We start from the raw sequence: 51588 nt of genomic DNA on the forward strand, positions 1-51588 counted from the left end.
CCTCAGAGGCACTGACTGATTTAGTTTCTTTTAGCATATTTTCTAATAGGAATTGATTGGGTTTGCTGATTCTCATTAGGACTGTTTTGAGTTGGACAGCTTCATTTAAAATTGAAGATTTTGTGTACAATTTTTGTTTATCCCCTGGTTTTGTCTCTTGGATTAAGACCACTCCCCAGAAAATGAAGTCAAAAGTCTAGAAGAAAGTAAGTTAGGTCTCTAATAGTTTCCCATTCTTCTTTTGTTAATTTTTGTTATCTACACTTTGACTTATCCGTTTAGGGTTTCTAAATGTGTCTTTGTGTTGGGGATAGTATAATATTGTAGAAGAAGATAACACTTTTTCAGGCTTATTTGGACAGGTATGAAGTAAATGAAAAAAATTTGCTATGCCATCCTAGATCAACTTGGAAAGACATTTCTTTAGGACTAAAATGTGATGGCGGAGAAAGCCTGCCATTGGTAAATGTGAGACTCAGGCAAATCTGGTAGGTCACATCTAACTATTCTGGTTCCAGTGATATTTGCAAACAAGAATTTACTAGGCCAGCATAATGAAGAAATGCTTCTCTCCTTTGTACCTGTTTTCCTATATACATACAATACACACAATACTTTTCCTTTAATGCAAATCATTTTAAGACAGTATGAATTTGGAAATTTCTAATGACATAGAATATTGCAGCTGTCACATAGTACAAGATGAAAAATAATAGTCTATCAAGTGGCACCAATTTTTTTTATGAATTTCCTTTTCATTCCTAGTTTGTTGATGGGTTTTTTTTTTTTAATTATACTTTAAGTTCTAGGGTACATGTGCACAACATGCAGGTTTTTTACATATGTATACATGTGCCATGTTGGTGTGCTGCACCTGTTAACTCGTCATTTACATTAGGTATATCTCCTAATGCTATCCCTCTCCCGCCGCACCCCATGACAGGCCCTGGTGTGTGATGTTCCCCACCCTGTGTCCAAGTGATCTCATTGTTCAATTCCCACCTATGAGTAAGAACATGGAGTGTTTTGTTTTCTGTCCTTGCAATAGTTTGCTCAGAATGATGGTTTCCAGCTTCATCCATGTCCCTACAAAGGACATGAACTCATCCTTTTTTATGGCTGCATAGTAGTCCATGGTGTATATGTGCCACCTTTTCTTAATCTAGTCTATCATTGATGGACATTTGGGTTGGTTCCAAGTCTTTGCTATTGTGAATAGTGCCACAATAAACGTATGTGTGTATGTGTCTTTATAGTAGCATGATTTATAATCCGTTGGGTATACACTCAGCAATGGCATGGCTGGGTCAAATGGTATTTCTAGTTTGAGATCCTTGAGGAATCGCCACACTGTCTTCCATAATGGTTTAACTAGTTTAGTCCCACCAACAGTGTAAAAGTGTTCCTATTTCTCCACATCCTCTCCAACACCTGTTGTTTCCTGACTTTTTAATGATCGCCATTCTAACTGGTGTGAGATGGTATCTCATTGTGGTTTTGATTTGCATTTCTCTGATGGCCAGTGATGACGAGCATTTTTTCATGTGTCTATTGGCTGCATAACTGTCTTCTTTTGAGACGTATCTGTTCATATCCTTTGCCCACTTTTTGACAGGGTTGTTTGTTTTTTTCTTGTAAATTTGTTTGAGTTCTTTGTAGATTCTGGATATTAGCCCTTTGTCAGACGGGTAGATTGTAAAAATTTTTTCCTATTCTGTAGGTTGCCTGTTCACTCTGATGATAGTTTATTTGCTGTGCAGAAGCTGTTTAGTTTAATTAGATCCCATTTGTCAATTTTGGCTTTCGTTGCCATTGGTTTTGGGGTTTTAGTCATGTAGATGTCTATTAGGTCCACTTGAAGTGGCACCAATCTTAAACAGTGTCTATACATATGTTCTGTGTGTGTATGTGCATGTGTGTGTGTGTATTTGTGGCAGGATGAATTTCAGTCCATCAGCTCAGGTGGGTAAGTACTGTGACTTTCTATTCTATAACTCAACTTAGTTTTTGATTTTGAGCTCCTAGTTTGTTAAGAGTGGGCAGAATGTTACCTGTCTCTTGAAGTTCCATCCCCACATGACCATCTTGGTGTGGTTCCATAATTCCAAGACCCTACTCTGTTTCAATAAATTGAAGTAGGGGGAGGGAGAATGGTTGCTGGCCTCCATATTGCCATTGAGGTGTTTAGAGTTCTGGTGCCCATGGTGCCTCACGTCTCACTTTTTGCTGTGTGGTGTCATTTTTAGGGCATAGACATCCTTCCCCGGCCTGTCTATGGTCCCGCCTTCCCAGGCATACAATACAGCTGACCTCTCTGGGATATGACCATCTGACTACCTCTTTGGTTCTTGGGAATCCTGCTCTTTTTTTTCTACTCCTTCCAACCTTGAGGAATCCTCTCTTGGTCTTAGAGAAGTCCATCTTCCTTCATATGTATGCCTGCTCAGTCCTCTCCTTTTAGGTTTTTGGGAACTAAAGCTGGGTTTTCTGCTGGAGAGGTCATTTCTGCCCTCCCCTGAGGCACTGAACAAGGACCTAAATGGGGAGGGAACAGTGGGAAGAGGCAGATACAGAAAAGACTTTTTTCAATAGAAGGATAACACCTCAAAGTATCATCTCTGTACATATCCTAGGATTTAATCATGTATATTTCTTTGTGTCAGGACATTCCAGAACACTGTGCTGTTGGCTTTTCCTTTAAGTTGCAGAGTCTGCAAGTGACATGAAACCAACAAGTTGTTCATCCATTCTCCCTAGCAAATAGGCTATTTGGTATAAGAGACACAAATTGTTCAGTGAAATTACCTTTCTCTTACAAGTTTCTAAGGACAATTAATTTTAGGTGGCTGGCAAATATAATGTGAAAAGAAGTGGATTGTTAAGTAGCTATGTGAGGTCAGCTTTTCTCTCCCTCCTAATAAGGCACTTAAAATCTTACCTTCTCAGTATATTGCTTGATTATTGTGAATTATGTTTGCAGTGTGACAAATATTTTTTAAAAAACAAAGGATTTTCATGGAGGGAAATCAACTCAGAAATAAATGAATGGGTGTGAAATCCTTTCATTGCTACAATAATAGGATAATTTATGTAATACCTCAAGCATCCAAATCTTTTAATAGCTTTTTTGAAATATAAAAGACTGAAAAAAATCAGTTATGCCTGTTCCCGCCCTCACTGAGTGTTTATTTGAAAAACTTCTTGTTCAGTTAATGCTCTCTTGAAAAATAATAGCAGCCTTGTCTTGAATGAAAAGAATTGAATTCTTATGGTTTTCTTCTCAGAAATTTCTATAGTAGTTGTGGGGAAAATGTTTTCCCATTAATAAAGTTTATCCTTTTTTTCTTTCAGTATTCTGATAATAGCTTATGGTGCCATATCCCACTTCAAATTTTTAGCACTTGTTCAAATCTCATGCCTAAATTTTTTATCAGGTTTCATTTTTCTCTATTAGATTAACCACTTCCCAGGCCCACACCACCTCACCTATAGATGTCTATGGTAAAGTAATGATTCTCAAACTATCCGTAATGAAGGAACAAGTTTCCAAATTCACACTTTCAATTCTTGTACTAATCTCACAGACTGAAAACAAGCAGCTGGCAGATTGGCCACTTTGTTTACAGCTCTGCAGGCTGTACAGGAAGCATGGGGCAGGCATCTGCTTCTGGGGAGACCTTATGGCAGAAGGCAAAGCAGAAGCAGATGTGTCACATGGCAAAGACAAGTGCAGACGGGGCAGGGCATATACTTTTCAATGACCAGATCGCTCAAGAAGTCACTCACTATCTTGAGCACCGTACCAAGAGGATAGTACTAAATCAGTTGTGAGAAATCTGCTCCCAAGATCCAATCACCTCCCACCAGGTGCCACCAACAACACTGAGACTACAATTCAACTTGAGATTTGGGTGGGGACAGCATCCAAACTATATCACTATCTTTAACACTCTCTTGTGCCATTCTAGATATCTTCCTAAAGTACTTCTGCTTCCTACAATGAAATCCCTGCTCACCATGCCGGGGCCTAAGACCCTGCAAAATCTGGCAACACTCTGCCTGTGTCCTAGCCACACATCTTAGCCTTCTCTATCATTCTTTCTCTTTCCTGAAAAGCAATTCCTGAGTACCCAACCAGAAATAACTTTTGTCCCTTACACCTGGCTGCATTGATTTCTAGATTTCCTGATTGCCAATAACACATTGAAATACAAACTGCTCTCTAATTGTCTTATGTTTTAAATGGATTGCTTATTTTAATTAATGAGTAACTTGTGGATTTGGTGGGCAAAAACCATGGAATGTTCCCAGTCAAGGGAAGAGTGAAGCAGGGAGCAGGCCACCATGTCTACAAGGGTTGAGGTGGAGGTGGCATAAGGAGAGACAGGAATTCTTAACCTTGGGTCTTTAGAGAGATCATCTGGGGAGCGTGTCCCCGATCTGAAGAGGTTTTGTTTGTGTGTGTGTGTGTGTGTGTGTGTGTGCACACACACACACATACAGAGGACAGTATGTATAGAGGGGAGTACTACAACTTCTGAATATCTATTTTTAATTGAGTTTTTATTGAGATAATTATAGATTCACATCTAGTTGTAAGCAATAATACACAGAGCTCCCATATATCCTTCATGCAGTTTCCACCATTGGTAGCATCTGTCAGTGCTATAGTCCAATAACACAAGCAGATTATTGACATTGAATCAACCCACCTGTCTTATTCAAGTTTCCCCAGTTTTTTGTATACTTATGTTGATGCACGTGTGTGTTTAGTTCTATTCAAGTTTATCAAATGTGAAGACTCTTGTACTAACCATCAGAGTCACAGTACACAACAGCTCCATCACCAAAAGCACCTGTCCTGTCTCCTTTTTATAACCATACTCACTCCATTCCTCCAGCCCTGCCCTGATCCTAACCCTTGGCAACAGCTCATCTCTCCTCCATTTCTAAATTTTTGTCATTTCAGAAATATTACATAAATGGAAGCCTACAGTATGTAACTTTTGGAGATTGGCTTTAAAAAAATAACTCAACATTACTCTCTGGAGATTCATCTTAGTGGCTACATGTATTAATAGTTCCTTTTTATTGCTAAGTAAGTATCCCATGGTATAGATGTATCAATTTGTTTAACCATTCACCTATTGAAGGACATCTGGGCCGATCCAGTTTTAGGCTATGACAAATAAAGCTTTTATGAACATTCACATACAGGTTTGTATGTGAACAGAAGTTTTTATTTCTCTGAAATAAATGCCTAAGAGTTCAATTGCTGGGTCATATGGTAGTTGCATGTTTTACATAAACCTTAAAACTCATTATGTAAAATTGCTTCCCAACTCCACACTTCTGTATTATGATATAAAGTTTGGTTGCTGGAGCAGTTATGACTCTGATAATAATCCCTGAATTCAACCTTTTTACTTTTAAAAGTTTTTTTTGTCTTCTTCAAAATAATCTTAACACATGTGTATCATATTATACTTTCAGTAAAAATATAAGCTTAGTGGAATTTTATAGGAAATTGAGACATGGAGGAATTAAATAACTTGGGTCATATAGAGAATTAATATCATGGTCTGAAGCAAATCCCAAGACCCTTAAAGTAGAGTTTTAAAGCTATATTTGGTGACACATTAATGGGACATGAAATCAACTATGTCAGTCACAACCCGAATGTTTCTACAAAGATATAGACCAGACTAGAATCCAAAATATCATTGCACATTGCAAATAGTAAGAGTATATATTATATAATTTTTGTTGCATTTTTATGTATATGTGTGCATATCCAATTACCTGAAATTGGATGATGGTTAGAAGTGCTGGAAAACTCTGTTCTTACAGCTTAGCTCTTTTCATTGAAATTCCCAGATAAGTATCTTGTAATTTCCCTGTGCCTAAAAAGGTCTTATAATACTCAAACTAGAATAGAGGTACAATTTATAATTCTTAATTAATATCAGAATAAATGTGAGTTAGAAAGAGATCTTCTCTTATCAGAAACTTATTAAAATGCTATTTGTTGCTTTATGGAACTTTCTTTGTCACTTAAAACACACTTCTTACACAAATCCCTCCAGATTATAGAAAAAAGGGAATACTAGCCAACTCATTTGATAAAATTAGCTTAACTTTGATAACTGAAATGGCTTGGCTGTGTCCACACCCAAATCTCATCTTGAATTGTAGCTCTCATAATCCCCACGGTGGGAGGTAACTGAATCATGGGAGTTGTTTTTTTCCTGTGCTGTTCTCATGATAGTGAATAAGTCTCATGACATCTGATGGTTTATAAAGGGCAGATCCCCTGCGCATGCTCTCTTGCCTGCCACTATGTAAGACATACCTTTGCTCCTCCTTTACCTTCTGCCATGATTTTGAGGCCTCTCCAGACATGTGGAAGTGTGTGTCCATTAAACCTCTTTTTCTTTATAAATTACCCAGTCTCAAGTATTTCTTCAGAGCAGTATGAAATGGACTAACACAATAACAAAACATTACAAGGGTAGTACAAGCAGCTAGATGTTAGAAGACTTCCCCAAGGTTACACATTTAGAAAGTGTTGGGGCCAACACCCAACTCCAAACTTTCAGACACCCAATAATATGGTTTTCCTGAAATTGTATTCTGACTCTTGGTGGGGTATTTTCCAAGCAGCATATTATGGTTAAGTTGATTTTGTTATAAACAGACTGGATATGCCAGCACTTTCACATAAGGGTTATTTAACTGGCAACCAAGAAGACTAGGGAAGCCAGACTGACTGTCTACAAATACTGGGCAGGGCTATCAGGCGGGAAAGGGAGAAGATTGTTTCTGCCTTACACCAAAGGCAGAATTAAGATCTAAGTTTGTTAATTAGAAGTAAGGAAACTGCTTCACCAGGAAAAAAAAAAAAAAGACAATTCTAAGAAAGCTGTCCAGGGATGAAAGAACTGCCTAACACAGTCTTAGACTAATCAAATGAAGGATTCATTAACCCATGAGAAAACCATGTATTCTGGCTGCTGGACACAAATTCTTTCATTGGACCAAATGTTCTTTAAGGTATTTTCTAAATCCAAGTTCCTAGGAATCAACTGATAAATGACTTTTCCCCCATTAGTCATTTATCTCTGCACATTCTGCCCACATACCACATTTCCTTGCAATCTGTTTAGAGTTGAAGAGATTATTTCTAATTGAAACCTTTACTACCATGATTTTATTTCAAGTAGACATAATTTATCAAACACTGAGCTTAAGAAATAAGCATTTTTTTCTCATAGCATTTTGAGTTGGGTCATAAACTAATTACTTCATATTGTGGAGTGGATTAGAATGGAATGGAATGGAATGTGAAATTCAGTATTATCAATATAAAATAGAGCCTGTTTGATCATAATCCTCAAGAAGTAGGTAGGGACAGGTATTACTCAATTGGAAATTGCAATAGAGAGGAAAAGTGATTTGCCCAGTCATGGGGCTGATTACATAGCTAATATATGGTTACACAACTAATGAGTCCTGGACCTGTTAATGTTCTTTGGTGACTCCTTGAACAAATATTAAACTTTCCACAAGAGACTACACCCAAACAGAAACTACTGACTTCTAGTGAGGGCATTTTCAAGAGGTTGTAATCCAAACAAAAGTTATTTATTATTTATCTGATAAAACTCACTTCTACTTTGCTTACTAATATGCTACTGAAATGTTAAAAAAAATAAAAGATGCTCTCTTCTTTTCATAGTGTTTCTTTTGGAAAAAAAGAGGTTGCTTTATATATAGACACTTCTATTCTGAAAGCAAAGCATTCTAAACCATATGATTTTACCCCACGGACTTAAATTTTAAACTTCTCTGCATAACATATTGAAGCCTGTGCCAAGTGCTATCTGGAAAAACGTGAGTATAATTAAGACAATCAAGTGATTCAGTCCCTACCTTTTTACATTGTAGTGTCAGTTAGGAACAACATGTATGTTTCTTCTTCCACGTACTTTCCATTTTATCCTGTTGTATTTGACATCAAATGTCTGTCTGCTGCACCAGAGAAAAGAGGGGATGTTGGCTCCAATGTATGACAGGTGTCACTCATAACAGTAACAATAGGGGATTTGGTTAGGTTTTCATTTGTAAAATTCTAGAGACTTGATTTAAAAAGATATAGGAAGGAGCAATGAGGGGAGTTGGTAATGTGAGAACAAAAGCGATTACTGTGCTTAAAGGAAATATGTAATAGAGAAGGTTGACCAGGTTGTGAAGAAAACTATATTTTCCTCCCTAGGGCTTCTTGTCTTTGTAACTTGCTGAATCACCCCTTGGACATTTAAAAATGTTCGCGCGTCAAGAGGAAGATGACAGGTAAGGAAGCCAACCTGAAAATCAACCTTTGCCTCTGTGGCTTGAGCTTGTTTTCCTAGTAAATTACCTCTGCTGCTGATGGCATCGCAGATCTGGGAATTTTCGCATTCCTCCTAATCCTAGAGAGCATACTAAAGAATTTTTAGAAATTGTTCTTTGTGGCTCCAGACTGCAAGAGGTGTAAGAAGTCCCACATGTTGCCAGCAACCCTAAGAAGCTATTTAGACCAATTCCAATTGACATAATTTATCAAAAACTGAACTTAAAGGATTAGTACTGAGAGGACTGGCAGAAGCCTTTTGCTGTTAGATTTGCAGCAATTGTTTGCACTAAAACTATAAGGAGGAGAGCCAGTTCTGTGAGTTTGGGTAGAGAGGTAACTTAGCTTCTTGGCCTTTTTCTCCCCCTAGACAAAGTTAGAGCAGCAATTTTTATGTCTTATTCCTTAGAGAGAGGAATTTTGGTGATTAAAAAGGAAGCAAAAGATGCTGAAAGTTCCAGTTTAATTTGATTTAATTTCTTTTGAGACAGGAACTCGCTTTGTCACCCAAGTTGCAGTGCAGTGGCATGATCTTGGCTCACTGCATCCTCGACCTCCCAGGCTCAAGTAATCCTTAGCCTCCTGAGTAGCTGAAACATGGGCATGTACCACCATGCCCAGCTAATTTTTATGTTTTTTATAGAGAGAAGGTTTCACCATGTTTCTCAGGCTGGTCTCAAACTCCTGGGCTCAAGCGATCTGCCTGCCTTGGCCTCTCAAAGTGCTGTGATTACAAGTGTAAGCCACCAGTTGGCCTCATCTAATTTAAAGATATTTTTGGGACAAACAGGATGACTGATCAGAAGCAGCTGTGGTCTGCAGCACTCACAGAGAGGAATGAAAAGGGACCAGTGAATTCAGCACCTTCAACTGAAATATCCAGGTTCTCACATTGGGACTGACTAGGCAAACAACTTGACCCACACAGAACCAAGGAAAGCAGGAGCGGGGTTGGTGGAGGTTGGCCCACCTGGGAGCCAGACAGAGCCAAATGAACCCCCACCCCCAGCCAAGGGAAGCGGTGAGTGATTGTGTGACCCGTCTGGGAAACCACGCATCTCCCACGGACCTTTGTGACCCACGGATCCGGAGATGATGTCGTGAGCCCACATCACCAGGGCCTTGGGTCTGATACACAGACTTGTGTGGAGTCTCCGCAGAGCAGCCACTCAGGCACACGTAGAGACCCAGGAGTTTTACATACTCCGGCCCCAGGAATATGTAAAGCCCTGCACATCCTGCACATACATCCCTGAACTTAAAATAGAAGTTGAAGAAAATAAAATAAAATAAAATATTTTTGACCATTTTTGTAGTCTTTTTTTTATTTTATTCTTTTACTTATTTACTATATGCTTTAATTAAATTGTCATTTTTTGACAATTATAGATTCACATGCAGTTGTAAGAAATAATACAAGATATTATACAATGATAATACCTTGCCAAACTATGGGACAATATTATACCCAGGATATTGACATTGATGCAACTAATATATAGAACATTTCCATCATCACAAGGTTCCCTCATGTTACCTTTTTATAGCCACAACCAGTTCCCTACCATGTCCTCCTGGCTTTGACTCCTGGAAATCAATATTTTTGTCACTTTCAAGAATGCTACATAAATGGAATCATATATTCCATAACATGTGAGATTGACTTTTTCACTTCATAATTTGCTGGAAATTCATCCAGGTTGCTGTGTATCAGTAGTTCATTCCTTTTCACTGCCAAGGAGTATTGCATGAATGGATATACCACAGTTTTTTTTAACCATTCACCTGTTGCTGAATATCTGGACTGATTCCAGGTTTGGTTATCACAAATAAATATGCTAATAACATATATGTACAGGTTTTTGTATAAACATAAGGTTGTATCCTTTCTCTTTTTTTATTTGTCAGTTTTGCTACAGATTTGTCAATTTTATTGATCTTTTCAAGGAACAAGCTCATTGATTTATTTACATTTTCTAATGGTTTTCTGTTTTACTTCAGTGATTCCTGCTCTTATCTTTATTACCTTCTTCCTTCTGCTTGCCTTGGGTTTATTTTGTTTTCTGTTTATCTAGGTTTTTGAGGTGGGACCTTACATGTTTTTTTTCTTTTCCATTCTATGTATTCAGAGCTATTAATTTCCCTTTCTTCACTGTTTTAGTCATGTCCAACAAATTTTGAAGTATTTTATGTTTATTTTCATTCAGTCAATGAATATTTTTTAAAAAATTCCTTGAGACATCTTCTTTGACATACAACCTATTTAAAAATGTATTGTTGGGTTTCCAAGTGTTTGGAGATTTTCTTATTTTTTTGTTATTAATTTCTAGGTTGATTATGTTGTGGTTGGAGAACACACTGTATAAGTTTCAATATTATTATTTTAAATTTTTTGAGGTATTTTTATGACCCAGATATTGTCTACTTTGTATATGTTCTGTGGAAACTTGAAAGTAATGTGTATTCAGTTGTTGGTGGGTGGAATATTCTATAAATACCAATTAGGTTGTGTTGGATGCTAATGTTGAGTTCTTTTATGTTCTTGCTGATTTCTATCTAATTGTCTTATTAAGTGTTGAGAGCTGTGTTGGAGTCTTCTACTATAATTGAGGATTGTACATTTCTCCTTTAGTTCTATCAGTTTTTGCTTCACATTTTTTTTTAGCTTTTTTGTTTGGCATACAGATATTTAAGATTTTTATGTCTTTTGGTGGATTTAAATTTGCTCTGCTAATCTCTATTCTAATTTATGTATTTAGGCCATTAATATTTCCTATCATTTTTCATAAATTAGGACTTAAGTTTGTCATCTTATTTTTTGTTTTCTCTGCTCTTAACTTTTCTGCTTTCTTTTTTACACCTGCCTATGGGATATTTGCACATTACTTATAATTCCATTTTGATGTTTCTGTAGAGCTTTTGAACATATCTTTTTATATAACTCTTTTAGTGGTTGCTCTAAGTATTACATTTTATATATAGAATTGTCACTGTCTATTGGTGTCATAATTTTACCAGTTTAAATGAAATATAGAAAATTACTTCCTTTTATGTCCTTTTACCCCACTCTATTTATAATTGTTTTAAATGCTTTCTATATATACATTTAGAATGACACCATATATTATTTTTTGTGAAATATAACTTTTAAAAACTTAGGAAAAAGAAAGTCAATAGTATTTATCCATATTTTTTGCCAACTGTGTTCTTTCTTCCTTTCTGATATTTCAAGTTTCCTTCTTTTACTGTCTTCTTTCTGTTCAGTGAATTAAAAAAATGAGGTGGTATCTTGCTCTGTCACCCAGGCTGGAGTGCAGTGGCGCAGTCTCAGCTCCCTGCAATCTCTGCCTCCTGGGTTCAAAGGATTCTCCTACCTCAGTCTCCTGAGTAGCTGGGACTACAGGCATGTGCCACCACACCTGGCTAATTTTTGTATTTTTAGTAGAGATGGGGTTTTGCCATGTTGGCCAGACTGGTCTCGAACTCTTGACCTCAGGTGATCTACCCACCTCGGCCTCCCAAAATGCTGGGATTATAGGCATGAACCACCGTGCCCATCCACAGTGAATTTTAATTAGCTTTTCATATGGGGTAGGTCTGCTGGCCAGATTTTCTTAATTTTTCTTCATTTCCTTCATTTAAGAATGTCTTGATTTTCTCTCCATTACTGAAGTATGTTTTTGCTAGTTAGGATTCTCAGCTGACAGTTCCTTTCAGCAATCGAAAAAACATTGTGCTACTTTCTTCTGGCTTCTATGATTTCTCATAAGAAATCTGCTGTCATTCTACTTGTTTCTCCCATATAAGTAAGATGTAATTTTTCCTCTCTAATACTACTCCAGTAGGGAAAGGGAGGGATGCTTCTTTGTTAATAACATGTAGAAATAAAAGTTCAGGTTCCCCTCTCAGTTTCCTTTGACACCAATAGTGAAGCTTCTCATTACCGCTAGGAGTGAGTGGTAGTTCTGGCTCCTCACATGATCTCCACTAACACCACAGTGGCTGTGGCCCCATCACCACTGTGACAGTGCAAAAATCTTAATTCTCCACTAGGCCTATTCTGACACCATTTCAGTGGGGATTCAGGATGGTATCTTGATCCTGCTGGGTGAGGATAGAAGTCTAAGATGATATGTGGTTTCCACTAGTACCATGGGTAAGGAAATTGTTATCGGCTAATGGGAATGAAAGCCTGTTTCCATACTTAGTCATCTCTAACATCACTCTGGAAGGAGTGTTTGGAGCACTCATAAAAGCACTGGAAGGTAGAAGTCTAGGTTCCCTACTTGTCCTTTGTTGGTGTGGTTGGGTATGAGGCCACACTGTTTTCCTATGGTGTTTGACAGGGATACAGTAGTGATCATCTAGAAATTTTCTGTCTTGATAGGCTGCTCCTTTACTGGTCTATTGGCTACAGAAAGCAAACTTTTGTTGAAACTTTTTTCTTCTCTGTACCCACTGGTGTTTTTGGGTTGCTGGATTCGTTAGCTCAAAGCCTGGAATAAATGAAGCAAAAAAACCCACATGGGGCTTATTGTTTCTTGGGTCCTGTGATTTTTAGCTGGTTTGCTTTCTTTTCTCTACCTTTTATAGGCTTCTTATGTTTGTTTTATAACGGCTTGGGGTTTTAGTTGTACTTCGTGAAAATAATAAGGAAAAGTACGTCCTACTCTGTCTTCCTGGAAGTAGAAGTCCATTCTTTCATGTTCTCTTAAAAAAAGTTGCTTACATAATTATTTTTATAATATTTTTCTTATAATTATTGTATATGAAATTCTTGGAGACCTGAATCTTTTTTTTTCCTTGCTGCCTTTCATTCATGCTTATTTGTTTCCTTATGTTCAGTGATTCCGATTTGAGCCCACAACTGGTCTATCCAAACCTGCGCTGATTCTAAGACTTATATTGAAGATATTTTTCTTTTTTGAAAATTTACTTTTGCTTCTGCTAGATGCCAGAATATGCTACCGTTTACCATCTTCACTGGGTCTGAAATTTAATTCAATTTAATTCAGCCTCAGGTTCAGCTTGTCCTTATTGCCTCTGTGTCAAGGCTTAGTCTCTTGAGTGTCGTGCTGATATCAGCCTCTTTCTTTAGGCCATCCCTGCCTTCCTTTCTCCTAGGAGTGTGTGTGTGTGTGCACGCACGAGCATATGCTTATGACTCAGTGCTCAGGTTTTAGCTCATGGTATTTGTTAGAAGTGGAGGACTCCCTTGAAGACTGTTCTTACTTTCTATTAGTCTAGACATTTAATAAAATTATTTTCTAGCTTTGTAGAAAGAGAGTTGTGCTGCCAGAAGCTGAAACTATTTCTTTTTATTCCCTATTTTCAAACATTAAAAAAAAACATGAAAACTCACTCAAATCAACTCTGAAATTCCATTGAGAACATCTCATAACATTAGACCTACTTCTCCCAAACTATACTCTGTGGAAATGTAATATCCTGTGATGTAAATAGTAGTAGGATTTTCCTCAAAGAAATGTTCCATGATAAAAAAGTAATTGGGGAAATCACACATAATATATCTGCTGCCCTTAAAAATACATCGTGTATGTTATCATGTAAAGGCTCTGAGAAGTTTTACAATAAATAAAGTTTTAAAATAGTGATTACCTCTGCATTTCCCAAACTTATTTGCCTATGGAAGCCTAACCTTCTTTATTTATTTGTTTCCTTTATTTATAGAAGTATCTGTTCACATCTCACAGGATATTCAAGCTGTATGGAACAGTTTGGTTAATGCTGAATTAAAGTCTCTGTTAAAAAGCCTTGCACTTGCAGTTAGAGGATATTCGTTCTAGTCCTGACTTTGTCAAACTGTGGGACACTGGACTGATGCAGAACCTGCCTAAATCCATTTCTTTCTTTATTAAGAGGTTGAAAGAAATTATTTCCAGGGCATTTTACAGCTTCATCGTGCTCTTCTCTTAATCAATAGAGTCACCGATGCCTCCTCTTGTAGTAGAAGAATGAGAGCCTTGGAATAGTATCAGAAATGTGTGCTGCTGCTTTTCCAGGCTTACAATGCTCCTTACCACCCCAGCATTCCCTTCTCATGCTTTCCATTGCAGGGGACGTGCCTTTCCTGGAGTTTCCAGAGCCACCACTCATTTGTACCCAGGTTACGTATTTCTCGTTAGAGCTAGTTTCTGTTTTTCCAATCACTATCACAACCAACTAGGCCAGTAATGTAACTTCAAGGAGAGGAACCCATCAATGATTGTGCCTTCCCAGGCTGTGTTAATTAAGATGAACAGATTGACCTTGAATGACAGTTATTAGTTTAGCTGCAGTTCTATTTCCCCAGATTTATTGGCTCAAAGTGAAAAGAGCACTGAATCTTGAGACTGTATTTGAGGACCAGTTCCATGATCTTGGGTCACCATTTTAGCCTACCTGAGACATGCATTCTTTCTCTTTGCTAAAACAGCAGCAATGTTAATTGTTTCGCCTATGTTAAAGAGCTCTTGTGTGGATCCAGGGTGATAAATAGGATACTGCTCTGTGTACTACAAAAATTTAGCAAGTGGAATGTGTTTGCTAAATAATGCATTAAAATGATAAATAATAATAAATATAATGAGTTTTATGGTTGAGGTTATTTCTAGTTTATAGAACAGTAGGCTGAAACAATAACTAGAGAGGCATACACTGAGGCTATTTATGAAATAAAAACATTTCAGGAGACAATAAAATTTAAATATTTGATCCCAGAAATTATCCCTGCCTTCCCTCTCCTGTTGTCTTTTTATGTAAGAAGAAAAAACCTGAATCTAATCTGAAAAAAGAGTCATGGGCCTTTCTAGGTAAATAAAGATTAAAGAAAACATGGGGCCAATTTAGGTTAAGACGAACCTGTATGTCCAAGTTTATTTTCAGTCAAAAATCCCCTCAGTCTTATTCAACTCAGAAAAATGAAAATTGATGACCTAAAAGTGAAAACTGTGTATCTTCCTACTTAGTCTCATAAGTTATTCAGTTTTAATTCCTTTTAGAATTCATGTAATCCTTTGCCAATGAATTAATGAATAATATTCTTCTGAATGTATTCCTTTGAGAATGGATTTTGTGTGTGTGTATAGCTTATTAAATCCTTGTTAATATCTATGATTTTACCATATTAATGATAGCTTCCAACTAATGCCCTTGAAATGTGGAGGAAAAGTTACAAGATTATTACCTCAATATTCAATAACCTTTTCTGTAAATCGCCACACTATAGCATTCTTCCTCATGAAAATAATGAGTGATATGATCCACTCCATCAGGCTGTTAGAAACTCGGCTTGGTAGGCAAAGCCACCTTTGAAATTCTCACAATTGTCACTGCATTCTGACAGTCTCTCCATTTTAAGAAATGGGACTAAAGTAAAATAAAGAGAAACTACCCTAAAAGGACTAGATGACAGCCTGGAGCATTTCACATTGCTGTGGTGTGGAATGATAGTAGAAAGTCTCTGATTAATGGCGCTGCCTGATAAAAGCTGGAGGAGACTGTACCTGTTTGCTGGCAGCTCAGCGTTGCTGCAGGGCAGGGTATAAAACATCAGGATAAGGATGGGCGTCTCCTCTCCCCATCCCATGACCCATTTCCATCCTGGGCTCTCAGGTATTTTGCCTTAATATTTCAGATTCTTTGAGAATAGTATTTAAGTATCAAATATTTGATCTGGAAGAGTCATGCTAAAAAATAGCTAAGAAACATCTTACCTCTGCCTAAAATATCCATTCCCTTGCTTTGTCTGCCTAATTCTGACTTAACCTTCTGGATCTTGGCTTAGATCTATTCACCTGCACTGAAAAGCATTTCTATTTCTAAGTCCTATGGCCTGAGTCAGGTGTCCCCTTTTCTGTGCTCCTAAGGCACCCTGTCACTCTGCATAGCACTGATACAAGCTACTGATAAGTTCCCTGTTTACTTGATCCCACCCAATCCTACACAAGCACACCCAGCACTGCCTATAGAACATGCTGCAATAATGAAAATGCTCTAATCTGTGCTGTCTACTATGGCAGCCACTAGTCACATGTGGCTATTAAGCACTTTAAATATGGCTAGTATGACCAAAAACTAAATTTTAAATTTTATTTACTTTTAATTATATTCAATTAAATTGTTTTAGTTTAGTTTATTATAAATTTTATCTTAAGTGTAAATTATAAATAATTAAATTATTTATTAAAATTCCTTAAATTTCAATTGAAATAACCACGTGGTAGTTTGGGGCTACCATATTTGACAGCACAGAAATAGGCCGGAAGCTTCTTGAGAGCTGGGATTACATCTTACTTACCTTCATAGTTCCAGCACCATAGGACAGGATCTACCATTTTCTACACACTCAGTAAATACTTATTGACAACTGAAAGAATGCTAGTGTCCTAACCTTATTTCACACTCATTACATTGTGTTTGATGCCTGAGACTCAGAAGCCTAATATCTAGAGTTTTAATTTTGGCTCCATCACTTAGCATTTAGGTCAAGAATGACTTAGCCTCTCTGTGCCTCAGTTCCTTGGCTATAAAATGGGTTATTAATAGTACCTACCGCATAGGGTTGTAAAGAATATTAAATGAAATAATACATTGATCATGAATCCATTAATTTAATAAATATGTTTATTAGCGTTGAGTGAAATGGTTGGCAGATAGTAAGTTCCACTATACACTAGTGATATAGTCTGGAAATTTGTCCCCTTCCAAATGTCACGTTGAAATGTGGTCTCCAATGTTGGGGTGGGGGCCTAACGGGAGGTGTTTTGGTCATGTAGGTGGATCCCTCATGAATGGGTTGGTGCCTTCCCCATGGTAATGAATGAGAGTTCTCACTCTATTTGTTCATGTGAGAGCTGGTTGTTAAAAGAGGCTGGCATCTCCTCCTCTCTCACCATGGGACATATTTGTTCCCCCTTTGCCTTCTTCCATGAGTAAAAGCTTCCTGAAGCCTCATCCGAAGCCCAGCAGATGCTGGTGCCATGCTTGCACAGCCTGCATAACCATGAGCCAAATAAACTTCTTTTTTAAATAAATTATTCAATCTTGGGTATTCCTTTATTGCAACACAAAATAGACTAACAGCTAGTTATTGTTATATTGATTTTTTGTTGTTGTCTTTTATTGAGAGGATGAGTGAGAGAGAGAAAGAGAAGGAAGAAAATGGGAGAAAAAGCACCACTCAGAAAGTGTTGAATTTTGTGCAAGAACACTTAAACTAAATACTTCAGGGATCTTTATGCATACATTATTTTATTTGAGGTTTGAACCATCAAAAAGATTGCTACTCCAATGTGTCCCATATGGAATGGACTACCGTGCATGGTCGAGATAGCACAATAAACAATGGCGATGAGACAGAATAATTTCAGAATACAGATGGAGTGACTATTTTTAAGACAAAAACCTTCCCATCATTTAAACATAAGTTAAATTTAATGTAATGGTAGCAAAATGTATCTTATAAAAAATGTCAGTGAAAATGCTGACAGGAATGACTTTATCCGAGAGCAACCTTCCAGGGCTGTCACTCTGAACCGGCATGGTTGGCAACCAGGGTGTCTGTCCTCCACACTGACTAAATAAATCACATTTTTTCCTTTCCTGATTTGGCATCTTTTTCATTACATAGCTGATGAGTGAAATTTTTAAATGTCTTAACTATGAAAGCGATTTCTTCTTTTACATTCTGATTGTTATGTTGATTTATTGTTCAGGAAAGGGGAATCGGCTATTGGTTTCTGATAACTCAGGCTACGCCCTCCCCATTTGGCAGGGAACTGTAGGGCATTATTATCTACATTTTAGGATAAGAGAACGAAAGCTTAGAGAAATGCTATTTGCCCAAAGCCACATGGTTAGTAAATAATAGAATTGGAAGTAGCTCCTGGGTTTTGTGACTTCTAGTTCAATGTACTTTCCAGTGAACTTTGAATCTAGAAGATACTGGAAGAAATGAAAGAAAGGAAGGAATAGAAGGAAGAATATCTACGAGCAGGCTTTACTTATTTCAGTGGAATTTAGCCTTTTGTTAATCACAGTTAGAATCTGATGTAAACCACTGATCCTCCCTCCCTGAAAAAATAGACCCATTTTTTTTTCTGACAATTTTGTGTAGTACTAGTCCTGGATTCACAGATGGATCCTTATTTAAAACTGGTTAGCGTAGAAAGACCTTAGTTTCATTTTAAGGAATTACAAATAATATCTCAAAATTACTGCATGCATAGTAATTGATGTTCTGAAATGTCTGTTGGAATAGGCCACATTCTTAAGAATGAGGATAAATTCTGAACAGGTTTTATAATCCTCTATTATCAAAAACAGAAATTATAAATTGTGTAGCTTTTCTTACCTTCATGTCTGATATGGGCAAAATTATAAGCTATGAAATTAGTATGTATTTTTTCTTTTAGAAATAAGAAAACATTATAATATGTTCATCTCTACCAATAACCTTTAAGGTCAGATAATGTTACCAATTATTATCAAAGTGTATATATATCAAAGGCATTTGCTTCATAGGAAGTAAAACAGTCTAAGTCCAAGAAGTAAAAATGGAAGATGTATTAGCTACTTGGTGCTTTCAAGTTTATGCAATTGTCTAGAAAAAAGCAAGGCAAGGAAAGATTTGAGGTGTTTTTAATAACACTTGTATTTTAAGAATTGAACTATGTTGCTAAAAGGAATAAAGAAATTGTGTTAGGTAACCAGAGATCTCTTTAAACATGGATATTAATGTTAAACATGCAATCCACTAATCACAAGTTGCTGGGGGAGACAATATAAACACTTAAAGTGACTTCATGAAAGTTTTATTTCTGGTTTAAGAACTCATTTTTACTTCTCACTGGGAAAACCTGAAACCACTTCTCAGAACAGTAACTTTAAGATGTGTAAGTATAGAATGAAATACATATAGGAAAGTCATGGTAAAGAAATGTGTCTTCAGTATCTTTTCAGAAGATACAGTAACCATGTATTTATTTCATATTCTCCAAAATATGTAGGAAATGGCTTCAGGACAATTTGGGCAAAATTCATCTTATCTGTCATTGGTGGTGCTTTCTATTCATTTTAAATATACTGTTAGGGCCTTAGGAAGAATTTCGCTTTCATTAATAAAGTCAGGCTATCTTTCCTAGAGGGACAAACTATATTTTTATGCTGAGGGGGAAAGAAAACAATCATAAATGCTCTCACACTGATGCATTCCTGTTACAATGTACTGCAGCACCAATGTCATCCTTAGAAACAAAATCTATAACTAGAGCTGTCCTTTAGCTTTAAAGAAGGCCATACTCTGGCAACCCCTGATCCAATTCAATTCTCTTTTTTATAGCCTGATTTGATCCAAAGCAAACACCTCCAAAGTATACTCACAAAACAGATGGACTCACATGTGAAAATTGTCTGGTAGGGCTTTTATTGTGTGGTTTTATTCCTGCAAAAGAATGGGGGAAACCATCTCTTGTTTCACTAGTTTTTCTTAGAGCCTAATATAGTCAATGCAATTACCAGTTCAGTTAAACAGCTGTTTGTTGAGCACTTTTTAATATTGACAGACCCTGTGCTTGGTACTGAGAATAAAGTCGATAAGACCCAGTATCTGCCCTGAAGGGCAAGAGCTAATTCACAAAGAGATGGTTTTAATACAGTATTAGTCAATGCTTTGAGAGATGTCGCTACAGAGGATAGGGAATGCGGGAAGGCACCTAGCCCAGCCGGGAGAGATGGGAATGCTTAGTCATTCCAAGAAAGGAATGCAGTGGGATGGGTGAGGGTGTTACAAGCATAATGGCTAGCATGAGCAAAGGTATAGGACTAGGAACAATATCACATGTTTGGGAGTTGCTGGAGTTAGAAGGAGACATGTGGCCAGAGAGACAAGCAGGGTCCACATTGCCCATCCCAGGGAGGACCTTATATCCTCCCCAGGTATAGTAATATCCATGACTTTATCTTTTTATTCCATGTTTTTAGCTGTTTATAAGAAAGACACCTGTGGGCAAGTCTGAGACAGAGTTAGAGATTAGTCAATTCTACAAATTATCAACATGTAGACAGAAACTGTAAAATGAATGTGACCACTCAAGGAGGTCACATTGAAAGAGAAGGTCTGAAGCAAACCCTGGAGAACCATAACATTTAAGAGTCAATGAAAAAGGATGAGAATGAAAGATAAAAATCTAGGGGACAACAGGACAATACCATGTCATAGAAATTGTGAGAGCGCAGAGAAGTCCAGTGAGATTAAAACCAGAAATTGTATCTAATAATTAGGAGATAATAGTGGGTTAGTTTAAGTTAAGTGGGTTAGTGGGAACAAAGGGCATAATGCAATAAATTGAGATATGAATGGCATGATGTGTAGTCAACACTTAGAAGAGACTTGGATGAGAATGAATGGTCTGTTTTAGGCAGGTTGCTTGTTTTCTCTGAAGGAGAATCCTGACTACATTTAAAGACTGACTACATTTAAAGGTTTAAGTGGAAATAAAGGGGAGCGAGGGAATATTGCTGGAGCCAATTTTATGTGAAGTCAGAAGAAAGTGTAATAAAGATTCTATTTTGATGAGTAGTCTTTCAACCAGAGAAGGAGCACATCTTCCTTTGTGAATGAATAGAGTGAAGCAGGGGATGTTAGGGCAACTTTAAAAACCATTTCGGTAGTGCTTGCTTTGGCAGCACATATGCTAAAATTGGAACAATACAGAAAAGATTAGTTTGGCCCCTGCACAAGAATGACATGCAAACTCATGAAGCATTCCATATTTTTTCCTAATTAAAAGGCACAGAGAGACAAGTTAGATACAGAAGCAAAACTCAGTGGATGCTGTCTTCAAGAGACCCATCTCACATCCAATGACATCCATAGGCTCAAAGTAAAGGGATGCAGAAAAATCTACCAAAGAAATGAAAAACAGAAAAAAGCAAGGGTTGCTATTCTAATTTCAGACAAAACATACTTTAAACCAACAAAGATAAAAAAAAAAAAAAAAAAGAAGTGCATTACATAATGATAAAGGGTTCAATTCAACAAGAAGAACTAACTATCCTAAAAATATGTGAACCCAACACAGGAGCACTCAGATTCATAAAGGAAGTTCTTCGAGACCTATGAGGAGATGTAGATAACCACACAACAATCGTGGGAGACTTCAACATCTCACTGACAGTATTAGACACATCATCAGTAAAGAAAACTAACAAGGATATTCAGGACCTGAACTCCACACTTGATCAAATGGACCTAACAGACCTCTACAGAACTCTCTACCACAAATCAACAGAATGTACATTCTTTTCATCTGCACATGGCATATACTCTAATATCGACCACGATTGGTCATAAAACAATTCTCAGCAAATTCAAAAAACCAATTTCATACCAAACAATTCTTGGATCACGGCACAATAAAAATAATAATAAATACTAAGAAAATCACTCAAAACCATACAATGACATGGAAATTAAACAACCTGCTCCTAAATGACAAAGAAATTAAGGCAGAAATTGAGAAATTATTTGAAGCGAATGTGCACAAAGATACAACATATCAGAATCTCTGGGACACAGCTAAAGCAGTGTTAAGAGGGAATTTTATAGTGCTAAATGCCCACATCAAAAAGTTAGAAAGATCTTAAATTAACAATCTAATATCACACCTAGAGGAACCAACCCCAAAGTTAGCAGAAGAAAAGAAATAACCAAAATCAGAGCTGGACTGAAGGAAATTGAGATGTGAAAACCATACAAAAGATGTTTAACAAATCCAAGAATTTGTTCTTTGGAAGAATAAATAAGAGTTCTAGTTAGACTAGTAAAGAAAAAAAGAGAGAAGATTCAAATAAACACAATCAGAAATGACAATGGGTATGTTACCACTGACCCCACAGAAATACAAAAAATAAAAATAAAAAATCTCAGAAACTACAATGAACACCTCTATGCACACAAATTAGAAAACCTAGAAGAAATGGACAATTTCCTGGAAACATACAACCTCCCAAGATTGAATCAGAAAGAAATGGGATCCTTGAACAGACCAATAATGAGTTCTGAAATTGAGTCAGTAATAAAAAGCCTACCAACCAGAAAAAGCCTAGGACCGAAAAGATTCACAGCCCAATTCTACCAGATGTATAATGGCGAGCTGGTACCATTACTACTGAAACTGTTCCAAAAAATCGAGGAGGAGGGATTTCTCTCTCACTCATTCTATGAGACCAGCATCATCCTGATATCAAAACCTGGCAGAGACCCAACACCAAAGAAAACTTCAGGCCAATAACCTCGATGAACATAGATACAAATATCCTCTACAAAATAGTAGCAAATTGAATCCGGCAGCACCTGAAACAGCTAATCCACCACAATCAAGTAGGCTTTATCCCTGGGATGCAAGTTTGGTCCAACATATGCAAATTAATAAATGTGATTCATCAGATAAACAGAACAAAAAACAAAAACCACATGATCATCTCAACTGATGTTGAAAGACTTTATAAAATTCAACATCCCTTCCTGTTAAAAACCTTCAACAAACTAGACACTGAAGGAACTTACTTCAAAAAGAAGAACCACCTATGACAACCCCATAGCCAACATTATACTGAATGAGCAAAAGCTGGAAACATACCCCTTGAAAACTGGAACAAGATAAAGATGCCTTTTCTGTCTACTCCTATTCACCATAGTACTGGAAGTCCTAGCCAGAACAATCAGGCAAGAGAAGGAAACAAAAGGCATCCAAATAGGAAAACAGAAGGTCAGACTATCCCTGTTTGTAGATGATATGATTCTATACCTAGAAAACCCCATAGTCTCAGCCCCAAAGCTCCTTGATTTGATAAACAACTTCAGCAAAATTTCAGTATACAAAATTAGTGTACAAAAATCAGTAGCATTCCTATACATCAACAATATTCAAACTGAGAGCCAAATCAAGAACACAATTTCATTCACAATAACCACAAAAAGAATAAAATACTTAGGAATAGAGTTAACCAGGGAGGTGAAAGATTTCTACAATGAGAATTACAAAACACTGCTCAAAGAAATCAAAGATGACACAAACAAATGGAAAACAATCCATGCTCTTGGAGAGAAAGAATTGATATGTTAAAATTCCCATATAGCGCAAAGCAATTACAGATTCAATGCTAATCCTATCAAACTACCAATGACATTCTCCACAGAACTATAAAAAAACTATTTTAAAATGCATATTGAATGAAAAAAGAGCCTGAATAGCCAGTGCAATCCTAAGCAAAAAGAACAAAGCCTGAGGCATCACATTACCTGACTTCAAACGACAGTACAAGCCTACAGTAACCAAAACAGCATGTTAGTGGTATAAAAACAGATACATAGACCAATGGAACAGAACAGAGAGCACAGGATGAATGCCACACAACTACTACAATCTGATCTCAACAAAGTAAACAAAAACAAGCAATAGGGGAAGGATTCCCTTTCAATAAATGGTGCTAGGATAATTGTCTAGCCATGTGCAGAAGATTGAAGCTGGACCTCTTCCTTACACTATATACAAGTCAACTCGAGATGGATTAAAGTCTTAAATGTAAAGCCCAAAACTATTAAAACCCTGGAAGATAACCTAGGAAATACCATTCTGGACATAAGACCTAGAAAATATTTCAAGACAAAGACACCAAAAACAATTGCAACAAAACAAAAAAATTGACAGATGATACCTAAGTAAACTAAAGAGCTTCTGCACAGCAAAAAGAAACCATCAGCAAAATAAACAGGCAACCCACAGAATGGGAGAACATATTTGCAAACTGTGTATCTGACAAACATCTAATACTCAGCATCTATAAGGAACTTAAACAAATTCACAGGCAAAAAACAAGCCCATTAAAAAGTGGGCAAAGGATATGAACAGACCTTTCAAAAGCAGACATATATGCAGTCAACAAGCATATGAAAAAACGCTCAGCATCACTGATCATTAGAGAAATGCAAATCAAAACGAGACACAAGCTCACATCAGTCATAATGGCTATTAATGAAAAGTCATACAATAACAGATGCTGGCAAGGTTGTGGAGAAAAGGGAATGCACATATACTGCTGGTGGGAGTGTAAATTAGTTCAGCCACTGTGGGAAGCAGTTTGGTGATTTCTCAAAGAACTCAAACTAGAATTACCATTGGACCCAGCAATCCCATTACTGGCTTTATGCCCAAAGGAATATAAATCATTCTTCCATAAAGACACACGCACGTGAATGTTCCCTGCAGCACTATTCATAATAGCAAAGACATTGAGTCAAGCTAAATTCCCATCAACAGCAGAGTGGATAAAGAAAATATGGTGCATATATACCATGGAATACTACACAACCATAAAAAAGAATGAGATCATGAGAATGAGAATGAGAATGAGATCAGGTCCTTTGCAGCAACATGGATGGAGCTGGAGGCTATTATCTTAAATGAACAAACACAGGAACAGAAAACCAAATAGCATATTCTTACTTATAAGTAGGAGCTAAACATTGAGTATATGTGGATACAAAGAAGGGAACAACAGACACCAAGGCCTACTTGAGGGTGGAGGTTGGGAGGAGGATGAGGAGTGAAAAAGTACCTATGGAGGAGTACTATTCTTATTACTTGGGTTATGAAATAATCTGTCTACCAAACCCCCACAACATGCAATGTACATATAGAATAAACTATACATGTACCCATGAAGCTAAAATAAAAGTGTAAAAAGTGTATATTTGGAAAATAGTAAGAATGCAACAATAAAAGTAGTACAAATTAAAAAATAAATAACTAAAATCTTTGCTGATGGCAACAATACACATTTAAGTAATCTTTTCATGAGCAGATAATAATGTTCCCATGTTCAAATTTGGAAGGTATATACGATTATACAGTGACTTTTTTTTCATCTTTGCTTCTCATTCATCTGTTACCTTGTGAGAAATAGTTTATTGAGCACTTACAATACTGGAAACATGTTCTCCATGCTGGAGATAACAGCAGTCAAAAAAAATAGAGGACGTTTCTCCTGATGTGGCTCTTTTATTGTTGTGTGTGCTGATAGAGAAAAAGAGAAAGGAAGAGATTGATAATAAATGAATAAAGCAAACAGATGAGCAATATATACATATTAAAGCTATTTGAAGAAAAAGAAAGTAGGCAATAGTTGTGGGCAGGAAGGCAGCTACTGTATTAATGTAGGACAATCAAGGAGGGCTCTCTGAGAAGTGGGTTCTGCAGAGGCCTGAAGGGAGTATGGGAGTAGGCTTGAGGTTAACTGATGGGAAAGTGTCTCAGACAGTGGAAGCTATAAATAAAAAGTCCCTGAAGCAGGAACATCCTGGAGTGTTTGAGGAACAACAAGAGTCTGTGTGGAGTTAAGGAAGGAAGTGGGAGAGACAGAGAAGTGGCAGTCATAGAAGAAACCAGAAGCAACGTCTGGTGTAGCTTTATGGGCTTCAGATTGTTCTTTATTTTGAGTGTTCTGCTTGAAAATAGATTATAGTGCTGATGCAAAACGCTGGGGGTCTCGTTAAAATGCATATTCTGATTCAGGAGTTTGCAGGTGGGACTTGAGATTCTGTGTTTCCAAGCTCCCAGGTGACGTGGTTGTTGCTGGTCTGTAGACCATACTTCGAGAGCGCTGGACTAGAACCAATAATGAGGACATCCACTCTGCTCCAGACCCTCTAGGGGTGTGAGAAAACAAATAGCAACTTTGTGACATTTGAATGCAAAGCGAGGTGGCAGGTTTCAGTCAAAGTAAGCGGTTGGAGGAGCATTTTGAAGAGAGGTTGAAGATCCAGCAATTTTGCTGATACATGGCTGAGTTTCCAAGGTTGCAGTGAAAGTTTTTAGGGTGGGTCAGTGTGTGGGATTAGGTCAGATGAGTGGATGTACAGAATTTTATGAAAAAGGTGCAAAAATAATGAATGTGACCCAACACCTTGAGCTGTTCATACTGACTGAGATAAAAAAGGGTGTGAGGAAAGGTGGCATACTCCTGACATTCTCTTAGGGGAAGACATACTATCAGTTTCAATGTTAGCCCCCTTCATAAGATTACTATCTTTGATAGACTGTTGTAGTGAGCTGAAAGTGGCGTGTGTCAGCAATTGGGAGTCTTTCCAGGATCAGGAGGTGGTCTGGGGGTCTCCTTTGCAGTTCCTGTAATAGCAAGGTCCAGGCCTGGGGAGATGCAATGCTATCTGGAATGGACAGAGCTCTGCATTCCTCCATGGCCACCTGGTTCTCTTTCTCAAAGCAATGTACTAGTCTCCTACGTATTCTTTCAGAGCTATTTTAATGCAGACAAAAGACTCAATGCAGATTAGAACATTTCAACACTAGAATTAACAAGGTGAACTTAATGGACATAAAGTTAATACTACACCCAAAGCTGCAGAGTACACATTTCACTTTTTTCAAGGGCCCATGGAACATTTATACAAATTGATTCATACTGGACCATGAGGCAAGTCTCAACAAATTCCAAAGGTTTGGCACCGTAGGAATTACATTCTCTGACAAAATTGCAATCATTCTAGAATTCAATAGTAAAGAGATAACCAGAAAAAAAGTCAATATATTTGAAAATTAAGAAACTATTCTAGGCTGGGCACAGTGGCACACACCTATAATCCCGGCACTTTGGGAGGCCAAGGAAGGATGATCACTTGAGCCCTGTTTGAGATCAGCCAGGGCAACAAAGCAAGACCCCATTTCTAAAAAAATTAAATAATTAGCCAGGCATGGTGGTATGCATCTGTGGTCCAACCCAGCTACTCAGGAGATTGAGGCTGGAGGATTGCTTGAACCCAGGAGTTCAAGGCTGCAGTGAGCCATGATTGTGCCACTGCACCCCAGCTTAGGTAACAGAGAAAGACTTCCTTTAAAAAAAAAAAAAAGAAAGAAAGAAACTGTTTTAAGTAATTCATGAGTTAAAAATATACCATAACAGATCAAAATATTTAGAATTAAAAGAAAAAATTATTTTATTATAACTTGTTGGATGCAGGTAAGGCAATACTCAGAGAAAAGGTTTTAATCTTAAACACTTGCATTAGATAAGAAGAAAAGACAGGAAAATTAATCATCTATATTCAAAAGTTAAGAAAGAAAACAAAATTAACCCAGAAAATGTAGAAAGATGAAAATAATAAAGAATATGAATTTAATGAAATAGAACACCAACATGCAATAGAGAGGCCCAGCAAAGCCAAAAGTTGATAATTTGAAAAGAATACATTTGATAAACTACTGATGAATTCGACATTTTTTAAAAAGAAGGTAAAAATAGAAAGAGGGATATATCTATAGAAGCAGCAAAACTGGGCCGGGTGCAGTGGCTCACGCCTGTAATCCCAACACTTTGGAAGGCCGAGGCAGGAAGATCACCTAAGGCTGAGAGTTTGAGATCAGCCTGACCAACATGGAGAAACCCCGTCTCTACTAAAAATACAACAGATTAGCCGGGCATGGTGGCGCATGCCTGTAATTCCAGCTACTCGGGTGACTGAGGCAGGAAAAGCGCTTGAACCTGGGAGGCCGAGGTTGCAGTGAGCCGGGATCATGCCATTGCACTCCAGTCTGGGCAACAAGAGCAAAACTCCGCCTCAAAAAATGTACTCAAGAAGAAATAGAAAATATTAATATTCTCATTCCCCTCAAATTAATTGATTCAGTTGCTAAAAATGATCATACTCAAAATATACAGGCACAAATTGTTTTACCAAAATATTCCAGCAAATATTCTAAGAATGAATAATTCCAATCTTACACAAACTATTCCAGAGGACAGAAAAAGAGAGGACACTTGACAAATCATCATAAGACTTGAGCATAATCTTTATACCAAACCAAGGACAGTTTGAGAAAGGAAAATCTAATTTATGAATGTAGAAAAAAAAATCTAAGCAAACGTTAGCAAAATGAGTCCTACAATGTATAAATAGGTCGGGGAGGGCAGGAGGGGAATATACCTCAGGAGGAAAGTAAAAGAAAATGAGGGCTGGGCGTGGTGGCTCACGCCTGTAATCCCAGCACTTTGGGAGGCTGAAGAGGGCGGATTAGGAAGTCAAGAGATCAAGACCATCCTGGCCAACATGGCGAAACCCCGTCTCTACTGAAAATACAAAAATTAGCTGGGCATGGTGGTGGGTACTTATAATCCCAGCTGCTCAGGAAGCTGAGGCAGGAGAATCACTTGAACAAGGGAGGCAGAGGTTGCAGTGAGCGGAGATTATGCCACTGCACTCCAGCCTGTGAGACAGAGCTACACTCTGTCTCAAAAAAAAATAATTTAAAAAAAGAAGAGGAAGGAGCACCACCAGAAGCACAGAAGGAGGAGCTGGCTATCAGGAAAGTTGGTGGATTGATACCAAGAATTAACTTCACCTCCTTTACAAATTTTTTCTTTTGAGACAGAGTCTGGCTCTGTTGCCCAGGCTGTAGTGTAGTGTAGTGTAGTGTAGTGTAGCTCATAATTTGGGATTTGTGGGGATACGTGGCCCCTAGTTTTGTGGGGTTGTCTGTGCCCCATAATTATTTTGTAATCTTAGTTGTTCTGTGTGTTCTACGAGGGAATTTGGGAGAAGCCACTGCCAACTTCACCTGATCTCAGAGCAGAACTTTCTAATTTCCCAGCTCAATATACCTTGTACATAGGAAAGTTTTAATAACTATTTGAAAATGAGGTATCATTTTCTTCAGGCACTTTGTAACGTTAGAGCAAGGAGCATCAAAACTGTAAAGGACACCTGTTATCCCAGCACTTTGGGAGGCTGAGGTGGGTGGATCACTTGAGGTCAGGAGTTCGAGACCAGCCTGGTCAACATGGTGAAACCCCATCTCTACTAAACATACAAAAATTAGCTGGACAAAGCAATCACCAATAGCTACAAGATTTACTTGGTGTCAGCATCTGTCCAAGAGGAAGCAATGGGATATCTGACAAACTTGACTTCGAGGAAGTCAACAAGCATTTATCTGGAAAACTCAGTGATCCAAATTGAAAGTGTCTGTGGTAAGACTAAGGAGCTTGAATATTCTGAGCTCCCCTCACTCTCAAAGGTATCCAACAAAGGTCCCTCCAAGACAAAGCTATGATCCAAACTGAGAATAAATTGTTAAGAGAATCTGAGCTGAGCAGGTCAGGGACAGTAGAGACCAAGGAAATATAAGGCCCAGATAAAAGTGGTAAGGGAGAATAGAACCAGAAAATCTTAGAATTTAAATCTTCATATCTTTGGACACTTTATAAAAACAACCAGAAGAGGGTGGTCTAGAGACATTAAATGTAAAAAACCCAAAATGAGTATAAGCCAAGCTTCCTTTCTAAAACTTCAGAAAACCTAATTTGGTGTAAAAATGAGCATCAGAAAAGAGTGAGCTAAAATCACATTCAAATTTATTATAGGGCAGGGAGAAAAAAAGAGTAGAATTTCTATAAATAATAAAGGCATGCCAGAAAGATGCTCTCACAAAAAGGAAAGCTATAATATTTTTAAAACAGCTAACAGATAGATCTGAAAGATAAACCAGAATAAAAAACCTTAGAAATAAAGTGGTAGAAATCAATAAAGAATTAGACATAAAGTTAAACATTCAGTTCAGAAATTGTCTAACTAGAAGTATAATACAAGAGCAAATAGACTCAACTGGTGATGACTTACAATAAATAGAAAATGAAAAGAAGGAAATTTTTAAAGATCAAAAAAAAAAAAGAAACATGAAGGTGCCAGGGACTGAGGTGGGAGAGACGGAAATGGAGAGTCATTGTTTGATGGGTATAAATTTCAGTTTTGTGAGATGCGAAGAGTTCTGGAGATGGATGGTGGTGCTGACTGCACAACGATGTCAATGTGCTTAATGCCACTGACTGTACACTTAAAAATGGTTACCATGGTAAATTTTATGTTATGTGTGTTTTGTCACAATTAAAAAGTGAAAGGAATGACAAAGAAAATGAAGGAAGAGATGAAAAGTATTAGTAAGAACATGATCAATTCAGAAGACAAAGAAGATCTGACATATCTATATAAAAATTAGGAATCCATGAATGAAAAATCAAAATAAGTTAGAAGCAGCACCTAATTATAATGCACCAAAACTTTCATCAAATGAAAAATTTGATGTTACATATTGAGAGAGCACATTGTATACCTGGAAAAATTGACCCGGAACAAATATCTTGAGCCATAGACCAAGTAACTTATGAAGGAAAGAAAAATGAATTGTTATCAGACTTTTCAATAACAATTTCTCATACCGGAAGAGAACAGAGTAACACATTTAAAATGTCGAAGGGAAAGAAACAGTAAGCCAAGGATTTCATATTCAACCAAACTGTCTTTTAAGTATAAAGGGGGCAAACTGCCACCCAGAAGTCAGAACTGAAAAATGCTGCTTCTGTGAATCCTTCCTTGGGTATACAGTAGCTTCAGACAACCAAAATTACTAGAGAAATATTGACATAAAGATGGATGGTGGGCATTGCGTATATATTTACATGAAGAACAAAGGAAGAACATAAGAATAGAGTATGGTAATGGCTCTATGCTCTGACAATATAGATACAGCATAATTATAAAAAACAAGGAGAGACTGAGAATACCACATAAAAACATTTGAAACAGTTTTTCAGTAATTATACTGGTAGTAGTTTTGATAGTGTTATTTTGAGAATGATTTGTGCGACATGGACAAAACATTCAATCATCCCCATTGTTCTTGTTCTTGCAAGCCAGGATTCTTTTTTTTTTTTTTGAGATGGAGTCTCTGTCTCTGTCACCCAGGCTGGAGTGCAGTGGCGCCATCTCCGTTCACTGCAAGTTCCGCCTCCCGGGTTCACACCATTCTTCCACCTCAGCGTCCCGAGTACCTGGGACTACAGGCGCCCGCCACCACGCCCAGCTAATTGTTTGTATTTTTAGTAGAGACAGGTTTCACCGTGTTAACCAGGATGGTCTCGATCTGCTGACCTTGTGATCCGCTCGCCTTGGCCTCCCAAAGTGCTGGGATTACAGCAACCCAGGATTCTTGCTGCAGACAAAGAGAGATTTGAACATTAAGGTAGAAAAGTTTAAGTAACATTGAAATTTGAATTCGAATTTTCAGTGTGAACACATGAGGTATTTTATCTTTAAATAAATGAATAATGAATGATATTTACATATACAGTTGTATATATTAAATAATCATTGTCGTATAATTATAATTGTTTATATATTTTACTATGCATATAATTATATAGAATTCTCAATAGATATAATAGACTAAGTTCTGATAGAGAGGTACATTCTATAAGAAAGAATAATAGTTATAATGATAAAGACATGATTATTATTAAAGGAATAGGAAATTGTACCATAATAAAAATACATATATTTAATCTCTATCCCCAGTTCCTGACACAGAACTCCCAAAACCCTTATAGTCTCCTGAGTAATCAGGGAGCTAGGTTCATCTTTGTTCAAATAGTTTGTCTTTGACCTGGTTCCTGACACAGAACTTTTAAGCCTTTGGAATTTCCTGGGTGCTAGGAGAATCTTTTGTTCTAATATTTGTTCTTTGATCTGGTTCCTAATGCAGAGCTCCCAAGACTTTTGTAATTTCCTGAGTGACAGCAGCACCTGATACAGAACTCCTGAATCCTCTGGAATGTCCTGGATGATGAGAGTTCTAATAAGGGGACTCTTGGTGGCCTCCTGAATGGGAGCTGGTCACCAGAAAGTCTAAGTCATGATTAAAAGTCTGGAACTTTCAGCCTCGCCCTTCATCCTCCCAGAAGACAAGAGAGGCTGAAGCCTGAATTAATAATCAATCATGCCTATGTAATGAAGCCTTCATAAACTTTCCTGAAGCATGGAGTTTGGGGAGCTTCTAGATTGCTGACGTGGAAGGTGGCATGCTCCAAGAGGCCGTAGAAGCTTCCTGCCTTTTCCTGCATACCTTGACCTCTGCATCTCTTCCATCTAGCTGTTTATCTGTATTATTTGTAATATCCTTTATAATGCGCCAGTAAACATAAAGTGCACCCCTGAGTTACATGAGCCTCTGTAGCACATGCTCAAGCCTGAGGAGGTAGCAGTGGTTACTTCCAATTTATAGCCAGTCAGTCAGAAGTTCCAGAGGCCCACATGTAATTAGCATCTGCAGTGGGGGCAGTCTTTGGGACTGAACCCTTAACCTGGGAATTTGACTCTAACTCCAGGTAGACTGTGTCAAATTGAATTGATTTATAGGACACTCAGTTGTGTCCACTGGAGAATCAGTTGTTGTATGGGGAAAAGTCGGTGACCAAAAGTGTTGAGTGTGAGAGTAGGAAAAACAGCTTTTTTAAGTCATATAGAAATACTTTTCGATATAGTGATATACATATAATCATTATACGTATATATACACATGTATAGATATAATGACAAGCTAGAATATTCATTCTATCCTAGTTTATTCTATTCTATAGAATATGTGTTATATTCGGCCGGGCACAGTGGCTCACGCCTGTAATCCCAGCACTTTGGGAGGCCGAGGCAGGTGGATCACCTGAGGCCAGGAGTTTGAGACCAGCCTGACCAACATTGAGAAACCCTGTCTCTACTAAAGATACAAAATTAGCCAAGCGTGGTGGCTCATGCCTGTAATCCCAGCTACTTGGGAGGCTGAGGCAGGAGAATCACTTGACCTGGGAGGTGGAGGTTGCAGTGAGCTGAGATGGCACCACTACACTCCAGTCTGGGCAAGAAGAGTGAAACTCTGTCTCAAAAAAAAAAAAAAAAAAAAAAATATGTGTTATATTCTCTCTCTCTCTCTCTCTCTCCTAGCCTGGTTCATTATGTCTATGATGATTACCTCCTAGCTCTGTCCATTGAAATTACCTAGAAATTATAACTCTCTCTCTCTCTATAAGTATATATATCATATATAATGATAACCATATGTGTGCATGTGTATACATATATGTGTGTATGTATGTATATGTGTGTGTATATATATCTATATATCTCCTAGCTTAATCTGTTATATATAGCTCTGTCCATTGTAAAGGCCTGGAAACTATATTGAGCCTAGTATAGGTGAGCATCCCTAGCCCTTGGTTTTTGGTCTTGAATTACTGTTTCACATTAAACGAAACAGGGGAATCTTGGAGAAATGGCTACTTTCAGTGCTGGACAGAAAATGTATAATAAGCCTGGAGTATCATCTTAGCAGATATCAAGGAAGCTATCAAAGACTAGTAGGTTTTGTCAAAAGTTGGAACCAACTTAAAGATAAGGCAATATGAACATCGATAAGGCCAATAACAAAATCCACAAGATTATAATGAATTATAAAACTCCATATAACTTGTTATTTTTTTGTGAACCAACTCTTTATTTTGAAATCTGGCATTCATTCTGCTTTTTCTATATTAAATGTAACATTGGGCAACCAAATAGTAGGTAGGGGGAAGCTTTTCTCTATAAAGATATCCCAATAAATAAATGGACAAAGAATCATAGAATTGGAATGTCACTGGTATGCAACCCTACTGAGTTAAAGCCCTTGGATAATGAACATCAATGATTGCTGACATCACAAAAAGAGAATCAGATATCATGTACTCCCTAAAGAACAAAACATCCTTTAAACAAATTTTATTAAAAATTTTGAACCTGCATCTGATCGTGCCTCTTGATTTACAGAAAACACAATTTACAAAAGAATACAGAGGACAGAGGAACATATTATACTACACCACGGGAATGCAATAAACTGTTGAAAATTCTGTAGGATAAATGATCCAGTTTCTTACACAAATAAAATATAGGGAAAAAAGGACAGAGATGAAAGCATAAATTGAGCAATTTAAAAGACATTACAAAATACAGATCTGAGCTATAAGATTTAGGGAAGCACACTGGAGTAATAAAGAAAAGTTAAGAAGTGATTATTGTAGAAGCCAATGGTTATTCTTGGGAGCAGAGGTGGGGGTTGTCACTGGGAAGGGCATGGGGGACTTCTGGGATGCTGACCACATTCTAGTTCTTGACATGACGGTGGTTACAAGGATATTCACTTTATAATAATTAGTTAAGCTATACATTTTAAATACCTTTTCTGTAAATACAAACACAAAAACTTTAAAAGAAAATTGTCCTTTAGGAATTTGTCATCTAGTATGAGGGAAAACACATTATGTAAGAATATTTAAATATCTAATAATACACTATTAGTGTTACACGGTTGGTCTCCAAAATAAGTGAAATAGGAGTTCAGAAGAAAGAAATGTCACTTCCAACTGATGTGGGAAACTTTGATATCCTTTTTTTAAAAGCAAAGGAAAGAACAGTGCATCTCAGCTCCAAACCCACTCTTCCTTGCCTTGCTTTGTAATATTGGAGCTGAATGCTGCAGACACTTCTCCTTTGCTCTCTGATTTGATGCTAAACTCTGTCAGTAAAAGATAATAAAAAGAGATTGCAAGGTATTAATGGCAAGAAAAAAGGACTTTGCTTGTTTCACTGAGTATGCTTTTTTTCCCCTTTACCTTGGACACCGTTATATTTTATTTAGAAATAATACAAAAGAAGAGCTCATTAAAAAAAACAAACCGCTCACCCCCGCCAAAATGTTGTCCTGCTGGTTAACCTCTTCCTCCTTAACACTCCCTCTGTGCCCCCACAGGCCCACCCCTAACACTTCCAGGGCCTGAGGCAGGAGTACAAATGCAGCTTACCCACATTTTCATTTTAAATCAAGTAACTGTAACCTCCATTAGGTACAATGGAGATTGAAGTTGCAGGGTTTTTTTTAAATTTTAATTTTAAGTTCTGGGGTACATGTGCGGGATGTACAGGTTTGTTACATAGGTAAACTTGTGCCATGGTGGTTTGCTGCACCCATCAACACATCACCTAGGCATTAAGTCCAGCATGCATTATTTCTGGGCAATAGCAAGTGGACTGGTGAGGAAGGGTGGGGGAGATCCCTGTAATGTTCACTACAGCACAGGCTCCCACAGTTCATTGCTGGACGATTCCCAAGTGGCCTCTCCATCAAGTTTCTTCATTCTCACAGCAGTCATATGTGTATCTCTGTGTAGCCATGCCTTCTCCTCAGAAGTCCGAGTATTTCTAAGTCTCCCAGGGCCCTTTCCTCTAAATTTCCACATCGCTTTCTAATTCACTTTCCCTTGGCCTTCGGGATAGTAACTGCTTTCTGGAGTTGCTACCTTTGAATACCTTAGCATTTTCTTTTATACCTTTTAGTGCTTAACTATCTTTACCTAGTTAACAGTTCTTTTTTTTTTTTTTTTTTGAGACAAAGTCTTGCTCTGTTGCCAGGCTGGAATGCAGTGGCGCGATCTCGGCTCACTGCAACCTCCGTCTCCCAGGTTCAAGTGATCCCCCTGCCTCACCCTCCCCAACAGCTGGGACTACAGGCACCCGTCACCATACCTGACTAATTTTTTGTATTTTAGTAGAGACGGGGTTTCACCATGTTTGCCAGGATGGTCTTGATCTCCTGACCTCATGATCTGCCCACCTCGGTCTCCCAAAGTGCTGGGATTACAGGCGTGAGCCACCGTGCCCAGCCAACAATTCTTTATATTAAATTTTACCAGCTCAAATTACTGGTGTTTTCTGTCTGCAGACCAAACCTTATACTAATGTAACATTTGTATCTGAGACTACAGAAGACAAACACACATTTACATAGATAGTGGTGAGCTGTTGAAGGTTGCTGAGGAAGAAAATGATGCTCTCTTTCAATTTTTATTTTTAAAATTAGAAATTGACAAATTATAATTGCATATATTTAAAAACTGATGTTCTTAAAATATTGTATCAGAAAGTTAAATGTGGCTGACTTGTTTCAAAGAGGGAACACCAGGAGGTTTCAGACATGCCAGTGAGAGGTAATAAGCTTGATTGAGGGTTGGCAGAGGAGACGGAAAGGAGAGGGTGATCTGAGGAATTCTACGCAGGAATTAACGGGATTTAGGACTGCTCAGAGACAGAAGCAAAGGAGATGCTGATCATTTCAAGCCATATAATTTCAACATATCAGGAATGTTGATCATTTTAAGCCAAGGATACTGATAAGGAGAAGGAGCTGGTACTGGGAGCAAGATGGTGATTCAAGTCTTAGACATTTTGAGTTTTAAATGACAGTGATGTATCTGGGTGAAAATTTTCTGGGAAGCAGTTAGTATAAAGGTCTAAAGTTCTAGGAGAGGCCATTGTCCTAGCTATTATTATTCTTAACTTTCAGAGTAATTATTCATTTACTCTTTGAGGCACATTCAGTGAATGTCTGCTATGTTCTGGGTGTTGGGATTTAGAGTTGACTGCAAACATACGTGGTCTTTGCCTCAGAGAGCACATATCTCAGTTGGAGGACTCTAGGCAAACACCTCTGGAAGATAGCCCTATAAATCACTCTAGTATCCTCCTCCAACACCTGACACTGAGGTCCTGAGGGCCTAATTGGCTGTCCAAAGCTTTTCAAATTTAGTAACAAAGTGAGAAATTGAATTCAGCTATTCTGATACACAGCTAATACTTTCTTTTTACCAGACCAGGCTGCCTGTCTAGATACAGAAGGCAGGTAATGCACTCCTTCCTACTCTCACTCATTGAAATATGATCTCAGCTCTTTATTGAAGTGACTGCTGCAACAGTTGAGGTGCTTCTCTTTCTGTAGGGAATTTTACTTTTAACAAACATCAAAACCTTACTCTCAAGGATGAAGTTATGGTGGTGGAAATTCAGACACCGGCCAATCAAGTTTAAGTCTGATAGTAATGTTCCCTTCCTGATATGCCTGAAGTAGTACCAGGTAAGAGTGATTTGCTTCTTCTAAGGGTCAGGCATCCCCTTTTGCCTGGTCACTGAGCATTCTCTTGGGTTCAAACCAAATAAATGCAAATTAGTCAAATGGAGACATGCCTAAGGCATGGGGATGAATTTCAATTCCAGCTCTCCTTTCACTCATGGAGGGCTAACATGTTGCTGAAAAAGATAACGAAAGGCACCTAGTGTGTTTGTGGTTATCTGGGCAACTAAGTGCTTTCTTATTTTTTTCAGACATTGAAACTGTAATGAAAGGGAATAGAAAATGTATTTCTATTTTCTATGGAAAATAGAACATTTGAGGGAGAAAACGTGTTTGAGGGAGACAGCCCCAGTACTCTTTTTTTTTTGGTTGTTCGAGAAGAATAGATGTTGAAATCAGATAACCTGGTGCAAACCTTCACCCCACTATCTACCAGCTTTGTGTCCTTGGGAAAGTCACTTAGCTTTCTGTGACTTTGTTTTCTCATTAGCGAAACACACGTATGTAACACTAACTACATTTCACAGTTGTTGTTAATATATCTGAAGTGCTTAGAACAGTGTCGGACTCCCTTGTAAACTCTATATATTGTTAATATGATTAATATTGATTAGTTTATTATATCCCACATACATGACTTATTTAACTATTCCTGATTTTCTTTTTCTGGGCCCCTAGGCTAGTGGCTGCAGAAGAGATGGTCCTACCCTCAAGGAATTGCACTTTATTTGGAAAGACAAGATTTAAGGATTTGAGGAGATAGCCGGCAGTAAGCATAAGTAAAAATGCCAACTGCATAACCAAGTCAATCCTTGCTGTGGGAGGGGGTGGGCTTTATTGCTGGACAAGATTACCCAGGACCAGGTTAATTAGAAAACAGATGTGTAGGTGTGTGGATGTGGGAGGGGCAGGGACAGAAAGTAGAGAGAAAGTGGACAGTGAGGAGGAAGATGTGGGCTAGGCATTTCTGCACCAGCAGCATTTTGATAAACAAAAGAAGAGGTCAGTGGGGAAGGAAGGGATGAGATGAACAAGTGAAAGGAAGTGAAAAACATATGTGACAGACATTGCACAAGAGGGTGAATCTCTGAATCTCTTTTGATAAGAATAACTGCACTCCCAGGCCTACATAGCAGGTGGAGTGATGGGACCATGGTACTGAAATAGCAAAACCAGGGGCAGGGCTGGCTTTGAGAGGACAACACATTTGACGCCTTCCAAGATTTGGTTGTTGGGAAGACTGGATGAGACACTACATGTAAATCATTTAGCACAGTGCCTGGCACAGAGTCAGTGCTCAATGTACGCTAACTACTATTATCTGTGCACTCTAGAAGTTTCATTGCAGTAATTTAAGTGCAATGCTAAAAGATGCCAGCCATGAATGAATATGGAAATGTGCATATTATATTTTCTGACTTTTGTTTGTACACTTGGGTCCTTTTTCCTGAAGCAAACAAAAAATATTTTTATAGTGGCAAGATTTAACTTGAATTGTCACCATGATTTTAGCTGTGATAAGAAAAACTGGGATAATAAAACAGTCAGACCCTAGGCAAGGACTTCCAAGAGGCCTTAGGGAAGCAAATTAGCCAATATTCTGTCACTTTTCTCTCTGATTACAAGTCTCCCTTAGATTTGGCTTTTTTTTTTTTCGACCTAGAATAAAGGAAATGGAAATCTTGACAGCCTTTGGTTCAGAAACAGTTGATGGTATTGTTAGAACAAGCACATTCATTATGCGCTCTAAAGCTTGCCGAGAGTGCTAATGGCATTTATAGAGCCATGTGGGTGAATCGCCTGAGGGGGCTTGGTTGTATTAGAATCCTGTGTACACAATGCAATGCATTTAATTTGTAAAAAATAGATTTAATAATTTATTGACTTTTGTCTTCTTTCTAGACCCTCTATTCTCCTTTCCATTTTACTTAAAAACGCATTTATTTAAATGCTGCATGAGCGTTGAAAGCAAACATTGAAACTGAAATTTTATACCACCGACTCCATAAAATTACAAAGTATAGTGGGGGGGTGAGGTGTAAAGGAGCAGGCAATTAATGCTATTTGTTTTAAGAGTTTTCACTGAGAGCCGGTATCTTTTTAAAAAAGTTGTGTGTTTGTCGTTTTTCACTGTCAAAGTGAGCTAAGAATCTAGGCTGGAAGAAGACTAGAGCTGAGAGGTGGCTCGGCGACGGTTTAGTGCAACCCACACTTCACAGATGAGGACACTGAGGGGTCATGTAATTTGTTCAAGACCACAGCAGGGCCCACGATCAGGACCAGAGCCTGAATCCTGCTGCCGGCTTGCCTGTGGCCTCCCGTCTTCCTCATCTCATGCTGATGCCTCTGAAGAGTCGTCACTGATAACTGGGTGATATGGTTAGGCTTTGCGTCCCCACCCAAATCTCCTCTGGAATTGTAATCCCCATATTCCCCATAATCCCCACGTGTCGAGGGACAGACCAGGTGGAGGTGATTGAACCACGGGAGTGGTTTCTCCCATGCTGTTCTCGTGATAGTGAGTGAGTTCTCACGCCATCTGATGGTTTCACAAGGAGCTTGTCCCCCTTTGCTAGGCACTTCTTCCTGCTGCCTTGTGAAGAAGGTGCCTTGCTTCCCCTTCCCCTTCCACCATGATTGTAAGTTTCCTGAGGCCTCCCCAGTCATGATGAACTGTCAGCCAATGAAACCTCTTTCCTTTATAAATTACCCATAAGTCTTGGGCAGTTGTTTATAGCAGTATGAAAATGGACTAATACACTGAGCTAAGATCATTTAAAGCATTAAAGGATTTCAGAATTGGAAGGGGCTTTTGGGAACATCAGCCTCCAGGCTTTGGGTAAAGCTCAGGAGTTTGCCCAAGGTCATGGATAAGGGTAAAAGAGGAGGGCCTGGATCTAGCTCCCATGACCATTGCATTTCTTTAAGCCACTCCAAATCCACGGACTAATAATTTGCAGAGTGCTCATCAAATAAAAGGCAATAGGGCCCATCTTCACTAAGATCTGTGTTTCATGCTTCCACTCACCCCCATTTTCTGAGCCTAGAGTTCCTCTCTGCAGGCAAGAGGGACCGGGCAGGTGGTCTGCCCGCTCACTGAGCTGCAACATGCACGATTTTGGTGATTCTGGATCCGGTGCATGGATGAATTCCCTAGATTCCTTCCATAAACTTTTTTGCTGCAACCAGACTAATTATTTTTCTTTCAAACAACCCATGACATTTACTGCCTCTGTGCCTTTGCAAAACCTTTTTTTAAAACATTTTTTTTGCCTCATCTTAATTTATTTAATTATGCTCCCTCTGATATAATATAAGTGCCAAGGGAGCAGAGACCTGTCTTTCTCACTACTGTAGTCCTTCGCTTATAGGAGTGCCTGGTCCATAGTAGACACTCAATAAATGTTTGCTAAAAGAAAATAGAAATTATTATAGGTGCTGCTTAGTTCCCATCTTCTGAAGACTTATTAAACCACAGCTAGGGATCTTTGATTCTTATATACAGGTTCAATGAATCTCATCTTGGGCCTTTTGCTCAATTCTGACCCAGAGGAAATAGATGTCAAGGTTCTTGCCAGGATATGACTTGGAATCAAGTCAATTTTGCTGCTACTTGGTCTCTGTCTTTGGACCTTAGCACTGGACTTTGGTTTTCCTCTTTCCAGAGTACATCTGATTCTGATGACAAATTCAGCACCCTTTCCTACCAGGTGACAGGTTGGTGTACCTTGTTTAACTTAATGTTAAAAAGGTCATGCCATAGCTTCTGGATATTAGCTCTTTTTGTGGCTAACCTTCCTTCTGGCAGCTGCCACTGACCCACCCCACAGTGCCTGCTGTACTCTGGGGATGGGTTCCCCCAGGCCTCCCTGTATGATCTGTACCCTGCTCTGTATGGGAGTCACTCTCTTGGTATCCTGGCATATCAGCGTATATTAAAATATTTGTCTTGCCAGGCCTGTTATCCAGAGTTCTCTCCATAAACTCTGGTGTCCTGAAGGATGCTGTCTGCTCAACTTGTTGGTGTTCCTTTCCTGGTGCTGTGTTTCTTTAGTCATCCTTGCCAACTGGAGTTGAAGTGGCAAAGCTAGCCACCATCCTGGATGGCCTCTGCAGCGTTTCATCATAAATTCCAGTTAGCAGAGTCCACTGGCTACACTGATCTTTCTCCCTGAGCTTTTGTATGGGTGCCTTTCCCAGTCATCTTCATATTCAGGGAAGGGTGGTGGTTTCCTCATCTACAACGTGGTTAAGAGCTAGTGTTCCAGTGTCAGACTGCCTGAACACCAGGTATGTGAACTAGGCAAGTTACTTACCTCCAAGCCTCATTTTTTTCACTTGCAAAGTAGAAGAGTAACACAGGCCATAATAGTATGTTGTCTCATATGATGATGTTGAGGACTGAATGAGGAGTAAATGTAGCCAGTAAATTCTCTGTGAGATCCAGAGTTAGTGGGCTCTCCTGCCTGCTTCAACTCTCCAAACTGTTCCAACCTATGAGCTCCCATATGCTTTTACTCCACATCACTCATCCTGGATTCAAAGGTACAGTTAATTACACACCACATAATGAGGTTTCCATCAGTGATGGACCTCTCATGTGATGGTGTTCTGATAAAATTATAATACTGTATTTTTACATATTTTTTCTATGTTTACACAAATACTTACTATTATGTTACAATTGCCTACAGTATTCAGTACAGTCACATGCTGTGCAGGTTTGTAGCCTGCAAGCAATAGACTATCTCACATAGCCTAGGTGTGGAGCAGGCTATACCATCTAGGTTTGTGTAAGTACACCATGATGTTCTCACAAGGATGAAATTGCCTAATGAAGCATTTCTCAATACATGTTCCTATCATTAAGTGACACATGAATGTACTATATTGCAATGGCACTTTCAATTGTTAGATCCAAGTCTTGCATCTCCAGCTATCTTGTCAGTTCCTTCAGGTAAAAATATATGTCTGGTGCCATCTTATATCATTCAGGCCAAGCCCAGAGCCCTGCATATACTATATAAACAATAAACACTTTTTTAAATTGTTGGTATAAATAATGATATCAGTTATTCTAAAAATAAGACAGCATGACTCCACAAACCTTAATGAGCTTGCTAATCCTGAAGTACATTTGCTTTGTTGATAGTGTATTGGCAAGGACAAACGCCAAGTCAGACAGAGACACTTATTAACCATCCTGGGGATTCTGTGGGTGGCAGCTGTCCTGGGACAATGTTCCTTGTTAATGATGTTCTTAGACTCACTCACAGCAGTGGTGAGAAATAACAGTGATCAAACCTGCTTTTTGATTAGCTTAGGAAAAAGATGATATCTGGGACTTAGCCAGTTGGAGACTAAGAGATTCACTCCATGATATTTTATAATACTGCTTTACTTTACTTGTAATGGCAGGCTCTATTCCTCACTGGATAGTTTCATATTTACCCATTTGATTGATGATTTTCCTGAAATGATATACCTTTGACTTTGCCTACTATCAACCATGATATAATGAAAGCTGCCACAAGGATCATCACTAAGTTCAACCTTCTTGGAGAAAGGAATTTAGTACAATTAACTTGACAGATGAGAATACTTTTTTAAAAAGAGCATATTTGGGTTCTGAGTTTAAAAGCAACTGGCATTTGTGCTCTGGCAATATAACATATCTGCAATGAAAGAATTATAGGAGAGGTGAGATTCAAACAAGTGGAGTTATTATGGTGTGGTGTTAGTCTGTTTTGAGTTGCTATAAAGGAATACTTGACACTGGGTAATTTATAAAGAAAGAAGATTGTTTTGGCTTATGATTTTGATGGTTGGAGAGATCCTGACTGGGCATCTGTATCGGGTGAGGGCCTCAGGCTGCTTCCACTCATGACAGAAAGCAAAGGAGAACAGGCGCGTGCAGAGATCACATGGTGAGAGAGGAAGCAAGAGAGTGGGGAAGGAGATGCCTGGCTCATTTTTTAACAAATGTTTTTCTCAGGAACTAAACGAGTGAGAACTCACTCACTCATGAGAGGAGGCATTGATCTTTTCATGAAGGATCTGCCCCTATGACCCAGATATCTCCCACTAGGTACCACCTGCAACACTGGGGATTAATTTCATCAGGAAATTTGGTGAGGGGTAAGCAAACCATATCCAAATGATAGCAGGGATATGTCAGGATTAAGACTGGAGGCTGCAGGTAAAGGTTGTGAAGACTTGGAGAAAGGGAAACTGGATTCCAGTTCTTCACTTTCCTAAAATGCAAAGGTGGTATTATAATAGTCCCATAGTCTCTTTCTATGAACTCGGGGAGAAAATCTATTTCCCCTTCAGGTCACCCTCAGAGAGTTGTTGTAAAAATCACATGTAATAATGTTTGCTAAAGATCCTTATAAGGATAAAAGCACTGAATAAGTGCAAGGTGAACAAGATGTTTTTGTTGACTACAGTCCCCTGGACCTGTTGGTGTTCCCAGTGCTTGATATAGTGACCTGGACAGAACAGGCAATGGGGTGCAGGGTGCATGGTTCTGGTAGCTGCCATTATTTAACTAGAGATCTGCTGATCTGAAGGAGGGCAGGACATCCTTACGCGGTAAGCTGTACTTTCCCTTTAGACTGGATTTGCAAATTCTGAAATAGGGACAGAGAGGCCTTTGTTTCTGATCTTAGGAAAAGGGTCTGGAGGAAACATGATCACATATCTCAGGGTCTCTCCCTTTCTCTCTAAGAGAAGAAATCTGTAGACACATCGAGAAACATATTTTTTTTTTTTTTATGGGTCAGTCTTATTTTGAAAGGAGAGGATTGAGAAGAATGGACTTAAAATGACAAAAGGGATATTGTTTGGCAAAGAGGAGAGAAAGTGATTTTTCCAGAGGAAAGAAAAATGTGACAGTGAGAGAGCTGAAGGGTTTTATGTCTGCTTGAGGGTTGGCGGTAACCCAGTCCATTACCAGCAGAGGCCTGGGTAGACTTCTGGATATTTTTAAGAAAAAGAGAGGTAATTACCTTTCTGAGGTGACTTAAGGGCATTTCTTTTCAAGGCCTCTTCAATTTCTTTGTTGAGTCTATAAAGTTTGTGAGGGAAAATAGAAATGTATACTCACTTCAAGAATAATGTGGCAAGCTATCTTTTACAGTGAATTCTTGCCGTTTAGGACTTTGTATTTTTTTAGTACAGAGACCTCTAAGAAATGAGGAGAAATAATGAAATTTGAAAGCAAGATATCATGAAAGCACATATTAGTGACTAATTTGTTAAGTATGTAATACAGTTTCCCATTAGGTTGATTGTCTTAAGTGTTAACTCCCAGAAAAGCAGCACCCACATGCTGTCTCTAAAGGGAACAGGAAAGATGAAAAACTGAAAGCCGAATATAGATGATTTTGAAAAGTGAGCCATTGTCCAAATTCCCAGAGGCTCAGAAAAAAGTGACCAACATCAGATTGTCCACTTTTCTTCGAGAGAATAACAAAGTAGTAGAGGAATAGAAATAATATATAACAGCAACTGACCCAAACATTAAAATTGCCTCAAGGGACTATAGGTAATAAAATTGAACTGTATTTGAGATTCCTGATAAATGAGTGGATTTTAGTTACTCTTGCCACAAAAACAAAGAAAAAGAAATGAGTAACTATGTGAGGTGATGGATGTATTAATTTGCTTCACTATAATAACTTTTAAACTATGTATATGTATCTCATAACATCATGATGTGTATCTTAAATATACAATTTATTTTTTGAAAAATAACAATCCCTCCACCTCCCCAAAAAAGCCTAAGGGAGTCTCCAAAGAAGCTACCTCGGGGAGAGATTCCTATAAAACTGTTTTCAGAAAAATTCATCTTTCTAACAGTGTTAATAACATTAAGGCTTTAAGAACTACTTTCTGTCTATTAAATTCTGGGGGAAAACACTTATCCAGAGGCAAGAAACAGCTCATGCTAGATGATCCATTAATCCCTGTACTAGGCCTATAAATGAAATGGTTTAGAGAGAAAAGAATTAAAGAATTTACAATCTTTGTCAAAAACTCAAAATAACTCCCGTTATTTCTCTGTTTCAAATAAAGATTCATAGGCAGATCCAAAGAGTAATGATTTTTAAATTAAAAAGCTTTATGAGCTTTTCAAGAGAGGAATAAAGCTAGAGGGTCACGCTCTTTCTCTGAGGGGGAAAAAGTGGATAGTGTGGGAAGGACTGTAAAAGCAAAGCAGGGGAGAAGAAAAACCTTTTGAGGCATGCCCACGAAAATGCATTTACAGAGTACAGTAAAACTACTTAATCCTCAATTTTTATTACTAAGAGAATGGTTCCCTAAGCAAATTAATAGCAGAAAGAAGATTTCAGGTAGGATCTAGAACTCAATTATGAGAATAAGTCATGCTTGTCATTAGTACAATTTACAAACCAAAAATGTCTCACTTGATGCTTATGTGTTTACAACAGAAGGGCTGCGAACAACTCGACTTGACAATGCTGTGGTAAACCACTGGTTTCGGTTAAATGTTTATAACAATTATCACAGACGTTTCAAGTGTGAGGGATGTTAGAGAAAATCTAAACTGATTCAGCCTCTCAATGTATACATGAGAGAAAGGGGTCCCTCAAGAAATGGGTGTTTGGTGAAAGGTCACAGCTAGTTGGTGAAAACCTGGGTCTAGAATCATGCTTTAAAATTTCCTGTCCAGGTTTCTCTTCTCTACTATAATCCTTTACTTAAAACAGTAATAGAATCATAAATTAACTCAGGTCGGAAAGAGGCCTTATAACTCATCTAAATTTGGAAGTAACCTTTTTGTTGAAGTACGGCACACATACTGAAAAGTGCGTAAGTCATAAGTGTACCACTTGATGAATTCTCTCAAATTGAACACATCCACATATCAAGAAAGAGAGTGTCACCAACATTCCAGAAGATCCCTTGTGCTCCCTTCCAGTCACTGCCCATTCCGTGCCCCAGGATCAAATATTTTTATGCCCAGTTCAGGAATGAATAAACAGAGGTCCATGCTGGATAAATGATTTTTAAAAGTAAATTATTAGTGAGAACACAAAACATGGTGTTGAGAAGCATACTTTAGTATTTTTCCACTACTTAAACTAATCCATGAAATTAACTAATTAACTATTTGGAATTACTTAAATTCAACAATATGAATGAATAAATTCAACAATACTTAAATTCAACAAAATTAAATACAACAATATGAAGCCCAGCGCAATGTAAAACAGCAGTGAGTCCCCAAAATGTTTTGTGGAATGAATTAATGAAATTATTTCTGCCAAGCAGTTGTCTGACTTGTTGTTATATATTTATGCTTCAAATATTTATGCATTGACTGGATGCAATATGTTTCTTGTCCTTTATTAGATATTAATAATAAGTCGTGAAGTTTCCTGCTGTCCCATACATGATCTCTGTGTTCTTTGTATGATTTTCTTGCTCTCATTACATCATATTGTTGATTCCAGGCTGTCTATGAGTGGTTGTGAGTGAGGCACTATGAAGCTGTATGCATGGGTGGTGTTTCCCTTTGCAGGAATTTTTTTTCTAAGGGGATTAGATGTGAACCACCTACTCACTGGATGACCTCCACTATTCATATTTGAAGAACTTTTCTCTGGGGTTAATTTATTTTGCTAGAAAATAACCCTTCAAATGCCTGAGGGAACATGGAGACTACAAGTATTTTGGAAGCAATGTGGGAGGAGTTGTGGGGCCCAGTCATCATGCAGACTAAATCTTGATTTTATTTCCATACCTCATTCCCATTCTCCTTTAAGGATGACTAAAAGTCAAAGTCGTTTTTCTGTCATCACCACCCAATTCTATACAATGCTAGTGATAAAATATTCTTCTCCCATCAAATCGTGTTAGTCTGGGTTTCAACAATTGTTGTGGTTACTGCTAATTTTTTGACTTTATTGTAACATAAAAGTCACCTAGTTTGATGAATGTTGGCAATTGTACACAGTTTGATGAATTTTGGTAATTGGATTCAAGATATAAAACAGTTCCGTCACCCTGAAAAGTTTTCTTGTGCCTCTTTGCAGTTGATCTTCTGCCCCAACTTCTAGACCCAGGCAACTACCAATCTGCTTTCTCTCACTGTGCTTTTACCTTTTCTAGAATTCCATGTAATGAAATCAAATTGTATGTAGTTTTTTGTGTTTGTTTTCTTTGACTTAACGTAATGCTTTTGAGATCCACCCAGGTTGTTGTGTCTATTGAGTTCCTTTTATTACTGAGTAATATTTCATCATCTGGATATATCACAATTTACCTGTTTACATGTTGGTGAACATTTGGCTTGTTTTCAGATTGTGATGTAAGTGGATAATGCTTCATGTACAAGTTTTCATGTGGACACAGATTTTTCATTTCTCCTGGATAAATGCCTAAAAGTAGGATTGGTGGATATGTTTATATGACACTGCCATAGTAACTTCCAAAGTGGCTGTGCCATTTTGCATTCCTATCAGCAATGTATGACTGTCGTCATTGTACCACATCATCATGAACATTTGACATTGTCAGTATTTTAATTTTTAGCCATGCTAGTGGGTATGTAGTGTTATCATATTTTGATTTTTATTTCATTTCCTTGATGACTTGTGATGTTGGGAGTCTTTTCATGTGCATATTCTCCATTTGTTTATCTTCTTTTGTGAAATTTCCATTCCAATCTTTTTTTGTCTTCTCATTAATAGGTTGTTTGTCTTCTTCTTGAGTTCTAAGAGTTCGTTTCATATTTTGGACACGTGCCCTTTGTCAAATATATATTTTGCAAATATTTTCTCCTAATTAATTTATGATTTGTCTTTTTGTTTCCCTCACCCATGTCTAAAAATGAAAAGCTTTCAATTTTGATGAAACGTATTTTGTCAGTTTTTTCTCTTTTAGAGATCTTATTTATTGTGTCTTTAAGAAAGATTTGTCCGACCCAGATCACAAAGATTTTCTTCCATGTTTTTTCAGAAGTTTTATAGTTTTAGATTTTAAGTTTATGTCTATAATCAATTTCAAGTTAATTTTTATTTATAAATGTGATACATGGATCAAAGCTAATTTTTAAATAAAAATATCCAGTTGTTCTAGCACGATTTAGAGATGATCTTTTCTTGGTTGAATTTCCTTGGCTGGATAAAGAACTTGGCATATTACAGTAGTAGAAAGGAGGTCAGTGTGGCCTGAATCCAGTGAGACAGGAGGGAGTATTGTATAATGATGTTAGAGGGAAAGACAGGGGCCAAATCTGGTAAGGTCTTATGGGCCTTGATAAGAAATTTGGATTTTATTCTGAGAACAGTATAATTGCTTCAAGGGGTTTAAGCAGGGCCACTGCATGATATGATTTACATTTTAAAAAGATGATTCTTCATCTGTATGCACCTATCCAGTTAAACCTACTCTGATGAAGGTCACTACTGACCATGCAATATTAAGCTGAGTTTGATGGAGTTTTATTGTTTATTCCATAGCTCAGCAATTCTTAAGTTGCCAATTGCATATTTACCTCTTTTGCCCCTTCTTGTAAGAGACTGTATAAAACCAGAGCTAATGCACTTTTTTGGATGCTGCTTCTGCCAGAAATCTTTGCCAGGGATATTAAAAATGCTACCTGGTGCTTTATGTCCTTTGGCTTCTCTTCTATTGCCAAGGTAAATGCTATGCTAATGCCAATAGGAAAAAGCTTAAGAAGATTTTACAGTTATTAGAGATTGCATACCCCTTGGTGAGTATTACCAGCTTAATTTGAACTATATGAAATGAGCAAAACATGAGAAATCTAGAATAGCATTTTTATACTAAAGAAAAATACCACCATTGTGATCATCCATTGAACACGAAAATTAATTAAATTAGTCTAAGTAAGAAGATAGATTTTGAGATAAAATGCTATTCTTCTGTGTTAGGGTAGGTTATACGAGAAGTTGTAGAAATCTCTAACAATAGAATCAATTTGGTTTTACTAATTTTACTGAAGGTCAGTTAACAGATTAAGTTTTGTCTAAATTACCTTCCCAGCTTAATTCCAAAAGGCTCTTTGTGTAAATATATATTTGCATTTAAACTGTAGAGTTTTTACTAGATGCTTTAACTTTCAGACTAGTAAATATATTGAAGAGATGAAGAAATTAAAGTTACATCGTGTAGTTAAAATGTTATTTTTTTAATTTCACTGAATGAATTCTGTTTGATCAGTGTCAAATGTTTGACTGATGCATCTCCAGATAAGTTCCAAACTTTGCATCATAACTAATTCGTCTACCATTGGGACAATAATGGCTAGGAGGATAGACAGCTTATTAAGTAAAATGTTGGTACTAGTTTTAATAATCTTGGCATTCCTTCTTTTTAATTGCTTGATATTACCTCCACATTAATCCAGATTTCACTTTAAAGGTTATGTTTATGCTTTTGAATATATAATTTAGATTTAGTCTTTGAAAATTTTAACATTGGTTGAAATAACCTTGCTAGAATGGAGGTGGTAAGTTTTTTGTTTAAAGAGATGTAGAGAAATCTCCACTTCTGTTGGACTAGACATTGTAAAAATTCTCCCACCAAAAGCATCTAGAAATTATGAGAGGAATATCTTCGAAACAAAAGGAAAAATGAAACTGAGTGATAAGCTAGCACTAAAGCCCTGACTTCCCTGGAGGTATCTGACAATACCAGAAACAGAGGCCAGGCTTCTGACAGCCTCATAAAGGAATAGGAGATAAGCTCTTTTTTCTAGTAAGATGGGCAAATAACTAAAACTCACGCATAAGACTAGTATACTTATGGCGCTAGACTCATGGTGACAAGTCAAACTAGAAGAAAACCAAAAGCAAACTTTTAAAATCTTCATCCTTGGCTTCAGGTGGGGGAAAGTATCCCTTGAGAACTCAGAATTACAAGCTTATTGGAACCTGAGTTCAGGATTTGAACTTAAAACACCTGCAGAGTTCCAGCAAGGCTATGCTGACAATTTAACTTTAAGTGCTTCCAGGTGGGTAGTGCACCAGGTTGGTAGAACACCTACCAGAGAAAACTCACATCTGTGGGGAGAAAGGCATTCTTACATTTTCTTCAAATTAAGTTCAGCAAAATAAAAGCTCACACATACAAGGAAACAGACCACAGTGAGCAGAGTCAACAAAAACAATAAACCATGAATTAGAGGAAACACATAGGACCTGAAATGTTGATATTATCTATGAAGAGTATAAAATAAATGTGCTTAGTACATTCCTCTAAATTAAAAAAATATATTTTAAACATGACAAAAGACTAAGAGTACATTTTTAAATTACATAGAGTTGGAAAAGAACTACATAGATTTTATAGAAATAAAAATAGATTTATTTAAATTAAAAATCAGGGGTGGGTTAAAAATCAGACCAAACACAACAGAAGAGAAATTAATAAACTAAATCTGAAGAATTATGCAGAATTTAGCATAGAGAGATTAAGAAAATATAAAGGACAGGTTAAGAGATAGGGAAGACACAATGAAAATGTCTGCCATAAATGTAATTGGAGTTCCAGAATAAAAAAATAGAAGAAGAAAAGAAAATATTTTTAAAATATCAGATGATAATTTTTCACAACTGAGGAAAGACAAAAATTCTTAGATTTAAGAAACACAAAAATCCTAAACAGAAATAAAAACCAACCTTAACTCAGTCACACTGTAATTAAAGTGAAACTCACAGTGACGAGAGAAGATTAAAAGTATCTGGTTAAAACAGACAATGTACTTTCAAAGGAATACAACTTACAGTGATGTCACAGCAGCAAAAATGAAAACCAGGAAAACATCTTTAGTGTGCTGGGAGAAAATAAAAGTTAATCTAAAACCGTCAGCCTAAACTATCTCTCAAGAATGAAAATACAGATTTTCAGGCAAACACAAATTGGGGAGGTTAATCTCTCACCAACTTCACTAAAGGAATTTCAAAAGAATTATAGTACTTAAGGCAAAAGTAGAATGATCCAAGACAGAAGGTTTAAAATTCAAGAAAAAAAAATTATATGTGAAAAAATGGGAAATATGAGGGTAAGTATAAATGAATTATTAAAAAGTGATATTTATTATGTGGTAAAATGTAGAAAAATTCTTGTATAATGATAACTTTTAAAATGGAAGAGGAGTGGTTATCAGTTGAATTGTGGCCCTCTCCACAAATTGGAGTCCTAACCCCTGTTGTACCTCAGAATAACACTTTTTTTGGAGATAGAGTCTTTACAGAGGTAATCAATTTAAAATAAGATCATTAGGGTGGATCCTAATTTAATATCACGGATGCTCTTATAAAATAGGGAGAATTGTTTTTTGTTTTTTTATTTGTATTT

General features: G+C 37.6%; 1 long non-coding RNA gene and 1 other non-coding gene across 3 annotated transcripts; both read left to right on the forward strand.

Moving 5' to 3' along the window:
• Positions 1-4506: 4506 nt before the first annotated feature.
• On the forward strand, positions 4507-32993 carry LOC103883776. Of its 2 annotated transcripts, none has more exons than XR_001901886.3 (4): positions 4507-5098; positions 7739-7893; positions 8276-8352; positions 32005-32993. It is a non-coding gene; the product is annotated as an uncharacterized LOC103883776 (long non-coding RNA). The 2 variants fall into 2 exon arrangements; XR_646120.4 differs by lacking the exon at positions 32005-32993 and adding an exon at positions 9183-9683 and having other exon boundaries at positions 4508-5098.
• On the forward strand, positions 21064-21170 carry LOC116275474. Its single transcript, XR_004184607.1, has one exon. It is a non-coding gene; the product is annotated as a U6 spliceosomal RNA (small nuclear RNA).
• Positions 32994-51588: the final 18595 nt, after the last annotated feature.

This window comes from Papio anubis, chromosome 6, assembly GCF_008728515.1.
Source record: "Papio anubis isolate 15944 chromosome 6, Panubis1.0, whole genome shotgun sequence".
Lineage (NCBI taxonomy): Eukaryota > Metazoa > Chordata > Mammalia > Primates > Cercopithecidae > Papio > Papio anubis.